At 40.5% G+C, this 54,923-nt stretch overlaps 3 protein-coding genes and 2 long non-coding RNA genes across 7 annotated transcripts in view; 3 read left to right on the forward strand and 2 right to left on the reverse strand.

Moving 5' to 3' along the window:
- Window positions 1-6,350: 6,350 nt before the first annotated feature.
- gpr83 (G protein-coupled receptor 83) lies at window positions 6,351-18,251 on the reverse strand. The gene is made up of 4 exons (XM_044027336.1): window positions 17,808-18,251; window positions 16,121-16,246; window positions 9,199-9,332; window positions 6,351-7,704 (listed from the first exon to the last, which is right to left on the reverse strand). Exons 1-4 carry the CDS (start codon window positions 18,249-18,251, stop codon window positions 6,996-6,998), a joined length of 1,413 nt encoding a protein of 470 aa, XP_043883271.1. The 3' UTR covers window positions 6,351-6,995.
- A 5,347-nt stretch (window positions 18,252-23,598) lies between these two features.
- ankrd49 (ankyrin repeat domain 49) lies at window positions 23,599-27,971 on the forward strand. 2 transcript variants are annotated; one of them, XM_044027338.1, is made up of 3 exons: window positions 23,599-23,685; window positions 24,449-24,683; window positions 27,073-27,971. In XM_044027338.1, the coding sequence occupies exons 2-3, from the start codon at window positions 24,468-24,470 to the stop codon at window positions 27,547-27,549; spliced, it is 693 nt and encodes a 230-aa protein (XP_043883273.1). In that variant the 5' UTR covers window positions 23,599-23,685; window positions 24,449-24,467; the 3' UTR covers window positions 27,550-27,971. The 2 variants fall into 2 exon arrangements, with proteins under 2 accessions (XP_043883273.1, XP_043883272.1); XM_044027337.1 differs by lacking the exon at window positions 23,599-23,685 and adding an exon at window positions 23,692-23,841.
- An 11,544-nt stretch (window positions 27,972-39,515) lies between these two features.
- The window catches only part of si:dkey-117m1.4, a 20,329-nt gene continuing 4,921 nt past the window's right edge, over window positions 39,516-54,923 (reverse strand). Inside the window, exons 2-9 of one of the 2 annotated variants that reach the window (XM_044029140.1) lie at window positions 49,844-49,938; window positions 49,467-49,542; window positions 48,526-48,883; window positions 47,703-47,777; window positions 45,596-46,749; window positions 44,158-44,984; window positions 43,613-43,873; window positions 39,516-41,431 (exon numbers count right to left, since the gene is read on the reverse strand). In XM_044029140.1, coding sequence (XP_043885075.1) covers window positions 41,178-41,431; window positions 43,613-43,873; window positions 44,158-44,984; window positions 45,596-46,749; window positions 47,703-47,777; window positions 48,526-48,883; window positions 49,467-49,542; window positions 49,844-49,938 — 3,100 coding nt within the window. In that variant the 3' untranslated portion in view covers window positions 39,516-41,177. Of the gene's footprint in view, window positions 41,432-43,612; window positions 43,874-44,157; window positions 44,988-45,595; window positions 46,750-47,702; window positions 47,778-48,525; window positions 48,884-49,466; window positions 49,543-49,843; window positions 49,939-54,923 lie in introns of both variants that reach the window. The other variant, XM_044029139.1, reaches the window with a different exon arrangement.
- Window positions 42,127-43,999, forward strand: LOC122771522. The gene is made up of 2 exons (XR_006360611.1): window positions 42,127-43,455; window positions 43,574-43,999. It is a non-coding gene; the product is annotated as an uncharacterized LOC122771522 (long non-coding RNA).
- The window catches only part of LOC122771523, a 19,484-nt gene continuing 13,387 nt past the window's right edge, over window positions 48,827-54,923 (forward strand). Inside the window, exon 1 of the long non-coding RNA XR_006360612.1 lies at window positions 48,827-48,890. This is a non-coding gene — a long non-coding RNA (uncharacterized LOC122771523). The remainder of the gene's footprint in view (window positions 48,891-54,923) is intronic.

Here is a 54,923-nt window from a genome sequence, read left to right on the forward strand (position 1 = left end):
TGTGACACTCTGCACCAAACAATTAGGCCAACAAAACTGTTTTGGCTTATCTATTAGGTCTCGATTGCAGAACAAAATGACATTAAATTAGGTGTGTGCCTGTGCGTGTGTGTGTGTGTGTGTGCGCGCGTGTGCGCCTTTTTACTGCACATCATTTCTTATTTTATTCAGTTTTTTCTTTGTGCACTGAGATATTATGTTTCATCCAGGATTATGCAACAAGCAATCATCTGTTCATGCAACAAGCAATGTTGATTTACAGAGAGGTGAGGTTTAGCATTTACCATTACATTACAGCTCGGCTCAAAATAATTGAAAAAAAAAAAAAGTTTGGGTCTGTCGCCCACATCATGCTTATGTAAGTGTGACTTCAGGTAGGACACAGGTTGTGTTCACATAACCAGTGTGCAAGTAGACCATATAAGGAAACAGAAATGTCAAACCATTTAATGTAAAATGAACACATAATGGAATAGAATAATACTTTTGTTACCTGAAGTACATCCATAAAAAGCCACATGAATAAAAAGAGTGAATTAGACTTTTGTACTGCCACTGGCAAACAAAACTCCAAACTGAATTGACAGGAAAACACAGAGGTTTATATACATCACTAAAGCAAAATGTCTCCTTGGGCAAGACACTTAACCCCGCGTTGCTCCTGGCGACTGTGTGTGAATGGGTATGAAAGATGAGTGAATGGGTGAATGTTAAAAAACTGTAGTGTAAAGCAGCTTTGAGTGGCCATCAAGACTAGAAAAGTGCTATAATCCATTTACCATTGCCAAACTAAGTTGGTTCCAAATGAACCAAATGTTGTGAATTGGCCTCAAGTATAGGTCTTTTCTTGGATGGGTTGTTTTTACAGCGGCCTGGTGGACACCAGTGTGAGTGACCGCTGACCACACAGTGACATCTGTGAATTTCTGGTTGCAAACACAGTTGCCAAAATGGTGCTTGTCAAATATGCAATCTCGAGGCTTCAAAATGGGAGTGACATCACAATCGGTTGCTATGGTTATAGCTATTGCTTATTTTCAACTCTTGTCCCTAGTTTGGCTTTTCCATGAACAACATGATCAATGCAATATCATATATAGTAAATGATCAACATACTAAAACTACAATACACAGTACCATAACATACACATACATGACAAGCACAAAGAAGTTGGCCAACATGCACGAAATACAATATAGATCAAGGTCTGTTTACACTGTATATTTCCTGCTTTGAAGTCATGAGTTAGTGGTGCTTCTGTGTTTAAATTCAGTGCGAGACTGCAGATGACGCAAGGTTAAGCAGATGCTTAATGTACTCCAACAAAGCGATTCAAGGTATTGGATCTGTCAACTGCATCTTTGTGACGTGTCAACAACCTGTGTGTCCAATTTCTCTTCCCTGTCAGGTGCCTTATACTTTACTGTGACGGTTTGTACTGCGCTTATTTCCAAGGTGACGATGTATCAGAGAGAGCAGAGACATGCCCGAGTTGCAATGAAACAACTTGCATCTCTTTTTGTTCTAAAGAGACAGTGGTGCTTTGAGTCCAATGCTGAATGCTACGCTGTGATCGTATAGAGACTATAGCAGTATTACTTTTTGTTGCCATGACATTCAGCAAGTACATCTGAGGCTAATTGTCTGTATTATTATTATTATAATAATAATAATAATAAGAAGAAGAAGAAGAAGAAGAAGAAGAAGAAAAAAATAATAATTTCCATTTCAGGGCGCTCAAGGGAAGTTATGAAAGAAAACAAAGGTTTGTGTTGTCACAAGTGTTTCTGCAAAAAAATCCCAGACTGAGGTTGTATCTGTGGACAAACCCCCACAGTATGGGGACTATATTGTGTCTTGAGTCTTTAACAGAACACAGAAGCTGACTTTTGTAATACAGGGTTGCTGTTGGCTTGGACAAAATGTGCCATGGAGTTTCTTTTGTTGGAGTTCAGCTCTTGCCTTGATTATGGGATTTGTTTTTAAGATGCTGAAGGATTGCGCACATTGTTCAACTAATAATTGAGTGGGCCACTGTTGATTGAATGATTGCAGTCAATATGAAATAACACGTGTTGCAGTGAACTATGAAAGGGCGACATGTTTCACAAATTGGAGGTATAATATTAATGTATAATACCTATAATAAACAATATTTATCAATACTATGTTGAACTTTGGTTCTCTTGCCATTAACCTGCAGTGACACAGAGTTCAAAACCCCAGCTGGACCAGTTGCACCAGTGATTGTGTACAAGATGAATGTTGCAGGACACTCATGGTAGAGTACATGACGCTCAGTACACACAGTGACCCGCAGTAAATGTGTTTTCATTCCTCTATTCACTGTGATACAGTCCTTGTGCCAAGTAATATGTTTTTCAATAACAATGGCAATCATTCACATAGAGAGGTGACGTTTCACTGAGGCTGATACACGATATGTACCAACAATCACCACTGAAAACCATGTATTTTAAAACTGACTAGATCTGACAGTATCCCATTTGACTCATTATTGTTTTGTGTTTGTTTTTTTTCACAGTGGGAATTGGATGTGGAACCGTGGGGGGACTGAGGGAAGTAATAGTGATTACTAGGCCATGGATGTGCAACAGATTGCGCACTACTAACAAACCCTACCAGCATATTTTTTAAATTATGAATCATAACACACACAACTCTCCTTATCAATTATTAAAAGACCCAGCATTCTCCGCATGTTTAGGCTGGTTGTGGGATCCTTGAGACACCGACTGAAGCAGTGTCCACGGAGAGGATTTGCGATTTTGACATGTATTTATTTGTTATGACACATGTATTTATTTGTTATGACATTGGCATCTTAGTCAAGTAAAAAAATAATTGTAGTCTTCAAAGTTGTGGTGCATAACTTTTCATAACCTATCAGCTCCACATGACACCACATGAGTAGGACTAGTTCAGTTCAAGACTTTACACGTATTTTTATCACACTCTGAGATGATTGACTAACAAGATCATGTCACTGCACGCGTGAGACCATCATCTAATTGCAGCGCTGACACCTAAAGCTGGCAGCTGGGTAGTGACGGTGTGCAGGATTGAGAGGAGATGAGATATGGAAGTCTGATTTAGTGGTATGTGTGAGCTTAATTTTTTATGCTAGACCTTCATTTTGTTTGCGTGTGTGTGTGTGTGTTGTTTTTTTCATGTTTTTTTTATTTCAGTGCCCATGTTAGCAGATTCAAGTGTTCAAGGAACGCACCTGCGTTTCAGTGTTTCGCCTATTTTTCATGCAGAAATGGAAAGAGATGTATTAATAATGATATTGACATGCGACAAGCAATAATACATAAAACTGACACCTTCCACTGTAGGTTTAGTGCCTGGGCTGAATCTGAAGGGAGATGAATCAGTCATGTCACGCAGCACATCCAGTGTGAACCAGGCAGTAAGGGAAATATGCCTAGCTTGTATTACATTATGACATTAGCCATTATTTTTGAAGGTGATTTGTGTTTAATATGATGAGCCACAGACATTATTTGGTCAGTGTCTTTAATTGTTTGAAAAAAAAATATTTAAAAGCACATTTTATTTCATTACCATTAGGAATCACAAAAGACAAAGGACAAGAACTGTTAAACCACATTTGCAGACGATATAAAAATGAACAGACTTTGTCTTACAGCACTGAGGATTTTATCTGTTGGGACCCCAAAAATAAAGCAAGTGTATCCTTAATTGTAAACTTTAAACTGTGCACAAATACAAGACAACACTAAACATTTGTGTTATATTTTCAGCCTGTTGCACATCGCCGCTTTCGCTTGTCTGACAGAATGGGACAGAAGCCTAACCCTGAGAGAAACTGCATTTTACTTAACAAACCTGGAACAAAATGTCAGTCCCTTCTCAGCCAAAAATATACATATAATACATTAAGTGGAAGGTAATGGGAATGTACACTCTACTTGTGATACTTGTGACACTTGTGATAGTGTTAATACTCGTAGTGTTAATGTCGTCAAACAAAGAAAACAACTTAACACCATTTGGTGCATCCGAGGACTCTCATGATGAGAAGTTAGAGACCGTAAAATACAAAAGTTGTGAAAGGATATCGTCCTCGTTTGGCACTGGTTTGTTCAACGCACAAGAAAACATGAGCATCTAGTTTGCCTCATTGTTACTTTATCACTTCATTAATAAATAAATGTGTGAATGGAATATATAAATAAATGATCAGATTCAGGTTTCTGCAGGATGGAACTACCCTATGGAGGTATATTATATTTTTGCAAAAGTGTGCAGGCCTCCAAAAATACAGCTAATTACAAGAAACAGCAAAACATCAAGACCAACAATACTGTGCTTTCACATCTTTGGCACACACATTGCCTTTTCTTTATCGGTTGCCATGGTGAATCGTTGACCACTGAGCTCCATCGGCGCTCTCACTGCAATCCATGGATTTATTTTTTTTTTCATTCAACTTCCATCAACTGTACAGTAGTAATTTAGGGTGAATGTACTCAGAGACAGAGCCACTGAAAGGTGGGGTGGGAGATCATTTTCTGGAGCATTTATTTTTACTGTATTGCTTAAAATCCTCTTCCCCAACAAATTAATTAGATTGTGATGCGTCAATCAAACTGCCATCTGCCATCTGCCCCCCCACTCCCCCCGCGCACATTCTCAGAAGACAACACCAGAGCTTATGCTAGCTTGCTAAATCCAATGAGACAGTTGCAGCAACAGAAAAGGTGCCAACAACAGGTGTTGGTCGCACACGAATGACAGTTTTTGGGAAACATTGGTGCTGTGTTTGAACGGTGGCGACAACTGAAAGCTAATTGTCAATTGAACAAGTATCCGAAAAACTTAAGGAAAGTTACCGATGCGGTACCTTTTGGAGGGAAGTCTGAAGAAAGGGGCTTGGACTTTTGAATTCAAACTGTAGCCTGCTCCAACTGTTTTTCCAGGATCTCCAATCCTAACTTTAAGTCTCTGGTTTGAGTGTGAAAATGACACACAAAACAGTATCACAGCACGTTTAGTATGTCAGACCTGAACACTGACAGCTGCTTGTGCAGGTCAACACTCGCACTGCTTTAATATAATTTTAAATTTTTTTGAATTAAAAAAAAAAGCTCAACTGTCTACACCAATCTCATCTCCAGTAATTATTTTTCCATGATTTTCTACAGCGTAGCTCATTAAAATAATTCTAATCTGCTTTATTCCATAACATGTATCTCACATAATGATTTTCAAATCGCACATGGGTTTTGCAGGGTGCTCACTAATCCACATTTTATCTCTAATTAAAGTGCAAAAGATTAATGAATATTGTTGCTGTTGTTATTACTCCTGTGTTTTGTTTTGTTTTTTTCTTTTTTCTTAAACCACTGATGTTTTGATGAATATTTGAATGAGTCAAGACTCGTCACATCAAAAGCTAAATTAATACATCCATCCATACATTATCTACCGCTTTATTTAGTCGCGGGGGTGCTTTCAGCTGACGTAGGGCAACTTTAGCATAAATTATCCGGCTAATAAAAGATTTTAAAATATGTAAAACAAGTTAAAATCGTATGTAAAATCTTATCTGTGAAGTTTTATTGTTCGAACATCTAAACCAAAGACAGACTGACTATAAAAACCAGAGCTCAGTCAGACAAAACTCATTGATGCATTGATTGTCAGTGATCACATTATCATTAAAAAATTGTTTGCAGAGTAACATATATAGATGTTGTATAATACAAATTATGTTATACATTCAACTAAACTGCAACAGCAAATGCATTTTGGTAGGAATTGTGATTAAAGGTTTATGTTATATGATTTGAGCTTTCTGGATATTTCATTTCAAAACGTGTATGTTTCAATCTAGAACTATATGTAGTTCACAAAATGATACACATTCATTTATTTATTATAAATGTATTATAAATGGAATCAAAGGTTAAATCAATAATAACATGTAGAAAATTGTACTTTAAACCCTAGACAGCAGGCAGCCCGTAGTCAAGTGGAAAGGGAACTTGGCTTGTCATCAGCACCCAGCAAGGTGTATATATATATATATATACATATATATATATATATATATATATATATATATATATATATATATATATATATACATACATACATATATACATACATACAAAATAGAAACTATTTATAGTGACATAAAGAAAATCTAAGGCCGAGCTCTGGTGGAACGCGAGGCCGCCACATTCCTGAGAGGAAAATGTACAGTGAAATTCTGGTGCTCTGGAAAACACCTGACAGAGTAATACATTGAAAAATAAAGTACTGAGTACTCTTGTAACAATTACCTGTTGCGCATGACAGCACTGTATTGTTCATCAATTATACATATATTATAAGGTCTCCATGGCAACAACATAAGACAATTACAGGCTCCCAGTGACGTGTTGAAGAAATGCAAGTCAAAGCTGCAGAGATTGAAAAACCTTCCACCAGAGTTTGAAAGTGTGAGACCATTATATACAGATGAAATATCTTAAAAAATGCATGTATGAAAGTCTCACTGTGCTGCAACAGATTGCAAAAGACATTTTCAAGAATTGATCCAAAGCTCCAGGTTTATAATCACAAAATGGACTTCGTGGTGAGACCATTTTGTCAGCTGCTGTTTAAACGAGCCAGCGCAGTGAAGTCCATAAAATGCCTTTTTCTTTTTCCAAGAGCTAAGATCCTAGTTTGTGACAAACATACCAAACAAGACAAAGGAGGTTTAAATGTTCCATCGAGTGGACAAAGTCTCAATAAAACCACAGCAAAGTTGCCATACAATGTGAAACTATCACAGTTCCGTCTTATGTAAAGTCGCAAAAAGCAATCTCTCGTTGCTGTTAGATTCCTACAGGTTAATTCTACTGTTACTCTCCTTTTTCACTTAATTTCCTCTTTATGAAGATGAAGAAATACTGACGGCAGCTGCACCACAATGTGATAAATGTAGTATTTCCAGTCAGCTCACTGCCACGATGGGCTCCACTGAAAGGATGTCACTTCTCCCTGTCAGAACCTGCCTGGCCGTGAACAGCACATGTGTCTCTTTAAGATTGTGGGTCTGACTGGAACTGGCCTGACTCTGCTGTGAAGTGGCGTGACCCTGGAGTGACAAGTCATGCCTCGGTCTTGAGCAGTCGTTGTTGTCGGGCCAGGCGGTTTGATGGCAGGGAGTGCAGATGGCTGCCGGGTGAAGCTCCGGTTCCACCGTCCTCTTTCTCTTCCTGCACATGTCAAAGAGGAGCCGGAGTTCCTGGCGAAAGGTGGGATTCAGGCAGCAGTAGATGAAAGGGTTGTAGCAGGTGGAGCTCATGGCCAGCCAGTGAAAGCAGAAGTACAGAGCGTTGGACGAGTGAATGGCCTGGCTGGACAGCAGCACCACGTAGCAGTTGAGTGGAAACCAACAGACGGCAAACACCCCGACCACCAGAAGCAGCATCGCTAACGTCCGCCGGCGCTTTTTCCTCTGGGTGGCGTGCTGAGCTGTGGTCGTGTCACCGATGGCGTTGTGGCGCCAAAGCCGACAAGCCACTGTGGTGTAGGAAGCGGTGATGATCAAGAGTGGCAGCATGTACAGCAATATGAAGGTCAGGAGGTCGATATACTGCCAGTAGACATCTGATGGCTCTGGGAAGTCTGGCACACATAGGCTGCGCTCCAGCTCCTTACTGATGAGAACAATGATGACACACAGAACACAAGAAAGTGTGTTGTATGGCATTATCTAATACTTTTTTGTATCATTTTTGATCATTTATTATTTTTGTGAAAATGTATTTTGTCTATACATCAGAAAAATAATGGAAAATTGCTTGATCCACTTGACTTTAAACATATTAAGAGATTAAGGAAACATGTTCAATTGCATTGGCTTCATTGATAAGAATGGTGCAGCCAATATATTCCCAAAATCATTTCCATTTGTGGGTCACACACTGTGGTTTGGTCTGTTATGTGCGGAAGAGTATTAGGCCACATGAAAAACTGAAAGAATAAAAATAAACCAGCATGAATTCTGTGATTAAAGTCAGAATTCATGCTGTTTTTTTTTTCTTTCTTTCTTTCAAAAAACATGTTATCTAGATTGATGAATGAATACTGTGTCATCTTTCATCCTTTCACCAAAGAAGTCACGTTTCCAATAAAAAAAGTGAAACATGCGGGAGGACAAACTATTGCTGTGGATTCAGATAAAAGAGCTTGTGTTGTTTTTGTTTCAAGGGACCTTCTAATTTTAAATAAATAATAATATAGTACTCTTTAGTTACACTTCCACAGAGAACCAGGAGGATACATTTTAATTCACCTGACAAAAGCAGTTGATATTGTGGGCAACAGCAGACCTTTGTACATAATCATTTGCTTTAAAGGCGACATAGACCGGAAGCTCCAATTAACGCTGTGTGTATCTGCGTCATTACCTCGTTTATGAAACCCTAAAGTTTCAGAACAAACAGTTCAGCCACTGCTGAGAAAATAGGGTTTTATTGTTTTCCTGGGCTCTGCAAAGCAGATCGGCACTTCCGTATGTTGATGTTGTCATCAGTATACCTCACCACTCCTCTCACCACCGTAGCGCCTCCTGGTGCGGGCACTAGTCCAGGCACATCCGGTTGCGTACATTCAACCGGGGGGAAGAAGAGGAACTACTCTCGTTGTAGCTGCTGAGATGCAGAGCATCCACCGTGCCAGAGGGGGAGCTGTGTATCTGAGAGCTGGCCTATATATTACGTCACTTCCAGGTACCTGGCCAATCACAGGACAGTGGGAAAGCTCTCGTTGGCTGGCCAATCACAACACAGTCCACGTTCTGGAGGTGTGGTTTTGGTCTGAAACGGGGCTGACGAGAGCGTCAGTGAGGAGATATTTTGATCGGCTCGTTTGCAGCGACTCGGAGGTTTTTAACCATGAAAACAAGTTAATATATGTAAGTAGACCTCCATAACTAACATATATGTGTGATACAAGCATTCGATGTCACCTTTAATGTACCCAAGTGCAAGTAACTAAATAATACTGAGGTTCAAATGTACAAAAGCAGATGTCATTTGCCGAGAGTAACTCGTTACATGTTCAGGATGTTCAAAGTGATATGTATTTCCCGTGTGAATTTCTCTGGGTATTAGATATTAGACGCTTGCAAATGTCACATTTTACAGTACCTGTACGTAAAGGTTAGGAGTTTTTGGTAGATCGCATGTGGGAGGGAGAAGCAGGTGGCCATAATCCAAATGATGACAACCCAAACACGACCTTGGGCAGGAGACATGCGAGGTCTCAGAGGATGTAAAATCACCTGGGGGACAAAAAAATTATAATTTTAACTATTTCAGCAAGTGTCAACACAAAATGCAATTTCCCCACACCTCAGATGTAAATGTCATTTCCACTTCCTGTTCCACACTTATTCCCCTTATTCCCACTGGTAAAAACAAAAAAATGGTTTAATGCCATTAAATGTGTATTGTCTTCATAACATAAGATGCTTTCTCTTTTACTTTATTTTTGGCAGTGGTGGCAAAGAATATTTTTACCTAACTTAATTTTATTAGCAAGTTAAAATCATCCTCACTCAGAGTTTTTTTGTCCATTCATTTTGTTTGTATCGCCCAAAAATCCAGCCTTGGTGTTATATGTACTGACATTCTTTCATCCACAGATAAAAGGTATTTGTATGAATGAGAGACATTCTCACATTCTGTACTGTTTCCATGTGTGTGTCATGTGGAGCTGTGTTGATGGAAATGTGTGGCATTATCTACATAAGATTGGGTCGGTTGGTTTGCAGACATTCTTCTGAAAGTAAAAGCACCAAAGCATATGTTTATGTTGTTAAAAGGATTAGTGAAGAAAGGTCTCCCTACAGTGTTGTGCTTTTGAATGCACTGACACGTACAAGTACATGGTGCGTCAGGCACCTTTCTCAATATGAAATGAAAATACATCAACATTTCTTGAAGCACAGCTTTCCTTTAAATGGTAACTTCGTGTTTGTGTTTTCTCTGGCTGGTCAGCTTTCATTGTGCCATTGAGGAACTATGGACATATATATATATATTTTTTTATATATATATATATATATATATATATATATATATATATATATATATATATATATATATATATATATATATATATATATATATGTGTATATATATATAAACACAGTACTTTCCATTTAAGCACTCCAGGGACTGCTCTTAAAGGTGCATTAGGAAGGTTCTTTAATGACCTGTATGCACATGGAGTGTTTACAACAAAGAAAACATTTGTATTGGTCCAATATGGAACATCAGGATTTCAGAAAACAAACAGTTCTGTAAATTAAAGTACTGTGGCATCACACTCTTTCTTTGCAGTAGAAGATGGATGGATGGATACAACTTTACCACTAAATTACAAACTGCAATCTGAATATTTATGGACTAAAAACTAGGAAAAAAAAGAACCAAAGAAAGTTGAACACTGAGGCATCAACACAGATACATTTAAAACCCTCGACGACCTTCAGTTGATTCAGGGATTTTTTTTCCAGTAAGAATAATCTTGAATAAACCTTTCTGACCACAGCTTCATTGTCCTTTTCCCTAATCATTTTACTGTCCAGTGGAGGAATTATGAGCAGAATGTAGAAAATGAAGTGAGCAATAACGATCTATCTCCTTTATGGTGGTTGTGTGAGCCCGATCTATATGGACTCTCACAGGTTTTACTGGTGATGAAACAATTTCATCAAACAAGCTTTTGTCGTATTCAATATGACAAAAGCTTGTGTTCTGTGTTTATGCTGTGGAGGATACATTTAGAGAGCTGCGTTGCTTCCTGCTCGAGAATGAAAGAAAGGATGTTTTGGGGGATTCATGAAAAGCCAGAGAGACAGCGAGTGATTTGAGTCCATTCTGCTGCATACAGCAGAGTGCATCTCCCCTCAGAAACCAGCACAAAAAACCTTCTAATAATAGAATACAATACATCAGCAGCCCAAATTAAGACCTGCAATTACAGCTTCTTTCAAATAAAACTTTCCTCCCATTTGTGCAATCATGAGTGCTGTGTTTTTGTCTGCATATGATGTAAGTAATAATGGGTTTTGTTTTGGAGAACTTTCTATTCTATTCTTTCTATGGCTCAAAAAGAAATCTATCTTTTCAAATAATCAATTTGTTTTTACTTTAAACAGAAACGGGTTCAAATGTTGACCAGTATTTAACCAAATGTCTTGCTTTGTCCACAAACCAAAAACATTGCATTTAGAGAAACCTGACATTTAATCTTCAGTACTGTTAGGACTGTAATGCATGAAACGTCTCTCCTCCTGTTTCCTCCTCCCATTCCCCCTCCTGTTATATGGTCTGTCTGTTTTCCCCTGTCTGCATGAGTGGCTGTGTTTGTGTTTGTGTCTGATTGTCTTTTCCCCTTTACCTGGTTTCCCCCCCACCTCACCTGCTTCAGATTGTGTCGAAATATAATCTCTTTATTTAAAATTTGAGGAAAAAAAGATGAGGAAGCGAAGTTGAGAAGATTATAAATGGTCTGTATATAGCACTTTTCTAGTCTTGATGAACACTCAAGGCTGCTTCACGCTGTTTTGTCATTCACCCCATTCACTCACACTTTCATACAGTGCATCCATGTGCAGCGCATGTTCTATCACTTATCTTTCATACCCATTCACACAAATGATTTGCTCTACCACTGACTGTCACCCTGTTAAGAACAGAAGGAATGTGCAGCTGCAGGCGCTGCTGATGAAGAGGAAGAGGGAGGGTGGAGGACCGCTGCTAAACTAAGGGAGCTCTCATACCTGTATTTCATTACAATCCAGGGAGTAATTTGTTACACTGTCGCACTTCACCTTGGTTGGATTCGTTTCTACACTGCAGTCTCCTCAACTCAAATCGAATTTTATTTATAGAGCACATTTAAAAAGAACCAAGGTTGACTAAAGTACTGTGGAGAATGACACTAACAATCAAAGAAATCAAAAGATATAAAAACAACATAATAAAAGCAAACAGGATTCTGGTTGAGTCCAGCTCAAACAGAATCCAACACCAAGGAGGAAAAAGTAGGTTTTTATAGAAGATTTAAACATATCAAGAGTCTGGGCATAGCAGTGTAGACACTGCCAACTGCTACCTTTGGTCTTTCGCTTAGTTTTGGGGACAATCAGTAGCAGCTGGTTAGCTGCCCTGAAGTGCAGATTCTGTGGGATTTTAAAATCAATACTAAGACACACTGGTAGCCAGTGGAGTGAGGCCAATATTGGTGTGATATGATCATTTGTGCTCGGCAGTCATAAGGTGAGCTGCAGACGATGCATCAACGACTGGTCGATCCCAAAATACACGGCGTTGCAGTAATCCAGCTGTGCCGTTCTAAAAACGTGGATTACCCTCAAGTTAATAAAAAACTTTTCTTTGTCACAGAATTCACTTGTTTATCAGTTTTAAAAGCACTATCAAAGGTCACACCAAGGTTGTTGACAGATGAGTGGATGTTGGGGGGAAGAGGGGGCCAAGGACACCAGAGGGACAGTCAGGGGCCTTGTGTCCAATTTGGTTTTGTTATCATTTAGGTTCACGTAGCAACAGAATCGTTACAATTTAGTTTCAAAGGCAAGTCGATCTGTACATCGTCAGCAAAGCAGAGACTCAACATGACCTCAAAGCAGCACAGTTTTGTGATCGGACAAAGGTTTGTGGGAAATGTGGGAAATCCCTGAGAGTCCTGTAAAAGTACTCTGGATGGCGACATACCAGTGTTCAGTATATGAACATTACCAATTTAAGCGAGCAACTTGTGGGTAAACCGTGTATTTCACATGATTTAAAACCTAATTTGAATTCTTGTAAGTTAGGCCGATTGATATCTCCAGCTTACTTCAGCTGTTGGATTCTCTTCTTTCTTTTCGCAGGGGACAATATAATAATACAATAAACACCTATTCATAGTATGCCTGAAGAATAGAATAGCCTCAGCCTTGAAAGACGCTGTATCTGAATCTGTTCTTTGCTCACCAACACGCTACTTTTGGTGCTGGAGCTTGATAATGCTTGATCATGAGATAAATGCTTTATTACTTCAAGTTCAGCAGTTTGAATGATGTGGACAGAAAGACAGTGCGCTGCAGATATGGATCAGAAATGCCCGACAATAACAAACAATAAAAAGCAATTTTTAAAAACATATACAAGACAGTGCAAACTACTATATGTACCAGTAACTCCTACAACCACAAAAAAAACCTATAACTTAACCGTTAAGTCTCAAAAAGTATTGTACATATTAAGTTACCTCTTCCTACTCTACAATACCTTGCTCCAGTTACTGAGGTAACACTTTCATCAGTCATGCAACACTTGCTGTGAGACATAGTGATGATTCATGAGAGCAAGAGTGTTTCTTTTCAAGGTATTATGAACATTTACATGTGAAAGAGGTTGGGCGAATGTGCACGTACAATGAAAATTGGAGGGGCAAATGACTGCGCCGCAGACAGAACACTGTAGAAGATCCAGTCAAAGAAAATTTAGCCCATGGACAAAACCAAAAAAACATTTGATTGAACTCCTCCTACACCTTTACTGCGATCATTGCGAGGACACTGTGGACAAGTTGAGGACTGAAGGTGATCAAGAGCTTTTCCAAAAGTCGCACGATGTACGTGATAGGGAGCAGTAAAGCTGAAAATGAAGCTGCTTTCACTTTACAATAGAATATCCGATATGAACCAAACTTGCTATAGGACTGGTTATGGCTCCACCCTGGATAGGTCTATGAGAAAAAATGCAGTCATCAAAACTGTGCCCCCAGCTGCCTCAATTGAAAAAAAAAGCTTTTTAGGACAGTCAAATTTTAGTCCATTTAACTCCTACCTTCTTCATAGTTGGCTTGATATACTAGGCCAATTTCTGGGTCCCAGTGGTACCACCAAAAACCACCACTTCTGTCTTCTTTGCATTCAAATTTTTAAAAGTTAAGAGCCATCCAGGCCTTCATGTCGTCAAGATACCTCCGTCATCTGCATCACAGTGGAATGAAATGTCATGCCTCCTAAATATAGAGCCAAGTGGGAGCAGAGAGAGAGAGAAGCGGATGATCTGCTGTGGCCACCCCTAAAGGGAGAAGCTGAAGGAAGAAGAAGAAGAGGAAGAAGGAAGACCCACACATTGTCACAATTAGCTGATGGAAACTGTACATGTGCAGATAATGCATTACTTTGCTCTTTTCCGACAAACAGCAGTTGATGCAGTATTTTCAGAAAGAAACGCAGGCTGACAAGCTGAATAACCAGGCAGATGAAGAGGAATGGATAAAATTCTATAAAATCAGGAAAAATACGGATAAACTGAAACTGATTGGGGGACTCAGGACTGTGCGATCACTATGTTCACACTATGTCAGTTTTGTCTTGATTCTCTACAGACTATTGGTGATTGCAAAGAAAAACCTCTGATCAGAGGTGCAGCACCCGAATCACGGTGACTTATCTAATCAGAGATTTCTCTCCCCGTCTTGTTAAAAGCAATGCTGTTTTCAAACATGAACTCCAGAGAATCGGCTGCAGACGTTCTCCAGAGTTTGCAGTTGATGGGCTTCTCAGATTTCAGTGCGTGGTTTTACAGCTGTAGTGCGTACATTTTGGATACAAACAAATGTTGGTTGCATTGAAACCAATGAGTTCTCACGGGGCAGATTAAGCCTATCAAATCCACACAACTGCCTGTATTTCTCAGCATGGCAGTGTTTTGTTCATGCGTTGCCACCGATATCCCTGTGCTGCACAAAGGGAGTGATGCACTTTTACATTACGACTGATCAGGCATGATGGAGGCAAGAAGCGAAGCATAACAGCTACATACAGTAGCACTTGTAAATCAAGGCATATATAATATAAACATGACTTCTAACAATAAATGGACATCATTGTCCGATATTGATATTTAGTGATGTGCAATACTGATACGAGCTACAAGCTCCAACATGACGACAAGAGCCTGTGCAGACATGAATCACCTTCCCACACTCTGGGGTTGTTTACCTGGATATTGCCTATCAGTGTCAAAGGACTGAGTAGGGATTTTTGTCTCGCCCTTGCAACACCTTTTGTGCGCCACTGCATGATCTCCTCATATTCTGCACTTTGATGATATGGTTCATGGTGTTGCCATGTTCACCACAGTCTTTCGCTAGACATCAACTGTGTTGTTGCTGTTCTCAGAATTAAAAAAGCGTCACACATGACTGCACGTCCGTCCACTCGCTCTCAGTCATCACTCAACTGCCTTCAGCTCATTCAAAACGCTGCCACTCGACTTCTCTCCGACCACATCGCCCTAGAAATACAGTTTGAGGTGAGTTGAGTTGAGTTGAGTCATGAGGACAGTCACAGGTGCTGTTTGTATGTGTAAGTGAGTGTGTGCAGCAGTGTGCACCATTCCACCACAATTATACACCCATAGCTTACGAGAAAGTAGAAGTTCCTGCTAAAAATGTATCTTTTAACATGAGAATTGATTAGGGATACATATTACTGGCAGATATTGGATTTAAAATGCATTATGACATATGATTATTGATTACAACAGTAGCATAAATAGGCTGCTACCTTCTAGACTTTTATGATGGTACTGGCTCTCTTATGTCCATTTATACCTACTGTTGTGACATGAGTATGAAAAATATGATATGATGATTCATTTCACTACAAAAACATATACTGTGTATATCGGTATCGTGTCAGTTATCGGCCCAAGCACTCCCGATATATCGACATGTCGGATAACGGCAACAAGTCCAATATACACATACGTATAAAATATATATATTGATATATCCAATATATCAAGCACTTCCTAAAACCAGGAAGCTCCAAGTTTCCTGGACGCTGACTGGATGAGTAACTTGACATCGAAAGACAGACATACAAAAATCTAACGTCTCTCTCACTCAAGGGGAGCGATTGAACTTCTCCGCACGGGAGCTTTAACGCCACAACTTAATGCACACTGCATACATAAAAGTGCCACTGTCCTCTGTGACACAGGAGCGCCAGTGTTTCATCTCCAGACGTCTACAAACCTGTCGTCGGTCCAGTGCAATGGCAGTCAGCGTGAGCGTGGAGACGTGCAGAGAGCAGTACTGCACAAAGCGGCTGATATGACACATTGTCCTCCCAAAAATCCAGGTGCTGTTAACAAATCTGACCTGAGGGCACACACACACACACACTGTTAAGTTAATCTATTTCCAGATCCATCTCTCCATCAAATCAATTACCTTTTTAACCCTTCAGATCTGTGCCACAGGCACACCCATGGTAAATTGCCGTTGGAATAATACACAACTTATATGGATATCCTGGGGGTGTGTGTATATAGGTCACATGTTCAGGCTTTAAAAATAGCTGAGTTTTTTCATCTTCTTATGTGTTGTTGAATCAATTTATACTGCACTTTTAGTAGTGATATAAAGTAGCAATAACAGTCACAGAAGTCACAAAATAAACATTTCTTTTATTTTATTTTTGTTCATAAAAACAAGCCAAGTGACTTATTTCCAAATATCACAAATTCAAACCAAATTTTAAACATTTTGAGTACTTTTTGCTCAGATGTGTTTATATAGTTGGTGGATTTTTTTTTCTGAAATAAAGGATATAAGACACTCTATATTGCACATTTTTAGTCTCTGTATATACTGTACGTTTAAACATAGTAATGGGGGAAAAAAGGCAGCTAAAATGCTCTGTGTTCTAAGGGTTAAATGTTCAGGCTCGTGAGATGACTGACAATTCATTGAACAGTATATGTATTAATTTTTAATAAAAATGGAAATGTGCTTTCTGAGTTTTATTTTTTCAATTAAGTCCCACGCCCATGGAAAGATGAGAGAGAGAGACCCTCTCCTTGTAATGACACAAATGGCGCCATCTTCTGGTGGCAAACATCTTAGTACATACAACACTAAACACTACATGTATTGACATCTCTATTGCATGTGTCAAAATCAAAAAGAGGGTCAAAGATGAGATAATCTGTTCACCTAATGGCCTATTGTTATTATGTTATGATTAGAAATGTGTTAGAAACAGTTATTACACAGATGGGTGGGACCTGGCATACCTTTTTTCTTGGGCGTGCAATGCAAAAACATGTAGCTTTCATGATACACAAGGGCCTTTTTTTTGCAAAAAGCTCCAGGCCACAAAAAAATTAAATAAAAAAATTGTTTTAATTTTCATAATCTGAAATATTTCATAATTGCAGTAACCCCAGAGTTAAGGGCCGAGTACTCAGATGTGCGATAAAAGCACTCAGCTCTCCCTAATAATTGTGTTTTCACTTCAACAGGTTCAAAACATCTAAATAATAATAATAATAATAATAATAATAATAATAAAATGCCTACTCATTCAATTGCCCTATTGTTCCTGCTAACCAATTTGTCCAACATTGGCGTCAATAAAGGTCTTTAATTCTGAATAGTTTCCAGTCTAAGCCAATTATTCCAACACAAATACATGTGAGGGTCCCTGAGATATTTGGTGCAACACATTTTCTTTATCTCCGCCGCTTTAAAACAACACAATCACTCGCAAATCAGACAACAAAAAACAGTCATTCTAATAGACTCAATATGTTTTTTTCCCTATTAAAAATAATACACGCATCACATGAAGTTGGGAGTCGTTATCTGTCGTCTCTTATCTACATAAATATTCTGTAGTGGATTGCAGTGTATCACCCTGGGTGAGAGCGGGTCTTACCAGGGTGAAGGGTGTATTGAGCACAGTGATGAAGATGTCAGCCACTGCCAGGTTCATGATGAACAGACTGGTGGCGGACTGGCTGCGCTTGTTCTTCACCAGCACATGGCACACCAACGTGTTCCCGAACAGAGACACCACGATGATGAGAGAGTACGCGGCCACCAGCAGCACCTTCACGCTGCTTTCCTGCGACTCTCCCCCGCGGCTCTTCTTACTGGCCAGAGAGCGCCAGTCCTCCAGGAGCCCCTCATCAAAGTCCAGGAGGAATAAACCCGAGGTCCGGTTGTCCGATTGTCCACTGGAGAAATTCCCCCTAGGAGACAGCACCCCCTCTCCCACGAGTGAGGAGTCGTTGAGTGCCTGTCCCGCGCCTGCAGCTGCTGCTCTGTCCGAGCTTCCGACGCACAGGAGCAAAGACAAGCAAACACACAAAGGTTTCATTGTTTTCTCACTGTTTTCCATTTCTTTCCTCTCTTTGTTTTCCTCCTTTCTCCTCTCTTGGTCTTTCTCCTGCCTTCTCAGCTGCTCTCGTGTCTGTGTCACTGAAGAGAACAGAGATGCTGAAGCAACAAGTCGTGGTGCGCTTCTGTAGCTGCAGCAGCAGCAGCCTTTTAAACCATGCGCGCACGCGGGCGTGTGAGCGCGCGACTCGGCTTACAACAAGTCTGTCTCTCCATATTCAGAGTTTTAATGGCATTTTTGTATTCAAGCATTATTATTTTATTTTATTTTTGCTTTGAAAGTATATACAATATATATACAAAATACACTGAATATTAAAAAATATACATGTAATTCAGACTCACATTCTGAAATTCATGTTAAAAAATCTTTTTATCTGGTTTATTTATTTATTTCCTTATTTCTTTGGGCATAGTACTATTGTTAATAAGTTTGTAGGGTACGTGATGTAATTTAGAGGTATTTGCAATTTATATATGTTGATCTGTTTCTCTCTTACACGTGGGCAATATCTGTGCTTTCATTTGTTTGTTTTGTTTGGTTATGTGAAATGAATAAAACATAGTTGACATATTGTACATGACATTCTGTGCCTGTTTGGTTTTTATGAACAGAAAAAACAACATTATTTCTCTTCTGTGTCAAATAAATATATATCAAACCTGGGGCCTGTTGCACGGAAGTGGACTTAAGAAATCTGTGAAACGGGCTCTATCCTATGCTACTGAATCCCTCCTGGCTTAATCCGTTGCATAAATTTCAAACCAGGATGCTCTTTGGAATAGACATGAGGGTCGATCACAGATTTACTGAAGTAATGGAGACGAGAGCAGCGGCTTATAATGGATAATTATGAAGAGATGAACAAAAGGTAATGCAGTCGCTTTTAATAAGATCAGAGGAAAAGCTTCTGGCAGAACTGGGGACAAAATGAATGTATATGTAGCCCAATATAAATACTCATTTGAGCAAAATAACCGTTTTTATACTGTCCTTTACGGTTTTATACTATAAACTGAGGTTGGTGCCTTAGTTGTTCTTATATTGCAAATGAACTCCTCACTTAGCATCGCTTCACTGAAATTATCATATTTGCAGTTTAAAGCGTTACCTCTAGCTTTGATTAAAAAAAAAAAAAAAAAGGTGGAAAATCTCACTTCATGCCCAGGTGTTCTAGTTACTGAAGAGTTGTTGCATTGGCACAGTGATCCCCCGCGACCCTCGTGTGGAGGATAAAGCGGTAGAAGATGAATGGATGGAGATCATCTGTGGTGACTTCACGACTCCATGCTGTGTGATGCAGAATGTTGGAAAACCATCAATACGTGTCATGCAGCTACATGTCCCAAAACAACTCGGTCCCGTTTCTCATCATCTCAACAGCTGCATTTAACAATAACACGAACATCAGTCTTCATGAAAAACCAAGAGTAATAATGACCATCAGAAATAAAATTACATTGAAACACATGCACTACATCCAGAGAACTGTTTATTTCTGATCAGAATAACAGCTGACTGAACAGATCGAGCACCAGGATTAACAAATCCTTGTTGTTTAGGCTGACTACACAGAATAAATCACCATGGTAACACCATCTCCAGACTAAATTCAGCCAGGTTAGCTGACATATCCCGGCTTTGGTGCAGCAGGGCCCCAGGGATGTGCGAGGACACGAAGCATTTATCCTGTCAAGTGCCCTTGATGTTTAATATTAATTTTTCATCTTTTGGGATTTTGGGATGTTAATTTGGCCTTTCAAATTTGAGCATGTTGAATATAAATGATTTGTATGTTAGAGCTAGAATTTCAGAAGGTTTAGAAGATGTGCATCCATCCACACACTTAATTTTCACTTACATCTTAAGTGAGGGTATTATTATTATGATTATTATTATTATGATTGTTATTATTAGTATAATAAATATTTTGTAGATTTGTTGTATACTGTTACCCATGCAATGCAGTTTCATGGTGTTTACAAGCCATGTAAATAAAGAAAAGTATAGGAAAGAGTTGAGCAGGGATTTGTGACCAGCGATGAGCTGTTGCAGAAGGTTTTCTGGTTAATAAAGTGAGATTCTCCACAGATTCTCCAGCATGGAGGTCAGAAAGTATTGTAAAGGAGTGCTCGGTACAACGGACACCACCATTGATGAAACACAATTAGTTGACCTTATGATGCCCCAGTGTACTGTTGATCCATATTCTCTTTGCTTTGCAGCTGTGTCAGTCACTTTAACCGTCTCCTGCAGGGAGAAGTTGTTTGTGAGATACTGCTCCATTTATACAGCAACACAAACAATAAGCATATCCTGCGCTGTAAACTTCACATCAGGTTATGTCCACTACAAAATTATTATTTGCCAAACAGCACAAGAACCATAAGTCACGATAAAAAAGTACAATGTGAGATGGTGTGCTCCCTTTATTCCAATGTTCCTTTCAAACAGAGGCAGGAAATGTGACTTGGTGCAGTGGTTAGTTTGTGAAACTGAAAATGTGCTTCAGTTTGTTTATTTAAGCCAAGCCATGTTTTCAAAACATCCTTTGTCCAAAAAGAGATTTAATAGTTTTCTGTCAGTGGTTGTCATGAGTTTCTGTTGGATCACTGAATTGAATCTTGTGATAAGAGTGCTCTGCAGCTACACACCACCTGCAGCACCACTAACCAAGCTGGCATGAGTGGTGGAACTAATAATTATCAAGGCTGCTGCTGCTGTTTCAATAAAGCGATATATTTAAAAGCTGCTGTGTGTAACCTTTGGTGATTTTTGTTGTTTATTGTGTTATTATGGTCTTCACGAACAGAAACAATATAATATTAATTGTATGCTGTATCCTTCATCTGAAAAACCGATCATACGGTGCTGGCGACTTTCTTGGGACAACAACACAACCACAAGAGCCATATTCCATCTAATTTGTACCACATTAACATGGCCAGCAGGTACGAAACATATAGACCCACAGCACGATCCATCTCACCGGCCATATCGCTGTTTTTCTGTGACATAAAGGTCAACAGGAAGCTGAGTCAGTTGACATAGTGTGTTGTGCATACAAAGAGAGTCAAAAGAGAGAGGGCTCATTACACCATGGGAGTCTCCAACATTTAGCAAGGAAATGTCTAAAATGGGGCTGCACGGTTGGTGTAGTAGTTAACGCTCTTGCCTTTGCAGCAGGAAGACCTGAATTCGAGCCCCAGTTGGAACAAGGGCCTTTCTGCATGGAGTTTGCATGTTCTCCCTGTGTGTGCATGGGTTTTCTCTGGGTTCTCCGGCAACATTCTCCGGGTTCTCCAAAAACATGCAGTATGTGGATTAGGTAAATTGGACATCCTAAATTGACCATAGGTGTGAGTGTGAGAGTGAATGTTCTTTTGTCTTTATGTGTGTGTGGCCCTGCGATGGACTGGGGAACTTTCCAGGGTGTACCCCGCCTATCGCCCTATGTCAGCGGAGATTGGCACAGCACTCCCCACGACCCTCTGGTGGAGGATAAAGTGGTAGATGATGGATGGATGGATGAATGTCTAAAATGTCAAGTCTGAGTCTGGTGTATTTAGCAACAGCCGCAGTTTAGTGACTGTGTCAGACAGAGTCTGTGCTCCGGTCATGCAGGAAGTACTGAACGATTCTGTGAACAAATCTTTTTAATTAACTGAGTCTAATGATTCAGTGCATCGAAAACAATTGCTTTACATGTCACTAGTCACTCGTTGTAAAACGAAGTCACAGCCAAACCGAGTGGAGTGGAGTCGAGGGTTAGTTGCCGTTCCCTCCGTCTGTCTTAACATGGATCAAATCACTTCCTGTGTGCATGGCAGGACTGTGTCTGAACTACATGAGATCTAACCCCCATACTGAGAAACACAGAGAGAGTTGTGTGGAACTCATTTTGGTTTGAATGTAACTGGCATTTGTTTATAAAGCTACGCACTACACCTTTAAGAGTATATTTGTTTACTTAAAATGCCATTTCTAACAATGCTAAAGAAAGCGGGGGGTGATTAATCCTGTGGCGATTCCATTCATTGGAACTGAATGGGTCATGCCTTCATAAAATTGAATGGAATTTGGTTGAGGAGACAAACAAATGGCACATAAAACATTATCTCTATGCCAGAGTTAACAAAGATTTATGGTTGCGCTGTTTATTTAAATATGTTGCCGTCTGTCTGATACCCTGATGCTAACATCTTGCATAAACTCTAATGACAACACACTCAGTGGGATGGAAATCAATCATGGCTCTCACAGCAGGCGGTGTTTTATTTGTACGGGTGTAAAATGAGCTCAGAAAAAGGTGTTATTAGGAAAAGGGTACCTGCACATGATGCTCCACATTATGTATCACAGCAGATGTATTTGTCTGGCTGTTAATAAATGGAGAATCAAAGATCAAGTCAGACGAATACAAGGCAGAGAAATTCAATCTGACTTAAAAAAAGGAAGGTTTTAAGTCTAACTAAATACAGAGAGAGTGTCCGCCTCCTGAAACTATCACTCACAATATGTCCACTGTGCTTTTGTGTATATTTTTAAAGCCATGTAAAGTAGATCACACCTACATCAAAGGCAACTGCATGAGCGCTTCATACTTTGTTCTAGACCAGAGGTGTCAATCTGGCAGCCCCAATCAATTACATGTGGCCCACGACTTAATATCATAATATAATGGTAACATATCCTACAACCTCCTCCTCCTTTAAACACAGCACGTGTGGCTGAGGCACAGCTGCCAGAATACTGACAGAATATGAATATGATAATAGCCATATATATGTGTGTCTATATATATATATATATATATATATATATACTGTATATATATATACACACATATATATATATATACATATATATATATAGTGCCATATAGTAATAATAACACATCACATTTTTAAATGTATTACATTAAATGATGTATAAGCTTGTTTGGTTTTGAATTACAGTGGTCCATGTTAGTATTTATTTTATTTTACATTTATTTGACATTTATGTTTCATATTAATAGACTGCATCAATTACATATGTTTTTTATTGTGACACATACATCATTCCATGACAAAACAAATACCTTTACTTTGAAATTCTGAGAAATATCATCCTGGTCCTTTGAGTTTTATTTTGTCTGTTTGTTTGTTTGTTTATATTCCTGTAAAACCATCAGACTGGATTTAGTCTCCACCTTTAAGCGTTGACCGGTAGATGGCAGAATTGTGTTGACATACGACTGGACTACTACACATTGTGTTAACGAAGAAAAAGAAGAGAACGGAAGCTACCAGACATTGTGGGTAATGTCGTCTTGTAATCGTCGATTTCGCTGAATGCTAGAAGCAAAGCAACTACACAGTCCACATGTCTTTGCTGCAGTCACTAGTGTGTTTTGAAATCGTCGTCTTGGGTGAGTGTGAGATTCTGTACATTTTCGTTCTCGTATGATAATTTAACCTCTCGACTGACTGAGAACAGACGCTGTTAAGACACGTCACTGAAATATTAGTGGTAGCTACATGGGATGTCAACGTCCAGTTTTTAACGGACACTTGCTGGACCGAAGGTAACGTCAGCGTAATGTTTATATACGTAATTTAGTGTAAATGTTACTGGACAGTTACGTTCAAACGTTCTACTTGACGCCAAGTCCTGTATTTACTTTACTCATTCCAGTCCTACTGTGCGCAAATTAGCAGTTACGCATGGAACGTAAATGTGCGCAAATGTTACGTGTTGATTGATTCTTCCGAGCCAATATAATATTAACTGGTGTTCAATAACTCTACTGTACACCATATAAAAACAATATTAACTGATTGCATGCAAATCCTAGTAGATTGCCAGACAACAGTGTCTGGAAAACATCCACCATCACCAGCAACCATGTTACATTCGAGTTGTGATTATCTGATTATTTATTTGTGTTATCAAGTGGCCTGTGTAAACCTGTATAAAAGTTCAGACGTGAAAGAGTATTATCTGTAATATATGCATTTGGTGTACACACAATGTACAGACGTCTTTATACCACACATTCAACTCAGTGGTTGTGAAATTCAATCAAATGAAAGTTATTGTATAACATTGATATTACTTTTAGAATGTTCAGTTTCTGTCACACCCTCTCCTCCACGTCTAACATTAATTCTACTTTATTTAAATTACATCAGGTTTGTCTCTTGGACTTCAATGATGGCATTTCCTGAAGATTTTAATCAGCTTGAGTTGTTGAACACACATGGACATCTGATCCCCCGCGGAGCCAGCAGCCTGTGGACCGGGAGCAAAGAGAATGAGGAGGAGGAGGAGGAGGAGAATCACAGTGAGGAATTGTATCTAGAAAAGGAGCAAGCTCTTAAAGATAAACCAGTGGAGCTCATTCTGTGGGCAGCAGAACATAATCGTGTAAGTGATCAAAAACCTTACTCATTAAGTGTCTTTAGTGTCAAGAGGTTAAGTGTTAAAGAACAAAAGCCATGTCCTTATGTTGTATATTTAATTAAAAAATGTCCTATTATCTTTAGTCAGTTTCTGATCAACTAAAACTCATTTTAATTCCATTCTACTCAAGGAAAAAACATTTCACTGCAGTTTGTTAATACAAACGTTTGATACAGTTTTAATAGAGCCCAGAATCCTGTAAAATGATACAGTGTATGTATGGAGACAATTTAACAAAGATGCAACACCATTTGCAAATGCAATGCAATCTAACTCGTGCTTACAGAAAGTAAACAAAAAGGGAGAGTAACTGTGATAATCCCTCTCTTCTTGTTGTTGCCCTGAGGCAAAATTTACATAATCAAAACCTTTTTCATGTTGTTTTTCTCTTCAGAAGGTCAAGATCAGACACATGAATCCAATTACTGATGATTACTCAAGATGTTTAAAGCGTAACTAAACCTCTTCTGCAGCTGACTCAGACTGAGTGTTAAGGGGGGCGAGAGCAGACCAGTGGTCTGGTAGTGAATTCTGACACTGAGTTGCAGCTGCCAATATGGTGTTATGTGCTTCACTCCGTTTGGTATCAGGCACGTCGTTTTCCATTTTTATAGAACCTCCTCAACGTGGGTGGAGTTATCATAGCACAGCTGCACAAAACTGCTGTAAAAAAACCCAACCACACAAACCTGTGATGAGTAAAGCTGTTTTTTTTGGTGTACTGAATCATTAGAATCAGTTAATTAAAAAGAGTAGTTCAGTACTTCCTGCATCACTGGACTACAGACTCCGACTGACACAGTCACTGAACTAAAATATGGCCGAACGGGTTGTGATTTCGGCTCATGGTCGCTGGCTTTCAGTAGTGCTGTTGCTAAATACACCAGACTCCTCTGTTAAATATTGAGATTTTAGAAATGTCTGTGCTAAATGTTGGAGATTAGTGCACGTTTTCAGGATTTTTAAGTCTTTTGAACTGATCGACAGTTTGGCATTCTTCAGTTTGATTCTTGTGTTGGACGTTGACTCTTCCAGTGACAACACTCTCTGCCAATCAGTGGCCGGCAGTCTGTCGACGTCACATTTTAGTATTGGCAAGATACAGAGTAGGTGCCTAAAAAATAAAAATAAATTCACTTAGACTAAAATAGCTATTGGCAAAATTTAAATGCTGTCGTTCTGGTGTTTGACCAGAGAGAAGCAGAAAGTAAACAGATTTTTAACACAGCTGTGAAGATTTGCACCTGGATCAACAAATAACATTACTAGTTACACTGATTTTCACCTGAAAAAAAGTGGATAAGGGGTTTAGTTTAGTTACTTTTTAAATCATTTCAGCTATAAGTGATTTCAGCTTTTAGTGCAGTGGCAGTTTTTTGGTACATGCTATAAAATAGGTCACTCAAATATTGTCAGATATAATTGATTGAATTTAATTTGACAATATTTGAGCATGATCAAACATGAACACTCCTAACATGCAACAGGGCATGTTCACACCATAGATTGCCATATGGCAATCTACTCCTGAAGTTGCATGTTTTATATTAAAAAATATTTAGCCTCTGATCATGTTTTGAATGTGCTTTAATTAGAAAACCTGATGTTTTTCACACAAAAAGCCATAAAAAAACGTTTTAGAAAAAAATTTAGATTATCAGACTCAAACGTGCCATTAAGCACTTTAAGAGTTACTCAGCAGAAATTAATTGCAACCATTCTTTCTTTAACAAATCGGCCAAATTAATTTTGAATGTAATCAACAGAGAACGAGTTTGCTCCTCTTTTCATAATTTCACATTTAAGAGGTGTTAATGGATTTCATTAGCATTTTAATGTCTAAAACACTCTTTCTCAAAGAGCAACAGTTTCAAGTAAAACATTGAAGATGTAATGAGTGACCTTTTGGTGATTTTGTTGTTGTTTCTGTTGAATAAGTGTCAAGGGTGCTTGGCAGCTACAAACCACCTGCAGCACTACCAAGCATGATGTGAAGAGTAATGCATTGAAGTAATGATTTTGTTTTGATAATGATTGTGGCTGCTTCACTAAAAACACATTTTAAGATTTAGGTTGTTTTTTTCAGTCTGCCTCAGTTTTGTCTTTGTGAACAGATGGTGAATACGCTATGTCAAGCAATGCTATCAGACCTGACTGAGGCTGTGTTGTGTGTTGTATGGGTTTATCCCTAAATGACAGGGTTTTTTGAACTTGGGTGAAATTCTTTCGTGGACGCTTCTTTCAGACCCGAGCTGAATGTAACGGATCTTTGTCTTATTTTTAAAAGTTACGCACTACAGTTTTAATTGATGAGTTTGTACCTTGCTGATCCTAAGCATATTTCTTTCTCCAGCTTTCAACAGTGCATAGGTTATTAGCAACTGACCCTTTGCTGGTGCACTGCTGTGATGAGGACGGTTACACTCCCCTGCACCGTGCAGCATACAGCGGCCATGCTGATGTTTGTTCTGCTTTAATCACTGCGGGCTCTAAAGTGAATCCCCGCACCAATGACGGCTGGACACCGCTCCACAGCGCCTGCCGCTGGAGCCGCGTCACCGTGGTGAGTTTCCTCCTGCAGCATGGAGCTGAACTGAATGCTCAGACCAATGGTGGACTCACACCACTGCACCTTGCTGCCTCCAACACCAGCTCCTCCAAATCAGACTCCGCCCACACCCTCGAGCTGCTCCTCTCTCAGCGTCACCTAAAGGCAGCACTTCGCAGTCACTCTGGGGAGACAGCCAGTGAGGTGGCTCGTCGTAGTGGTCCCCTTCACTTCCTATTTGAGATGGTAGAAGACTATGTCAGTGTGATTCCAGACACGTGACCACGTTCATTTACGTTTTCAATCTGGAGAGCAGGTACATTATGGATTTTTAATCTAATAAATATTACACGTCTGAAACCCAGATGATGTTAATTTTAGCATCAATTATCACAGAGGAAAGCATAAAAATATTATATTTAAGAGGCTGAAACCAGCAAACGCCTTCAAAAATAATATAATAATTGATGTTCATGGTCATTATAATAAATTAATCCTGTAGTTTTAGAGATACGTTGTCTCATTTATATTGTCTTTATTTCTCTCTCGCTCTCCATCTCCCTTTCACTCTTCCCTCTGCTGTGTCTCTCTTTCTTTCTCAACCTCCCCACCTGAGGCTGATGGCCACCCACACTGATCCTGCTCATTGTGCTGTCCTTTCTAAAAAACAAAAATAAAATAAAATAATGATGTCCTTGCTTGAACTGTGCCCAAACGTTTGCTTTCCTTCTACGTTGGATTTAACAGCATTATTTAAGAGCATGGTCCTGTCTTGCCCCTTTTTGACCATGACTGCCCATGACTGAAATGTCTATCTAAAAATAAATTACTGAACTGGAATCAGGTTACTTTGACATTTTTGTCAATATTCTAAGACCTAAAGGGAGAAACCTGGCTGACATGATGAAGAAAAAGAAGGTCAATTTATTGTGTGTGTGTGTGTGCGTGTGTGTAAGAGACCAGGTGGAAAGGAAGCAGGGCCAGGACCATCTGTGGATTTAAACTGTTCTATCATGGATAGAAAGTGAAATGTGGTAGGGGTACTCTTGAAGGAAGAGCATGTGAAGAGTGTTCTGGAGGTGATGAGAGTGTCAGACAGAATCATTAGTTTGAAGCCAGAAATTGAAGGTGTGATCTTGAATCTTGTCAGTTTCTATGCCTCACAAGTTGGTTGTCGGTTAGAAGAGAAAGAGGAGTTCAAACGTCAATGGGCGTGTTGATGAGGGGAACAAAGGTGATAATGCAGTGTTGAGTAGGTATGAGGTTAAGGAGGGGCTGTGGCAGAACAGATGGTTGTGGATCTTGCAAAAAGGCTGGAAAGGGCTGTGGTAAACGCATATTTCAGGAAGAGGGAGGAACATAGGATGACCCATAAGAATGGAAGAAGATGCTCACAGACAGACTGTATACTATGCAGAAGATACAATCTTAAGGAGATGGGGGACTGGAAGGTGAGGCCAGGGGAGAACGTGGCAAAATTAGGTGATCTGTCTGTAGATGACTTTGGAAACCAAGAAGAGGAACCCAGTGAAGGCGGAGCCAAGGATTAAATGGTTGAAGCTAAAAAAGAAAGAATGTTATGCCAAGTTTCATGGAGGAGTTGTGACAAGCTTGGAGAGATAGTGAACAATTACCAGATGAATGGAAAAGTACAGCTAAAGTGATGAGGGACACAGCCAAGAAGGTTTTTCCTCTGGACATACTCAGTGGTGGAACAAGGAATTACAGGAAAGTAAAGGAAAAGGATGGCATCGAAAATGTGGGACTGCCAGGGAGATTAAGAAAGTAGGCAGGAGTACTGGAAGTCTAGGTGTGCGGCAAAAAGGTGGTTGAAGTGTTTGGAAATAAAATAAGAGAGATGGTTTGGTCATGTGAAGATGACGGATGGTGATTATATTGAACAGAGGATGTTGAAGCACAGAGAAGGATCATGGATGTTGTGAAGGAGGACTGTGCAACAGAAGAGGACACAAGGGATTGGACAAACATGTTTATCAGCAAGCTACAAAGGTCTGTTGACGATCATTTTGTAGGGACCATCATGTCTTTACCTGTAATTGAAAATCTTAAGTGTACCGCTTAGTCATATCGATGCCTGAGTCACCACACAGGGATAATTGGTCACATTACAGAACTGGATTCTAATTACACTGTTGGTGCAAGGACCGCATTTAAAGTAAACAACTTACTAAACATACTATTCATAAAAATATACAGCATGTCAAGGTATTAAACTCTGATTGACAAATCTATACAGAACCATGGTATATATGCTGAACCATGTACCATGTCTGTATACAGACAAGGCAAGTTTATTGTGTAGCACTATTCATACACAAGGCAAGTGCTTTACAAAGGCATTGTGAATAGCTCCATTACTACTTTCCCGTCAGAAATCAGTGCAGCATCAACAGGATAGAAAAGTGCCCATACATCAGACTGTGAGAGCACAGCCAGTCTTACAAAAGCTAACAAACATGCAGTAAAGCTACAAAAGAAAGAGACACAATCTAAAAACTAAAGATGAGATGAGATCCTCGGGAAATGTATTTAAAGTGCATAGGCCTCATCACCTGTTGTTCCCAACCTTTATGTACCAAGTTTGACTGAGGCGGTGAAAAGGTAGACTAAAGGCAAATTAGATGATAAGTGGTTTAACATTTAATCAGCAAAGGAGCTGGTGATTTTGTGCAGCACTCTCTCTAACCCCTCTCCCTCACATGTGGTTCAAGCCTAATCTAGTATATCCTCAGGCAATGTAAAGCCTGCCCCCAAACTAGAGGATTTTCAAATCATACCCTCTGGTGTGGGGCCGAGTGAAGGACAACACAGCATTCACACTCACAGAAGTGGTTGAGGTATTTGAATTAGACGCAGAGTAAAGCCAGTGAAACGTTTTTGTTACTCTTCATCTTATTTTGTGTCACTCAGCACATGGAGACATTACCTAAGAACAAGATTTCTGCCTCTTGGTCAATAACTGCTGGAAAGTCAATCTCCAGAGCAATTTTTGCTTCTTTTTTTTGTAATTATCAAAACGACAATTACAGCAGTACAGGCGTCATTAAAACTAGTTTTACGTAAATGACTGTGCCTACTTTGTATTTGAGTCCTCACTGAAATGTGCTGAATGCCTTTTGGTACTCAAGGAAAGGCGATAAGTGAGGAATAAATTACACAAATTGAATGTTTGAAAGACAGGTTTAATGAACTGCATGTTATGTACTGAATCCTTGAACTACCAGATTCAATTTACAATTTCCGTTCTACCTATTGACACATGGAGGAAGTCACAGTTTTATTTTTATGTATTCAAGACTGTTTGCAGTGCTTTCAAGACTCAAGTTATATTCAAGACGTACTGGAGCATCGTCTGTTGTATGAGTTAAACTCAGTTACAGCTTGCTAATATATAAAGTCACATCATTCCAATCCAAATGCTAATGAGTACAAATTTTGACAGACATGAAAACACAGCTGGTGGTGGTGTAAGACTTTTGCACAGTACTGTAGCCTAGCTTAGCTTAGCATAAAGACTGCAAAGCAGGGAACATGTCCTCTTTTGAAAATGACACCAACCAGCATCTACCATGTCATCTGTTTTCCAGTATGGACACAGTCAATAAGGACTTCACTTCACCAAAACAGCTCTTAACAAAAAAGACTTTGGTATCTTATGTTCACTTTTCTATCCCACGTGTCACAGCCTTTTGCGAATCAATAATAAAGTTTACAATACTTTGCAAATGGCTTAATACCGATCCCAATGATTTTTCATCATGACATAAAGGAGTTGTTGATTGAAAGGAACATTTAAATAAACAGAACTGCATGACACTTTAATAGACAAGGTTTAACCCGTGTAAACCCGCGCTGCAGTATATTCAGCAACACAAACACCATTTGCATGAATGAATGCTATTTCATCTGAAAAGGTCTGGGTGGTTTTCATCACAACATCACAGTTGGGAATATCATTCGATCACAATTACACCTTTTACTGCGGGAAATGTAAATGAATGGCAGTCGATTCAGCAACATAGAGAATGGCGTTTGTGTTGTGAATGTACGTTCACTCAAATTCAGACTGCAGTTCAGAGGAGCACAAAGAGGAGCCTCAGAGCGACGAGCACTTTAATGCAGCTGCACGGTGCATTCATTTGGCTGTCAGGAGATAGCTGGTGGAAAGGAAAGTCATTTGGCTTTGTTGGTTGACTCTTAAGTTGTTTGTTTAAAATTGCCACATTTAGAGCGGGCACTGTTTCCTCCCCCTTAGGTCTAGTGGCACTACATGGAAAAACTGACCTTACTTTGGACATACTGGCATGACATAATCAACTTCACTCAGGGTCCACCTCGAAGCTTTTCTTTTCTTTTTTTAAATCCTGCATTTCAGCACCACGGCGAAGGCAGATGTTTTTTTTGGGGTGGGAGATAACAAGTGGGCGGACCATCTTGTCGCAGAAAAAGTAAAAGTAAGAGTAGAAGTAGAAAAAAGGCAAACATAAACAGACTGAAAAAACAGCAATCATTTTAATATGCCATATCATGTACCGCAAAAGCAATAACAGCAACACATTGTACAATCTTCAGACTGGCAGAACCAGCAGCGCGCTGGCTCTACAGATAACGGATCTGAATCATTAAACATAAACCTAAAGAGCAGATAATGTTTTAACTAACATTCTGCATGAGATACAGGCAACGTTTCTGTGCCACTGCAGCTTCAGTACCACAGACAACTCACGCATAACAAACGTGCAAGCAGATGTTATTCATGAGATGTCCCATGGTACTGAAGCTGCAATGAATGTATTCAATGCAAGAGGGATCCTATCTTAATCCGATATCCCTCGTACATTTATTACAGCCATTGCAGCTTCAGTACCATCAGACAGCTCATGAATAACAGCAAATGCGCACGCAGCTGCTTTGATGGTGGTGCATCAATTTCAGATAAATTGGTGGGTAAACACCAATTACATTTCCCTGGTGTCTGACCTCTTGTTTCAATGGTTCTGTTTTAATTAAACACAGAACAGGTCAATAAATCATGTTTGTATTTATCTCTTCCTAACATTTTCATGTTTGTAACAAAATGTCTCTTTGACTCGAGATGACCAGGTTGGGCCAGTGAGTCAAGTGGTCTAGACAGGCCCATTACTAGTTACGCCACTGCTTCAGCAAATCTAACCATTTTGGATGGCATGCCGTGCTGGGCTGTGGTGGAGTCTTAACGGCTTGTTGCATGGTACACTTTATGATTACAGTCTGTGTGCACTACTCCACACCTTTAATACTTTCACATTATTTATATATCACTTAGATCAGTTTGATAATGTTTGATATGGACATATGGAAATCACATTTCAAACAATGTCGGACCTTTACTTGTTCTGTTTGGTCGTTGTCACAGTTAAGACGCAGTTACGGAATTAGTCTGTCCTGGTGTAAGAGAATAACTTGGAAAGCAAGACTTATAGGGTACCAATCTAACTGCATGTTATATTGTTTGTCTAATGCAATTACAATGTGCACTCGGTGTTATGTTCATTTCAGTTGTACAGTGTCTCAGTGCAAAGGTTAGATCAACCTGGCTGCATCTATAAATCTCACAATTTATTTTTATCTACTTGCTTATATTGTTGTACGTGGAGAGATCCTGGAACGCTTCCTCCCTCTGCTTTCAGTCTGTATGCTAATTTAGGTGGCCACTGTCTCCAACTTCACATTTATAAGGAGACATGAGAGTGGTATACTGTAGAGCTAACTGTCAATAAAATGGGAAAGTATTCTTTTAGGGTGTAGTTAATGTGCAGTTAGGCCTAATTTACCTCTTTTTATTGTGCCATATATTAAGTCATTTGGCTGTTGAATGCCGAGGCATTTTTCATCATGTATTCACCACACATAACTGTTATTGTTATATTTGGCTTGTTCCCCAAATTCATTCAATATAATTAAATCAGCCACACGGTGGTGTAGTGGTTAGCACTCTCACCTTGCAGCGAGAAGACCCGGGTTCGAGCCCCGGTTGGAACAAGGGCCTTTCTGCATGGAGTTTGCATGTTCTCCCCGTGTGTGCGTGGGTTCTCTCCGGGTTCTCCGGCTTCCTCCCACAGTCCAAAAACATGCAATGTGGGGATTAGGTAAATTGGACACTCTAAATTGACCGTAGGAGTGAGTGTGAGAGTGAATGGTTGTTTGTCTCTAGTTGTGTGTGGCCCTGCGATGGACTGGCGAACTGTCCAGGGTGTACACCGCCTATCACCCGATGTAGCTGAGATTGGCACAGCACCCCCCGCGACCCTCTGGTGGAGGATAAAGTGGTTAGATGATGACTGACTGACTGATAATTAAATCACTCTTGCCTTTGCAGCAAGAAGACCCAGGTTCATGACCCGGTCGGAACAAGGGCCTTTCTGCGTGGTGTTTGCGTGTTGTCCCTATGTGTGGGTGTGTGTGTGTGTGTGACTGTAGTTGTGAGAGTGAATGGTTGTTTGACTGTGGACTGTGCTGTCTCAGTTTTAAACCATTAATGAACAGAATGTCCTAACAGGTTTTGTCTAACTTTTCAGTGACTTTTCTAGCACAGACTTTTATATTTTGATTTCCTGAGTTGCCCTCCAGCTAAGCTTTTCATGTTTAGACCTCCAGTCTGAGGAGCCTCACAGCCGCTGCGCTTCACCGACTCTCAATCCTGTCGTCCCTGAATTAATTCTCCTCACTCCCAACCTGGCTTCACATTCTCTCAGAACACCCAAAGTGTTGACAGCAAACATACATTTATGTCACGGTCGTTAAAGCAGGTGTTTGCTTTCCATCATGTGTTCCATCGGTCTCACATGGGCTCACATACACATGGTTAATTCACACTGAATGAATCAATACACTGCTGGAAGCCGGAGCTCTACAGATGGATTTTAGATGATTGATTTTGTATAATTTTAATTTATTAATGAATTAATTTATGATCAACCCCATAAGAGCTGCAAATTATCATAACATAATAATATAAATGATTTGTTAGTGTAAATGAAAATAACTAGTTGTACAGTATATTACACAATGACCTTTAAAAAGTCCCATAAAAACATCTTTATCAAGAGAGACCTGGCCAAGACAGGTAGCGGCACAAATAAAGCATCACGTTGCAGACATGGCCTGCCTGACCTCTGCCTGACCTCTGCCTGACCACCCCCTACTGTCAATGTAATGACTATAATGAATGTTTCCACAGGCAGAAACATGGGTGTACCATGGGGTGACCAGAATCTCCCATAGTGTCCAACCTCTACATGGAAAAGGTGGAAAGCAAAGCCTTGGCATCATTCACAGGAACTGCATGTACATGCGAGTTAAGAGTCCTTCAGTGTGTGTGAGGATGTTAGAGGTCACACCTGGTTTGTGCAGTGCACACGGGAGAAGACAAAAGCCTCAGCATTGAAGAATGCAGGAAACTAAAACACACAGGACAATATCTGCTGTTTGACTCCCACCACCCACTGGAGCACAAACTCAGACAAGGAAGGAAACTGCAAAAAAAACTAAAAAGTCCTGAACTTTATATTGGGCAAACCAAACACTGTCCACCTACATCTGAAGCACATGATGTTAAGAATGTTTGCATTCTGGCCAGGGAAGATGGTTTGAAAGAGGACTGAAAGAAATCATGTAAACCTTGAGAAACCATTCCTCAACAGAGGAAGTGGACTAATACACCTACTGTCAGCCACCTACAATGCTGCCCTGAGCTCTTTTCCAAAAAGAAACAACACAGGTGAACTCCAGCACTCTCATGAGCAGACCATGTCTCACTAAATCAATTCAATTCAATAACATCCTATTTGTATAGCGCAGATTCATAACATACTGTACATTCTCTCAAGGCAATGCATGGCCATCTGCATCAACTGCTTGGGGTAGGAGAGAGGAGAGGACAGAGGGGGCAGGGAAGGAGAAATGTGGTATGATCACATGGTGCTTTCAAATAAATATAAAGTAAAACAAACATGAGAGAATAACAAACACTTGATTAAAATAAAGGTGTTGTATAACAGAGGACCAGCTCCCACTGTTGAACCTTCACATGCCACCTGAGCAGCAGCAAGACGATGACTGTGTGTGTGTGTGTGTGTGTGTGTGTGTGTGTGTGTGTGTGTGCGCGCGCGTGCGTGCGTGCGTGTAACAATCTCCTGCTGTAGTTTCAAGTGTTTTCAGTGTATGAACTGAACAAAATGGATCATTTAAGAGGAGCGAGAGAACAATTGTTCCAGTTCCACGTGTGATCCTCTGAAAAGGTTAGCAGTAATGAGTAAGCTATATAATATATAGTAATAGTTATAGTTGTACCAGCTCTGGAATCAGAGACAAAAAGAAAACAAAGTTATTGTCATGACCAAGTGTGAGTGCTGAGGAGGGGAGGAGGGAGGGAGAGTGCTCCCTGCATAATGGCTGATCCCCCTGCAGTCTAGGCCTATGGCAGCATAACTAAGCAATGGTTCAGCCCTAAATATAATCTTTATTATGGTTATAATATATTTATAGTTAGGAAACCAGGGCTAAATATAAGCTTTATTAAAAAGACATTAACTTTAAATATAGGGAGAGTGTCTGCCTCCTGGAGCCAAAGTGGGAGCTGCTTCCACAGGAGAGGAGCTTGGTTTCTGAAAGCTCTGGCCTCCCATTCTACACTGAGAGACTCTGGGAATCACAAGCAGGCCTGCATTTTCAGAGTGGAGTTGTCTGTTGGAGTAGTAAGGAATAGACAGGGTCCCATTTGCGTTCTGAACCAACTGAAGACTCGTCAGAGCCTTTTTAAAAGCATCCTGATAAAGGAGCCTCAGTGGTCCAGTCTCGAGGTATAAAAGGCATGCACAAGCTTTTCAGCATCCTTTGAAGACAGGATGTTTCTGATTTTTGTTATGTCGCGCAGGTGAAAGAAGTCTCCAAGTTTCCTCATAATAGAACTGGAGGCCATGGTAATGATATCCAAGTATTCAGAGAGTGTTTCCCTTCATTTTATCTGCGTTAAGAAGTAAAGCGGTATGTGTCATCCAGGTGTTAATGTCTGTGAGACATTCCTGGAGCTTTATAACTTCATTACTGTCATACGACGACATGGATATTTACAGCCACGTGTCATCTGCATTACACTGAATATTTCGGTTGTGTTTTTCAATAATACTATCTAAATAATTGGTTGCTCCCTACAGTTAGTGGGATGGTTCCAACTGTGGCTGGCTAAATGACGTCATGATGCTGCTATACATGTCAGATTAGGTGGGGGCCCAGAGAAAACTTTACTGCAGCCGTGAATTATAATCTTACCATATTTGCGTTTACCATTTTGAAGCTTATCCTTAGCCAGCAGTTGTCAGATAGTATCTATGAAAAAGTACATCTCATGCATATGTCGCTCACTCTGGCCCCAGGAATCAGCAGTTTCTGAAAGAGTCAGACCCGTTGTCTTACCCGTGTCTACATGCCTTAAAGGGTCTGTATTAATCTACCAGTTTATCTACTCTCGATGACCCGTCAAAACTGCTTCACATTACAGTTTCATACCCATTCATCCACTGCTGGCACAGCCACTGGGAGCAACTGTGACATGTCGACGAGCAGAGCCAGGGATTGAACCCACTATCTTCCAATCTGTTCCGCCACTGAGTCATCACCTCCCTGGTAGGTGCCGCTTCTTCTTCTAATAATAATAATTTATGACTAGACAGTGCGATGTGGTATGCTGCTCTCCACTGTTCCAAGTTCTGAATCCGCATCCTCCTTCATCTCAGTTCAAAGCTCTCAACTCAAACGTCTTCTCGTCTCACCAGTCCCACCCTCAGCAGGTGACTCACTCAGGAAACACCAAGGTGCTGCTGTACATGTTAGAAGCAGATTCAACAGTCAGGCTCATTCAGACTGGTAAACCCTGTCGGTGGTCAGTAATGAACATGCTGGGAACATGTGATTGATACTGTACATGCTGTGAGAACAAGCACATGCATATCTGTACCCTCAGATTTCTCACATGCTTTGACACATGCGTGTCCTCATACTGCTTTGGTCACGTCTGCATTTATGCGTTCATGTAGCATTAGAGATTTTTTTTTATGTGACCAGTGCATGGACCTTGAAAATGTCTCCCATTATCTTCAGTGGTCTGCTTCTGTCCATCTGCATGTCCTCCTCTGTGACTGGTTTTAGACTCCATCAATTAGGAGACTCATCCATTCTGAATGGAAATGACCTCCATCACACTCTTCAGAGTGATTCATGAGATGTACTTTTAAATGTCAACTTTTTTTCTTTCACTTCTTACATAAAATCATAATGATTTGATTTTGAGAATTTTCAACAATTTTCTGGACAAAAAGATACATTTTCCAAACGACTTACAAAAAGAAAGAAATATAAACTCCTGGGACTATGAAATATCCTTTGATATCGATTATATTCCTTCACTCGACATGTCAAAATACACAGTAAAACATCTCAGTCTCAAACTCTCCCTAAAGCCCTAACATTTAATGAGGAGAATGACAAAACGTCTTAATGCCAACACACTCAACAACCAATTTTGATGCCATTTTCAAAGCTTTTACCTTGATTGAATTTTGTTTGGTATTCATGCGGTGTCTGGAGTGTAATTGCAGACAGGTTCATCAGTGCTTACTGTAAACACAATCTGTGTTTCCTGCACTATGGCTCTTATTTTTTTTAGTTTGTTAACAGCTTGGGGGTGAATGATTTAAACTCACATCACATCATATCGCAGAAAATAGATGCAGATAAAAAGGAAACATTATCTGTGTGAACAGGGATCCCCAGAAAATGTCAGACTTTATGTGGTGAATATGTAAAAATGAAGTAGAGAGTGTCTGCCAGAGACCAAGGGAGACAATGAGAGACTCTGGGAACCACAAGCAGGCCTCCATTTTCAGAGCGGAGTCGTCTATTAGCGGAGTACTAAGGAATAATCATCTCTTTGAGATGTGACAGGGTCTGATCACTGAGTGCTTTATACGTGAGGAGGAGGAGGATTTTAAATTCTATTCTGAATTTTACAAACTGAAGACTCTTCACAGTCTTTTCAGGGCACCCTCATAACTCTAGTCTAGTCTAAAAGGGATCCCCAGAAAATGTCAGACTTTATGTGGTGACTATTTGCCGGATGTGATCAGATTGTGATACATGTCATTTTTAAAGACTAAGATTAAAATGAACCCATCATAGAGATATCTGCTGTCGAGCATTCAGTTAATCTTCAATGAAAAAAAAACCTTCAGCTTGACAGGCTTATCTTTTCCCTTTTGAGCGTGTGATTTAGGTTTTGCTTTTGTGGCTTTTTTCTATTTTATATTTGACCCTTATTAAACCAGGATGGTCACATATATGAACCTTTCCACAGAGTTCAAGGCGAAAAAAATGCCACGTTCATGTTATACAAACAGCAGCAAACAACTCAAGGACAACATTTCAACCTATTAAAAACACGTAAATTAAGCATTCAGAAGAGTCCATATTCAGCAGAGTCATGGGGGCTGGAAGAGCTGCAGGTTTATGTGATGTGGCAAAAATCAAAAGCATAACATAATATCTTTCTATAGCTGAGACCTGAACCTGATGAAGTCAAATATGAATAAACTAAAGTTACACCACACGCTGAATGGCGTGAAAAGTGTGTTTGCATTAGTAATAAAGGCAGTGAGTCAACATCATGTCCCCATCATGTTCCCTCATAGTTTCATATGTTGAGTGAATGGTTTTGATTCTCTTTCTTTTTCTTTTCTTTTTTTATCAGTGACGTCCTTGCTAATTCTGTGAGTTCTTTGCATCTCATCTTTTCTTACCCATGTCCTTACGGACTCTTACGTAGTGGCAGTCCAGATACATCTTCTGTGAAACCTGAATCTCCACCTAGTTTCCCGGAATTACTGTTGTAACCTAAGTGTTAATTGTTTTCATTTAAAAGAAGATCAATTGAAAGTTTTACAAATGCATCTTCTCCTTTTTTATTTCCTCCACATGTGTAAGTTTCCCTAAAATAATGGTTATTCAGAATCTGGACTCACACAAGTTTCTAGTAACTGCTGGTTCATGAACCTAAACATCCCTCTAGTGGCTTTAATGCTGAACTGCACGCAGGAGACACGTTTGTTCCCAGTTTCCTGCAATTCTTCCAAAAAAATATTTCATTTCATATTTTCTATAATAAATTTCATTTAATAACCACAGCACCAAACATATAGAGCTTTAAGTTTTTATAAGACTTATAAAAAAAAGAAAAAACATAACACAATAACCAATGCATGTCATACATTGTGTTTTTTCTTTGTTTCTCTGAGGAGTATTTACAGACAGGCTTATGTACAGATAGCTATAACTGAGAGATGAAGATCAGAGCTACATGTAATCTGGCACAAACAACCAGTTAGCAGTATGATAATATATTTGTTATGTACAGTGTAACTGGCAAAGCTAGAGCAGGACCGAACATAAAGATTATGTAAGAAGGTTTAAATAACTTCAAGTATCCATCTCGAGGTCTCGCGGAGGTCTTCGTCCGATGGACGTAGATTTCCAGAAACGCTGGAGAGAAACCAAATATCTGGTCGAGCTTCAAACCACGTAGTGTGACTGGGAAAGTAGGGGACGAGCTCTAGCCATTGGAAACGTCAACGTTACAAAACCTGGCAACGCAGGACAATCACTCCCCGGTAAATGCCCACTTTTTAAGAAACTTTTAACACTACCATGGGAAATATCCTCTCAGAATATAAAGTGGTATCCAGCTCATTGGCCTATAGCACCTTTTTTACTTCTCTGAATAACAAATGTGCAACAAGCAGACACAAACACAACAAACAATAGGACACATGGACACACTGGTCCTCTAGGGGAAATTATAGCGGTTGACATGTGTGTATGTGTGTTTAAGGGGAGAGGGGAAAAAGACGACAGTTCATTTAGAATGATTCTTGAAATTTGTGGTTCAACTAAACATCTTAGGTATTCAACGTCACAACATTCTGATGCCATACAATTTTCTTTGTGATAAAACCCACAACTCGAACAATTGTCATAATAATAAGATTGTGTTCTATTTCAGTAAGAAAAAAAACACACACAAAAGAACAAAATTCATTACAACTGCAAAAGGCATAACTCATTCATCTCCTAGTACCTTACATGAAAATGAAGGTCCAAATATAATGAAACCATTGTCAGAATTGCACAGTCAACTGTGTGTAAAGAAGAAGTAGCTTGTCTGGGGAAAGATCGGACTATTCTTCTAAGTCAGCATTAGTTAGGCCTACTCTAATAAAGCCACGATTAAGGAAAGTTTGGCCTTGGCGCAGGCCATTCGTCTTATCAACGTCTCCAAGTGCATGAAACACTAATGCTACCTCACGACGTTCATGTAACAACACTGTAGGGCTCAGTCACCGTCCATGTTTACGTTTCAGTTTAGTGTCCTTCATGAAAGGAGGAAAATAGACGTTCATATACAACACGACACAGGCCGCAGTCAGTGCCACGGTCACAAGTCCCTGCAAGGCGTGTCTCAAACGGCACCTGCTTTTGACAAGACTTGGGTTGTAACCCTCAGATCAGGAGCACCAAAAAGACTCTAGTGTCATTTTTTAAGACCTTTAATGTAGAGCAGCTAAAAAAAAGTCAGTAAAAACGTCTCTACTTGTGTGGCTCAAACTGAACAGGCCATCAGGTGTCAGATTAGACATCACGTCAAAAAAAAACAATGCTACCAGAAGACTAGAATGAAATGTATGACCTTCCTCTCAAAATTAGTGCATTTCCTGGGCAGCAGGTACCATTTGAGAATCTGTTCTGTTCAGCTGCACCACACCACTCAAACCCACCCCCCCACTGACTCACATCCCCCCCTCTCAGCAGACTATAAGTGGATGTGGTTCGCTGTAACGCCGCTGGTTTTTCTTCAACAGCTGAATGCGGTTGTGGCAGTAGAACTTGATGGCACGCCAGTCGCGGTGGTTGCTGACCAGCAGGGGGCACTGTTGGAGGCAGCGCTCACAGTCAGCCTTGGCTGGGACCCGCAGCTCTGTGATGTTCTGGGTCAGGTGCTCCTCGACTGCTGCACGTTCTGCCTCCGACCAGGGACGCTTCAGAACGCCTCGCTTACCTTCAGAGAGGGACAGTAATGGAAGAAGACTTTTCTTATGATTCAGTAGTCTGTCATTTATTTCTGTTACACATCTTATTTGTGGAAATTGACTTTATTTGTCACCAATGAATTAAGCTGCCTGACCTGCCTTTCTATGCAGTTCATTATAATGATGATTAAGAATTTAAAGATCTTTCCTTTAATTTATGTGCCATGTCTCTGGATTTCACATACTGTGTAGTCATGGTTTATACCACCAGAGAGTGCGCATCAACCAAAGCACTAGTGTAATCTGCAGAAAAAAGAAGTCAAAGTGCCTCAAACAAATGTGAAACTAGATGAAGCAACCACTGAGCTGCACCTTCTCTGAACACAGGACAGTGTGACTTCTTCTCAAACGTCAACAGAAGTGAAACAAAATTTCCTCTACAACAATCTCTCTCTCTCTCTGACTGGCAGAAAGCAAATGAAAATCTGTGTATCGCACTTACATCTGAGTCATCAGAGAGTTTCTCTGCAGGGCAACACAAGTTATTGTCTCACAGAGTTGTGGTACAGAGTTTACTTGTTCTCCCCGTGCATGCTTGTGGGTTTTCTCTGGCTTCTCCAGTTTCCTCCCACAGTCCAAAAACATGCAGATTAGGGATTAGGCAAATTAGACACTCAGGTGTGAGTGTAAATGGTTGTTTGTCTCTATGTGTCCCTGTGATTGACTGGCGACTGGAGGATAAAGCAGTAGAGGATGGATGGATAGTTTCACAGAACTTAATGTGACACTAATGTACAATGTTTAAAATGTGAGGATGTGCTTTTCTTTAATGTAGTGGTAATGGTTGACCAACTATTATTTGTTAACCCGTTAAGGGAAATTGTCCTCACGGCTCTGCCTCTTCCAGGCAGCGCTTGGACAACAGAGAAGACAGGAGGGATTGATGTATGATTTGATTGATTCCAATCTCTATTTCACTGGATTTTTTGCTTCATTATTTCCACCAGACCACCTTAATTATTCATGGATTTCAACAAAACTCAAACTTAAAAAAGTGACACAATGATCAAAAAACATTATGGGTCGTATGACCCTATTATTTATTTGCACATAAAACCCTAAACTTAACTGCTATGTAAAAAAACACCAAATTATGAGTGTTCAGTGCAATTTAAGGACAACATTGTCCATGTTGGCTTTTCAAGGTTCATTCAAGTTCATTTTCCATCTGCTGATTAAGATCAGCTGATATGATGAAGAGCCACAGAACACTAACTAAATGGATTTGCCTTTTCATTTGTTCTCAAGACCAAGTATAAACTTTGATCATCAGTGACTTTGTGAATTCTTGTAAATACAATTATACTGAAGACATTGTAGGCAAGTAGAGAAAAAATAAAAAAGCATTTGACATTTTCATTTCTTGGCAACAGGCTTTAAGTGTATTCACCCTAATCAAGAATAAAAAAATTATATTGTGACATTATGTAAAAGATTGACACAGATTTGAGAAAGACTTTCAGCTTTGACATTTTCCTTACATCACTGAGATTGTGAGATGTATTTTTTTATTATTATTTCTTATGTTGGAGCTTCTGGGTTGGCCTTCTTAGCAGAGTACAGAGTATAAAAGCTGATGAACACTCTGGTAAGTCGATTTTTCCAGTTAGACAACTAGAGTCAGTTGTCACACATTTACATTGAAAAACTTACTGTTACAGACATTAAATAAAACATGATTCTTTTTCCGTGTTTTGAATAAAAAAACATGTAGTTCGATTGTGCCATAAATTAGTAATTTTCAAGTCGTAATGAAAAGTTTAAAAAAGTTTCAGTCAATTTAGAATATCCAATTAGCCTAATCATCAACCTGCATGTTTGGACAGTGGGAGGAAGCCGGGGCACCCGCAGAGAAGATGCGCACACATGGGGAGAACATGCAGATTCCACACAGAAAAGCCCTCAGTTGAACCGTGATTATGGTACATCACCCTATACTTCTGTCTGGACCACTTTCTGATGAACCAGGGCAACCATAACTGATATAATTAAGGTATGTCCTCCTCTTTCTCCATTGATATTTTTAATACAATACTAACTTACTCTAATTGTTGCTGTTTCTTTATGGGTTTTTTTGTCTCATTGTCTGTGTTTTGACCTTTGCTCTACAGATGCGTCTACAAACCTAATCAAATGTGATTTAGACTAACCTGAGCCTCTCCTGCGGTTTGCTTCAGACGAGAGCAGAAGCGGCGGAGCGGTTAGCTGGGTGTTCTTGAGCTTCTTTGGTCGCCCCACCCGCCCATTGCTCTTGCCCTTCCTGACATACAGCAGCGTAGGTGTGGGGTTCAGAGCAGGAGAAGAAACAGGATCAGGAGCAGAAGCAGGGGTCGGAGACTCTGTCTTCTCCTTTACTTGCTCTCCATCAGACTCTCCCTCTGAGTACGAGTCAGCAGAGTTTCCTGACATAACTGGACAGAAGGAAGCGGGGGTATGAAAAAAGAGGAGATAGGAGTAGGAGTAGAACAGGAACAATTTAATTAGTTTCATCTGTTACCAATCTCTGTGTCGCTAATAAAACTCCATTCACACACAAACACACAACAACTGGAAGGAATTACAATCATTTTCCACTCAGGGTTTGTTTACCACCACTGAGGGAGAGGAGATACAGCTGTCCTTAGACAACAAACTAGAACACCTCTTCTTCTCATTCACTCATCCATTTCTCCATCCATCCATTCATCCATCTCACCATCCAGCTCCAGGCAGATGTGGTTTAGGCTCATTCCTCTGAAGAGCACTCCATCTCTCTCTCCACAAAGCACGACTCGACCTACTCGGCCCATGAGGCCTGGGTCTTGGCCAATTCCAGCACAGTTCTGTGTCACGTGATACTCCCTCTCAAGGAAGTGCTCCAGCCTCTCCACAGCGCTGCCTCCTGGCTGCCCAGGCTCCTCTCCTTCTCCCAGAAGCAACAGCTGCGTTAGGATCGCTACCTGGCGGCGAACCCTGGTCTGGGTCAGGGCACGGGGATTGCGGGTACCACTCGAGCGAGCCAGACTGCGCAGAAGGTCAGTGCCTCGCAGTGGTGTGGCGGGAGAGTGGTAGGGCCTGGCAAAGACGTATGGATTTGTGGGGTCAACTCCTACATCCTGCCGTGTCTGCAGCAGGAGCTCCAGGCATGACTCACAGTGAGGGGGGAGGATGAGGGGCTGGACACGTCCACGTTTACCCTGGACTCCAACTCTGGCGAGATGAGGAAGCACAAGGCGTTCAAAGGGGGACAGAGAGGCCTCCAGAGGGGTGAGTGCTGGAGGAGCACCAGGTGGAACAGGAACGGGGCACTGGGGAGTGATGCGGACACGATATTCAGCAATCAACAACTTGGACACCTCACACTCCCGACGTCGATTGTAGAGGATTAAAAGTGCCAGGCTGGAATTGCAGAGAAGACGCCACGCCTCAGATGATTGCAGCTGCCGAGACAGGGACAAGAAAGCAGAGTGCTGCAGACGACGAAGGTACAGGACCAGAGAGGACAGGGACGAGAGGAGGGGCAGCATTTGGTGACGCCCCGAACTACTGGAAATAAGACAGTAAGACATGAGTTAGATTAGTTATTAATGTGATCACAAAACCAGGAAAGTTTCACAGGTGAGTCTTAAAATTATTCAGCATCAGCTGTCAAAATGAGTTATTAATATGATTGATTAATCTACTGTGTGCTTTCTCTATTGTTTGTATGTCAGAAACTTAAGAAAAAATGCATTATAGAGTATTTCTCCCACCGCCCATCTAATATCTTGTGTTTTGGTATAAAAACTAAAGATATTGCATATACTCTCATGGCATATGGATGGGTGAGGTGGATGAAATGTCAGTTTCCCATAAATCAATCTAAAACCCCTTGGTCACCACCTAGTGGCGAGTTGCAGTAACTGTCATAAATCCCCCTCAATGATAGCAAATAAGATATTACAAAGATAAAATAAAAATAAAATAAAAATGCATCAAATATATTTCTCATTAAGATGTTGTTGTAATTAAGTCGTTCTTATCAAGTGTAAATGTTCTTATTGCTTTGCTTTAATGTTGATAATACGGAAATGATTGAGACATTGTGACTGAAAGGTGGTCAAAAATTTATGCTAATCTCATAAATCTGCTCACAAAGCAGACAAAAAACTTACCTAAGCAAGTCCTTGTCCTTATCCTCTGTTCCACTGTCATCTTCCACCTCCATCACTCCATTTTCTTCATCCTCCTCAAATTCCTCCTCTTCAAATTCCTCCTCAAATTCCTCCTCTTTTGTTGGCTCAATATCTTTGGCCGATTTGCCGCCATAGGACTGGGGACACGTCATCTCCACATCGTCCTCATCTTTGGGCCTCTTTACCTCAACAACCTCCACATCTTCATCATCATCCCCCTGCTCCTCCTCCTCCTCTCTGTCCTTCTTAACCCTGCTCACTGCTCCTTTCCTAGACTGCGTCACAGTCACGGGGGGCGGGCTCCTTTTTAAAACTGACACTGGCACCGCGTTCTGTCCACGAGGAGGAGTCTGCATGGGTGGGGTGGCGTTCCTTCCAGAGGAGGTAGGGGATTGGTTGGCTGCTGTAAGAGTGGGTGGAGACATGGAGAAGTCCTGAATGCCACACTGCGGAAGATCTGCACATCGGCTCTGTCCTACAACCTGTGAAGACTTTGAGTGCTGCTGAGCGTGTGAGTGACTTGTGGCATTGTTTGTATTCTGTGTTTGTAGGCGGGGCTTCTGTGTATATCGCTCGACGAGGGCAGAGCATACTTCCGGTTGGTGGGCATGGTGTTTGTCCAAGTGACGACCCAAGGAGCGGAAATGGCGTCCACAATATTCGCAGGTTTGGCGCATGGAGTCTATGGATACGCCTCCTCTGGGGACACTTGTGTTGACGGTGTTTGTACTGCTGGAGCTCAGTGGAGCTGGAGCTTTGAACACAGGCTTAGTTGGAGAAAAGGAAGACGAGCAGGGTGTGGAGGACTGTGCTTGAGGGTGGGATGAAGGGAGTGGACGATTTTGATGCGGAATGCTCGTGGGGGAGACTGCTGTTGGCCGCCCAGGCGGGATCCGATGGGTGGTCTTTTTCTTTGAAGGGGTGCCACGCCGTTTCTTTCGCCGGCGTAGTGCACGCCCACGGGGTGTGGAGTTGTCGTCATCCCCAACATCTGAGTCACTGGCATCAGAGTGGGAGATGGGGGAGGAGGAGGGGGACAGGGACCAAGAGGGGGTGACATAATCCTGCTGCTGCTGCTGCTGATGCTGTTGTGGCCTCTGCTGATGGGCTGTCAAAGAGAGCGGCTCATCCTCCTGGAAGTGAAGGACAAAAGAACATCAAACCCTGCACCTTTACAACATTAATGCAACAATTAACAAAAACAACACTAATAAATGTGAGGGATGAAAATCAACCAACAGCCATATCAATCTTTCTTTCTCCCTCTCACTTAAGTGAGATACTGTCACTCCATTTCCTGTTATCAGTCGATTCACATTAAAAGCACTCAGCAAGTTGGGAAACTGCGACTTCATGACATAGCAGTCGCTGCAAATCACAGTGGATTGTCGAGCCATTAATTTGCACTGATAACTGGTTTTCTTATTTTGAGAATTTAACTTGAACCACTGCTTTAGCATAGGCTGCAGTAAAATAAGGGAAATAATTTAGTGACAGTTTACATGACAGTACAATGCTAATTCTACTGATACCAAGTAATAGCTTGGTAATAAGAATAAAAAATGTATATAGGACATAAGGGAGGATGAAATTTGACTTTTTAATTTCAATTCACTAACATTTTCATATAAAGGCGTTACACTGGCGGCAGCCTATGGTATTACTGTAATATCTCCTTTTAACCACACTATTACCACTGCTATTACAAAGCTGGAAACTGCTTAAGACATAACATTCAATTCAATTCAATATACTTTATTGTCCCATAGGGACATTTGTTTTGGACTCAAGCTGTGCAAATGAATGCCCTCGTGGTACAATAAATAACACGACAGTAAAACACAGTAAAAGCAGTAAAGGAGCAACACTTGTTAAAAACAAGATGGTATTACACAATGTTTAAAACATGTAATATACTATTACCATATAGTTAAGGTTCTTGCAAATCATTAAGTCATCATTAAGTTTTGCAAATCATTTATTATTGTGTGAATGTAATTTTCCCAAACCGGTAATGTCTTTAACTCCCATTGTAACTGTAAAAATGATGTGTTCTTAGGAAACAGCTGGTGTTTGTAAAGCTTACCTTTTTGATATTGTTATTATTCTCATTGTCAGAGTTACACTCATGCCGGGCCGGAGACACCGTCCCACGGAAACCCTGTGGGATCCAGAGCAGTCACGTTAAAACAAACTGATTATCAATGGTTGCCATCACAAATCAGCCCAAGTCCTGACACAGAAAGCATGAGGACATTCCTCTACTGTTGGACATAAGCACAGAGTTTGCTGAAAGTCCTACTAACAATCCTAACAAAAGTCATGAACCAGACATGCCTTAAAGAGACTGTGAACATCTCATCAGTAAAATAAAAACACCATCAATCAGGCAGAAATACAAAGAAGAAAACAAATCAATCAGTCAATAATAAAAACCTTTAAGAGAGATTTTAAAACCTAATCTGTGCAGGATTAATAGATGTAATATTATTCCTGGTCCCAGTTAAACCTCTGGCATCGATTAATTAAGGATGTGTTTTGTATCTTCATTTTGTCGAGTAAATTGATTCGATCTAATGAGAGCCATTAAAAGAACTGATCATGCAATAACCATGGTTACTGTTGCTAAAGCACTATAGGTAGACAGAGACGAGAGCTCAGCCATCACCATGGTAACCCCATGCCTTGCTTGGTGCTTGTGTGTGTGTGTGACACTGAGTGAAAAATACATAAGGTTGTTCATCAGAAATACCCAAAGTGTGGCAGTATATTTAAATACTTAAACTAGGAATAAAAACATAAGGAAAAGTGAGGAAGGATGTAAGTTCTTAGCTTTAACCTACTGGGGAACAAGTGCAATAACATACAAACATGTGTGTCATATGCATCTCTTTTTTAAAGGCACTGACCAGGTTCTCTCCCCACTCAGTCAGACTGTAATCCACGGTGATCTCCTCCCCCTTGGTGATGTCTCGGATGGCGATAACGACCAACCGCACCTGGCTGCCACAGTGAACTTCTCGAATGCGGCAGTTCGGGGAGGGAGGGAAGGAGCTGGCCGCTGGGGCCGGAGTGGAAGCTGCCGGGGCCACTGGAGCAGTGGAGGCAGGAGTCAGAGATCGAGCCGAAGTCGCCGTGGCTGGGGCCGGAGTGGTGTTGGGGGTTGAGGCTGAGGCTGAGGAAGCAGCTGGAGCTGGTGTGGAGGCTGAACAGGAGCTGATCTTGGATTTGGTGGAGTCTCTGTCACGAGACTGCTCCGATGGATTACTTTGGGGTAAAGATTCATTCATGATTCACTAGAAAACATGCAATTGGTCTATTTCAATTATTTTCCCAAGCTATTGGGTTCTGACAATTAAGATATTCAATCTCTCTGTCTTCATTTTAGCACTACAATGATAGTATGATTGACGGAAAACAATTTCCTTTTTTCATCCTTTTTTTTTTTATCAACTGCATCTGAATATGTGTAAAAACATACAGACTCCTTCCAGCGCCTCAGGGCAATGATTCTCAATCTTAGTTGACAGAGTTACCCAGATTTTTTTCCATCTGCCTACGTGCATTCTCTTGACATCCCAGGTTTTAAGGAAAACCTTTAGTGTCAGTGAGTTCAGGTTGGGAGTCAGAGGTGCTGCTCTCAGACAAGCTGAATTGAAATCACCAACTTAAGTCTAAATCTAAAAACGAAGAAGGAAGAGGCACACTAAAAACAGGCCTCCGAGAACCTTTTTAACCATTTATTTGCCTGGACATACCCTGATATTTGTATAAAACCTATAAGATTTCACACGGCAGAGGAATTATATTCTAATCACAACAATATGAAACTGCACCAATGTCTACCTACCACTTGTGCAGCTCTGTGTTGGAGGGAGGTGCATCCAGTGTGGCCTTCCTATTCTCTGCTGCTTCCTTACGATAACCTGAGAGCACAGGAACAGTCAGTATAAAAGGATTACATATAAGTGTGCAAGGACACACGCACACACAAAGGTCATCACACGATCTCCTGGAGCACACACTTAGGTGCACATCAGAGCACATACATGGACAGCTGCCTGTGCACGCACGCACGCACACACACGCACACACACACAAAGTAGGTCACACTCACGTGTACTTGCTCCACCCCCATACTGATCACACACACACGCGCACACACATGTGATGGTAGTAAGAATATAGGCAATAATAATATATATTGTACTACATACAAACACACACCTGGGCTGATGCTGTGTTCAGGCACGCTCTCCTCCTCCGTGTGTGTAACAAAGACTTTCACAGGTGTCCCTTTCCTTTTCCTTCCACAACCGCGGCTGCAGAGAATACACACACAAACACACACACACACACGCATGATTATCATTTAATCAATTGGCTTGCTGGCCAAATTTCACATCAATCAGGTCAAGGAGTAATCAATAAGCTGACCACCCAAACTGATCAATATAAAATGGGCTTGGGCCTCACTTGTAAGATGCAAAACACCAAATAATTAAAACAGCAACACTGTATTGAGATAAAGATTGTGACTGTATGACTGCAGCATGAAAGTCAACAGCACAGTTTTACATTTTACACATTCTCCACTGGCTGACCTGGAAGAATCTTAGATTCTTGAACAAAACAAATCTGGAACGTTGCCAACCCTTGTAAGCTCTCGTCAGGTGCAGAAATTAATCTCAAAACTCATAACGCATAAAATAATGTACACGTATTATCACTGAAGACCTGGGTTTAATTTGCGGTTTAATTTAATGGCTATGATAAAAAAAAACACAGTAAGTATGAGTGGCACCTCTTACGCCTTAACCTACATGATTTTACTGAGCACATGAACATTTCTAACCCTTAATGAATTTTAAGTTATTATTTCATTATTTGAAATACAAAGGTCTGAGGATTTGTAGATCTGTTGTTTTAGCAATGTCATACAGAATAATTGTTTCTGAATCGTTTTATTGGAACACAAACATGTATGCAGCTTTAAAATGAAAGTGTTTAATATGACCTAACAATACACCTGAAGCATGACCCTGGGTCTCCTAAAACTGGAGTGGAACCCTAATAACCCTGTTATTAGAAAAAAAAAACAAAGAAAAAAACCTGTGTTTGTCCGATTTCATGTCGACAAATATCTGCTGTGAAAAAAAGGGTCTATTACGCCAGGTTTATTCAAGATTATGCTTGGCATTACATACACAAGATCAAAGAGATCACAGGATTCGACAGACATAAAAACAACAAAGCTGGCAGTGCCCTGAGACTTTTGCACAGATATAAAACAAAACCTGTGCCAAAAATAAAACAATCACCACCATATAAATAGGTCTAACTGACAATAACTGTATGTCTAATTGAATGTAAATATGGCTTTCTACAAAACACAAAGACAAAATAATAAAATAATATACATTCCGGTGAACTTAAATCTGACCATAGACATTAAAATCATTTACCAGCTTTAAGCACTAGATAAAATAATCGCTGATCAGTGCATCTTTATTATGTAAGTCTCAACCTCTGACGGAGAGCACGTTGAACTGGTTAGTTTCTTTCTTTTCATTTCATGCTTAACACTTTCCAAGACAAGATCCAGTAACCCATAAATGTTTGGTATTAGTTGCCTTCGAATTAGCCTTTTTGAAGGGACTTTAGGGAAGTTTCACAGAGGCTGACACCCGTCATGATTATACAGCATTCTGAACCAGCCTCTCATTCTGAAGCAGAGGCTTACTGCAAAAACAAAGTAACATATCAACTTAAGGCCACCATAGTTCCCAGACGTGCTGGGAGAGACGGGGGTGAGCAAAAAATACCATTTGCATCTCACCATTAGGTGTCGCTAACTGGACTGGACCTCTATGTGAAAATAAAAGCCCAAAGTTCAAGCTTATTTCACATCTGCAAGTTGTGTTTCGCAGCTGAACACAAATCAACAGTTCAAGGGACGGACACACAACAAACACAAAATCTATTTTAAGACAAGTCAACACGTTGACTCCAGCTTGATATTGAGAATACCAGCCACAGAACAATTCTGGGATCCAGTTAGTGTTCACACAGTAGAGTGCTCTGAACCCTGGATCACCACTTATGAGTGTGCCATTACCCGCCAGAGCTGAAACGCAGCGACCTGTGTGAGCTTAGAATGGCCAAGTGAGATTAACTTCTTCAGACTAAATCCATGCCAAAACCACCATGCTTCAGGAGAGCCTAACTGGTCCTGCCTCCACCGATTCTGGGCCTGTTCTGTTACCACAGATCACAATACTGTTTTCCGTCAGTCTATTTTTTACTCACATGACATTGGAGGCTCTTAAAAGTAGGCCATAGAAAGATCGTGCTTTGGATTTTGAAGTGTTCATTACAGTGTGTGTGTGTGTGTGTGTGTGTGGTGTGTGTGTGTGTGTGTGTGTGCGTGTGTGTGCGTGCGCGCATGCCATTGCATGCAGACAAGAAAAAGAACAAAACCGAGCAGATAAAAAAAGGAGAGAAGAAAAACAAGGAACTGGAGAGAAAAAAGTGAAACAGTAAAAAGCAGACAGGGAGAGAGAGAGAGAAAATGGGAGGTGGGGGGGGCAGAGATATCAGCCAGACCCACTGTCTTTGTATTGATCCACTCCACTGCCATCTGGATGCGTGATACTCTGCGTTTAAAAGAGTAAGCACCTGCATTTTGTGCTGTATGTACACATTTTCTCTTCAACAAAAGCCCAAACACACAAACTGTGGCTGTGAAAATATGATCAAACACGACGACTAACAAGATGTCATGCTAAAGCTAGGGCATTTAAGAACTATTCATTCAACAAATACTTTTTTACTTAAACAAAATGAGTCAACGCTGATACGATGCAAATCAGTGCACCTCAAAATCTGAAGTTATTCACAAAACTATAAAAATCAACATCAAAGGACCTCATGACACAAGAGTAAAGATAATGCACTGATAAGATCCTCAGCAACACACACTTGAGTCACACCAAAGCTGTTGAGTTTCTATTAAATATCATGTAAACAAACTCTGATCTATTAACAAATATCCCTGACACTCGCTTTCTACCACAACTCATTTACAAACTTATGAAACATCCACATTTTAACTTAAACACGTGTAAATTCAGCTTCAGATTCGCCTGTCAACTGCAACGATCTGGTGTTTTTTGCCACCATGTCGTTTTTATGTAAAAACTGACTGAGAATAGTAGATTTTATGATGCACTGACCCTCATACACTTCATACTACAGATTCTAATTAGCCATAAACTGACTATCAGCTAAGAATGACAAGCTCTGGTGAACTGTCGAGTTTAATCAGCAGTGACTCCAGGGTCAAATGACAGGTTTGATCGGCATTTGTGGGAACAAGTTTTTGGGAACCAGCACAACATTAAAATGTGCGTTCATCTTTCAACCGTTAGCCTGGAATGTGTAACAAGCCTTACTTTTGAGTTTGAATGAGAGACCAAAGTTAAAGCTACAAAATAGTGAATGTGACCCTGTCAATGAGCTCCACTCTTTTTTTTTTTTATTTTCCTCCACCGACTCGTTCGTTCGGCACATTTGTGCTGTCACATTTCATGCACATGTGACGCGTGTGAAAAAAACATCAGAGGGAAGAAAAGGCACACGCTATGGGAATAGTGATAATGACCTTTTTTTAGCGAGTTCACTGGGGTTCAAATTCTCAGGTATACCTGTTAATTTTAGATATTCTCTTTTAACCATTAGGGGAACAAAGGCAGTTATATGGCTGCAGCCTCAGGGAACGTGATGACATGAAGCTTGAGGCAACAGCATTTTGTAAAATTCAAAATCATCTGCCTTTCTTTTCAAACTAGCCTCACAAAACAAAATTTCAGGGCCAGCCCAAGCCTTTATGGGGCCCTAAGCTAAATTTGATTAACTATATTTCAGCTGTGTTATTTACTCCAAACCAGTTTTTGTTTTGTTTTTTTGCATTAGAGGAGAGTAAAATCACATGGCCTAGTTTTAATTTGCACTTTCATATTCAAAGAGAAACACTATGTGTGGTGATACTGGACTTAAATTGCAAAAACCATATGCAATTCACACTATTCAGATATATAAATGTATCTAAAATATATAAAATATTTGTCCTCCTACACCCAATCACCAGGGGGGCTCCAAGCAGCCGCTTAGTTCGCTTATGCTTTGGGCCGGCTCTGCAAAGTTATATTTACAAAAAGTGATAAATAATCATTGATGAAGTAAATTTGCAACCATTACAATTCCAGTGACGTTGGGTCGTTACAGTTGCTGCCACAGTTGTCCATATACTCACAGACAGCTAAGCCATCCATGCACTGTCTTGAGGTAAACCTGATCCCTGCAGGTCACCTGCTCTCTCCAGAAAGACACCATTTTCCTCAGAGTTTATATTTTGCTGGATTATTTTTGGATGTCTGAGTGTGTGTGTGTGTGTGTGTGTGTGTGTGTGCAGGTGTGTGTGTGAGTGTCTCTGTGTGTGTTCATTTCTGGTTCAGTAACTTTCTGGGGAACTTTTTCGCCGACCACTGTCTCACCTCCACTCCTTCAGAGAGCTGCCTGACCCTCAGTCTCTCTCTCCATCCTTGACACTTTCTGTCTCACCCTCCTGATCGATTCTCTCATTCCTCTCTTCCTCCTTCACACACACACACACAGCCCCCTCCCTCAACCCACACACATGCAGAAATACACAATCAAGTCCATACTCAAGACCCACATATGCGTGAGCAGTCAAACACACACAGCACACACACAATGCGTGCATGCATGCACACACACACACACACACACACACACACACACACACACACACACAATTACACACACCCTCTGGCCACATGTTTCAAACACACACATACACACAGGCACCAAAACAGCCCAACACACACACACACACACACACACACACACACACACACAGTCACACACCTCCTCTCAGGCTTACAGGCACGAAGACACACGCAAACACACACGCACACACAGAAATATCCTCTAGCCAAGCTCACATGGACACACACGCACACAGACACACACATCTCTCTAGCCAAGCTCACATGAACACACACACACCCCTCCCCTCTAAAGCTCACAGTACACACACAGGAAAGCATGCGCACGCGCGCACACACACACACACACACACACACACAGACTCTCTCTCTCTCCTGTGCTCAGCTCTCTCTCTCTCTCTCTCTCTCTCAAATAACCAAACCCACAGTCTCATGTTCCATCCCTGACACACACACACAAACAATGTTTTCCTCTCTGACACACACACACACAAAGA

Source organism: Solea senegalensis, linkage group LG6, assembly GCF_019176455.1.
Source record: "Solea senegalensis isolate Sse05_10M linkage group LG6, IFAPA_SoseM_1, whole genome shotgun sequence".
Classification (NCBI taxonomy): Eukaryota; Metazoa; Chordata; class Actinopteri; order Pleuronectiformes; family Soleidae; genus Solea; species Solea senegalensis.

Excerpts from the sequence above, each read along its gene's own strand:
- gpr83 (XM_044027336.1), bottom strand. The coding sequence starts at position 18,251 with ATGAAACCTTTGTGTGTTTGCTTGTCTTTGCTCCTGTGCGTCGGAAGC. Across the intron at positions 16,247-17,807 it reads TCAATACACCCTTCACCCTG|GTCAGATTTGTTAACAGCAC; the intron begins GTAAGACCCGCT and ends GTGTGCCCTCAG. Across the intron at positions 9,333-16,120 it reads TTGCACTGGACCGACGACAG|GTGATTTTACATCCTCTGAG; the intron begins GTTTGTAGACGT and ends TTTGTCCCCCAG.
- ankrd49 (XM_044027337.1), top strand. The coding sequence starts at position 23,795 with ATGGGATGTCAACGTCCAGTTTTTAACGGACACTTGCTGGACCGAAG. Across the intron at positions 23,842-24,448 it reads GGACACTTGCTGGACCGAAG|GTTTGTCTCTTGGACTTCAA; the intron begins GTAACGTCAGCG and ends AAATTACATCAG. Across the intron at positions 24,684-27,072 it reads GGGCAGCAGAACATAATCGT|CTTTCAACAGTGCATAGGTT; the intron begins GTAAGTGATCAA and ends TTCTTTCTCCAG.